This window comes from Felis catus, chromosome B1 (assembly GCF_018350175.1).
Source record: "Felis catus isolate Fca126 chromosome B1, F.catus_Fca126_mat1.0, whole genome shotgun sequence".
In the NCBI taxonomy this organism is placed as follows: domain Eukaryota; kingdom Metazoa; phylum Chordata; class Mammalia; order Carnivora; family Felidae; genus Felis; species Felis catus.
This window is the reverse complement of record NC_058371.1, coordinates 184,671,841-184,734,996: the sequence shown is the minus strand read 5'-3', so window position 1 is coordinate 184,734,996 and position 63,156 is coordinate 184,671,841. Positions and strand designations below refer to the sequence as shown.

Genomic DNA, 63,156 nt, shown 5'->3' with positions numbered 1-63,156 from the left:
ATGAGCTAAGCCCCTGGACTTAACATGCATCAGAAAACTCTTCCCTTGTCCCCTTTTTCCACGGAGGTTGCTATGGTGGTCAGAGGGGTGGATTTAGAGGTGACGGGGTGAGATGTGAACCTTTTGCCGAATCATTAGGAGTGTTCCCTTCTCTGATTTCAGCCATGGGCGTGAACATTGCCTGACTTTCACGGTGGCCCCTGATACCATGCTAAAATCTCTGGAAATCTCCTTGGAAACGCAGGCACCTGAGGGACCACGATTCCTCAAGAATCAGGTCCTGCTGGCCAGGGGTTATTATCATCACCCCATTTCCTTAGTTTTAAGGTACCATCAATTGTAAAATGCACTATTGATGGGATTGTAACTTTTCAGGGGGAGAAACCCCATAGCTTATTAATTGTGCATGTTAAATTTTAGGTATATCCTGTTTCAGAAATATTGAAATGTGAAAAAAAGCACATCTTAGAATTGAGGAAATCGGGTATTACTTACAATCAGGAATTATGTACTTTAAAACTTGAACTTCTTAGGAAGTTAAAAATAAGAAATCCGGTGATTCTGTTCTTCTGTTCAATTAATACTAATTTTAAGGACTAACCGCTTCTTTCTTTTCTCAGGGAATAAACTAATAGGATGTAAAAATGTCTCTGGGAGGTAAAGTGTGATGGGAGATGAGGTCATTTGTTCTAATTAGAAATCTGCATATCTGAACATTAAGATACCTACCCAAATCACCAATAGAGGAAAATCCCTAAATCTGACACAGAGCTTTTTAAAAGGATGTTTTTCTTAAATTATTACAGCTAAATTTAATTCCACTTCTTGCTTCTATTACAAAATTTAATGACAGCCAGAGTCACTTTGTAGGCCCTGAATGATCGGATTTCAGGTTTTTTTCTTACATTTAGTTTGATATTTAGACTCATTTATTTCTCCAATCTGCCCCACTGTTTTCATCTCATTCCCTTTGCTCTGTTGGGACTATATCTCTCCATATGGCCCAGTCCCACTGTCTCCAGGGAAGTGTTCTAGGAGTCCCCCTACCAACCGCTGCCTTCCTCTCTGAACACTTGGGAGTTCTGCAGCCACACCTGAGGCACTTTTCATGTATTGTTCTGCCATTATATGTACAGATTCTATTTCCCCAAAAGATTGCGGTTTCTTGTCACTACCCATTTTATACCATCTTCTGTAGGTGCTCAAAAAATTTGATGAGGGCATGGAATTTTCTAGAAGTTTTCAGATGGTGGGTGTGTTACTTTGCTAAGGCTGCCATAACAAAATATCACAGACTGGGCGGCTTAAATGACAATCATTTATTTTCTCACAGTTCTGGAGGCTGGAGGTCCAAGGTCCAGGTGTTGGCAAGTTTGGATTTCTGTTGTGTCTCTCCTGAACTTACCTTCTTGCCGTGTCCTCTCACAGCCTTTCTTCTAGGCTTGTGAGTCCCTGGTATCTCTTTGTGTCCAAATTTCCTCTTCTTCTAAGGATATGAGTCAGGTTGGATTCGGGCCCACACTAATGGCCTCTCCTTCTTAAGGGCCCGATCTCCAAATATAGTGCCATTCTGAAGTACTGGGGGCTAGATTTAGAAGGTATGATTCAGTCCCTAATGGTGGGCCTGCCTAAGATCTGGAGAGGGCTTGGTCTTCTGTCCTATAAGGACTCAAACAAGGAAGACACACCTGAACAATATTGGGAAGTATTTAGAGTCAGTGCGAAGACTGTCCTGACACTGAGGGTTTAGATGTATGTTTCGAGTTGGGATGTGCTCTGTGAGCAAGATTGGCAGCCTTATCTAGACGGCTTTACACGTAGAATAATTCAGCTTTCAAAAAAATAAGAAAAAAGACAGAAGAAGAAGAATTCAGCTTTGAAGGTGATTTTAAGGAAAACACTTAAGTTGACATCTGGCTCCTTCAAAGTGATCTATAAAATAGTAGGCATCTACGGGAAGTTTAACTAATTTTTAAATATAAAATCATAGCCCACAAAAGATCCTGGTCTGGTGCTACCTCCTTTTCACAACGTCCTTGCTGGTGTCTCCAGTGGAATAGCGTATCTCTTGCCAGTGAAATAAAAATGTGCATGTGTGTGTGTCTTTTCATTTCTCCTTCTTTTAAGGTACTTAAATTATGCCCTGCATTAGATCAACGTTTTTGGACTTAACTTCCTCTGTTCAGATTAGAAGCTTTGTTGGTAGCAATGGCCTGTGGACACCGTGGTGTGTGTTCACTGGCTCCTTTCTGGAGCTGTGCCTTGCACCCAGTGATGTCAGAGACAGCCAACTGCTGCACATGTGACTTCACGAATCCTCCCTACAACCCCGGGAGGCGGGTGGCCGGGCTACATGTTTCCTCACCCACCAAGCGGTAGCTGCTCATAAATGCGGATTGAGTGAATGGAAGTGCCATGTAATATACTTACTCCTTGGTGCCTCAGAACCCTAACTGCGCTACACGAGTCAGAAGCTAATACGCTTAGAGCTGCCTAGGTAAGGAAAGCTTGAACAAAATGCAAAGAAAATCCAATTTCACCTATTTGATGCAATTTTAATTGAACATTAGGACATGGGTTAAATTACTTGAGGGTCAGCTAAGAAGGTCATTGCAATACACTGAAGATAAGATCTCTACAATTTGATTTCAGGCGATTCAGTATAAGTGTTAACTCAGCAAGACTGAGGGGAAAAAGCACCCAAAGTGAGCAAGCAGATCTTGGAGCTCCGAGAGAGGAGTTTTATCCCATTAGCCAGACAGTCACGAGATTCTCACACTATGGAGTGGCTTCGTACCACGGCAGACTAGAAGCGTCACATCTGCTGGGCTCCAAGAAAACTGAGCCTCAGTAGACGGGCCCAGTTTCTTCACCTGTGAGTGCAGGGGTGAGGAGTAGGAGAAACCAGGGAAATCAGACTGAACATTTTATATGCTTCACGAGGACGAAAAGAGACAAAGGGCTTGCCTGTTAGCTTTGCAATTAATTAATTAACTAATACACAAGCCAGGTAAATCAAAGAAATTGAAAAGAAACGTCTCCATTCCTACCTCTCAGAGATAACCACCATTCCAAAGATAGGTTTTTGTATAAATAGCTACACAGACAGAAACACTCTAAAGTTTCCCCCATGAAAATGGGAGTTGGGAATACATACTATTTTGTAATCCTCTTTTTTTATCAACATCTGGACATTGGTTTATACTTAACAACAATAGTCTTATTCTTCAGTATGGATATAGTGTATTTTTTAAAATCAATCTCTCATGGTTGGACACCTAAGTTGTTTATATGTTTTCACTCTTGTAAATAACCCTATGATAAACATACTTAATGACCAAATCTATTGTCTTAGGATAAATTCCTATGCATACCTATATATACTTTTTTCTACAGATGGGAATCACAGGTTGGGTCTCCGAATTTCTTCCGTACAAATAAAACACCACGAATAATTGGTACAGTGTAGACTCACTCTGCCAGGATGGACCATCTCCCAAATGCCTTTCATACTTAGAACTACCCTTTGCGTATTTGTGATTGGTTGTCATATTGAAGAGTGTTGACTGATGGCTTTGGCGGCGTCTTTCCCGCGCTCCCCGTTGTGTGCCTGCCGTGGGGTTTGGAAGAGAGATGACTGACATCCTCTCCAGCTCTTGGGGAAGACTTTTTATTGGGCATATTCCGTACCCGTCACCTGTGACTGGTGTCAGACACGCTTGTGATAGGGGTTGGTCTAATCACAGCGCAGCTCCGGACTTCAGTCTTGAAAAGAGCCCTTTGTTTTCTCTCTGAAGGCAGAAGCATGTAGATCTGGTTGCTGTGGGTGGCTTTCCAGTGACCACAGGGGGAGCCAGCCTTATGATGAGGTACACCCTGAGCTTGGTCCCTGGGGACACCAAGTGGCTGGATCTAGCCTGCCTTGAAGTTGGCCCTATTTCTGGACTTGTCATTTACAGGAGGCGCTACTTTCTAGTTATTACTTGTGCCATTTTGAGTCAGTGTTTTTTGTAGCCTAACAAATGCAGCCATGGAGGACAGAGTCTAACACCTATCTTCCACATTTATCTTTCCAGCAAATTCGGTCAATTTCTTATTTTATATGTTTCACCTATTTTATGACTTCAAAATAGATCTCTCAAAATAACAGTCACTCAGATGGCCTAGTTTAGTCACATTCCACATGGTTCCGTCTTCCGTTCCTGTATCCAGTGACTCCCACATATCTGCTCAGGCCCTGACTTTCCCCTCCCTCAAACCTGCAGTTCCAGCTTCCTGTCGGCTACCACAGATTTTCACACCGGACCAACACCCGAGCACAGTCGTCACTCACTCAATCCTTTGCCCCGGTCTGCTTGCCCCGGCTTCCCCTTCAGACTTCTCTCATTACCTCCTCCCTAATCTGGCAATGACCATTTCTCGATCCCTGAGTCTGCATGCCTCAATATCCCTACCTTAGTCTTGACTAATCCCTCACTTTCATTCCCTCAGTCAATTCACTAATCAGTTCTTATTATCCTACTTCAGAAACGTCTCTGGAATTGTGCCTCCCCCAACCCCTACCTAGTCTTCCTGCCGTCTTTACCTTCTAACTCATCATCACCCCTGGCACAAGAATTAAGGTCTTGAGTAACCAATGAACCGGTGTGATGCTGTTAACAATATGCCCCCCTCCCGATCCGTTGGCAGCTGTCTGGCCCTTCAAACTTCAACCCTGTACCATTACAACACGTGCAAGGATGTCCAGCATGAGCTAGCCCAAGGGGTGCAGTGGTCAAACAGACTAGCTACCAAAATGTTCATTCAAAAACACCTAGTTCTTGCATTTTTTTCCCCCTCGAGCACTAGGAAGAGGATGTACAGAGCATGGAAATTCTTCTTAGACTATTTTCTCTTCCATTTTCTTCACACACACACACTCCCCCCCACCCCACCCCATGCATTTCTATCTCCTTAAAAAGCACCTGGGCATTCTTCCCTTTTCCTGTTGATGCTGTGCCACAGAAGCACAAGTAAACCAATTTGCCAAAGCAGTGTTTCCCTTAGAGAACGGGGAGGGCCAAGAAAAGGAGTGGGTGAGACCCAAATCTCCTTTATGGGACAGAGAGAAAAAGGCTGGAAACACTGTTAGTGGCGACTTTGATTTCCAGCGCCCCCCACTCCCACCAGGACACGCGACGTGCTATGGCCACATAACATCGTTTGCTGTTTCCTGGCCACGTCTGGAACCCCACACCTACACCGTTTCCTGTGCTGTAATACCTTCCGGGAAGTTCTCTGGGAATGCTTCTACTCTCCCCTGTCTGCTAGCACCGAGTGACTCCTCCACTGACAGTCCTTTTCATGTGCTGTAGGAGGGTTCAGAATCAGGATAACTTCAATTTTAAGAAAATGGGCATTCAATTTTAAGAATGTTAAGTGGATAGACACTGCCCCCCCCACCCCCAGTATCCAGATTATCTATCACTGCTACCGCAGAACGTTAACACCTGAAAACGCACTTCGTAGATACCAAAGGTAAGTCCGTTTTCACGTTCAAAATGTTGCCTCCAGAAGAATTTGGGGGTCATGCTAAACTGCAGCAAAGGCAAGGGAAAAAGCCTACCTCTGAGAGGGGGCAGGGTAAGCATCAGATAGGAGTCAAGAACAGTGCCACAAAACAAGTGCTTCAAATCTTTGTTGCTGAAGGAATTAGTCTACCTCTGGTACTTCCCAGGGGATATCCAGAGAGAAGGCAAGACGATAGGGCTTGTGAAAGTTGGAAGGTTCTATCGCTTCTCTCTCCTTCCAGCAAGGGAAAGAAGTGAAAGGTAGATGGGTTTTCTACCAGAGATTTTTAAGTTCCAGAATCACAGGACGATCCGGTCCCATTCTCTTAACCAGAGTCCTAACTTCTGTGAACTTTTTGAACATGCTGACCTTTACATTTGTCCTGCACAAAGAGACATCTTACAAGTTGGCCAAGCTGACCGGTAAGCCTTTTAGGGCACAGCCCATGCCCCGTGCGTTTGCGGATCCCAGATACTTTGTCCTAGTAGATCCTCGGGTAGCTCCGAGGCCACAGCCCCCATTTTTTACGGTGGGGCTACTCCCACCAATAAACTGTTGACGCTTAATGGGATAATCGGGATATATGCCTACTCAGAGGTTTTGGAGCAGGGCCCTCCCACCTTGGCTGCAAACTGGGATCACCTAGAATTTTAATATATATTGGGTCGCATTCCGTATCAATTCTCTTTTAATTGGTCTGGGCTGCTACCGGGGCGGGGTTAAAAAAAAATCTCTCCAGGTGATTCTAACCGGGACTGAAAACAACCCGTTTACAGGCTGTCAATGCAGGCCCCGGCCGATGAGGACCAAAAGTTTGCGCTCCTTTTCTTACCCCCGCAGTCCCTGAGGCCTCGCTCCCAAACCTACGCCTGCGCATCGACGCCGAGGGGCGAATTTCGGGGAAACGGGCCGGGGCCGGCGGGCGCGCGCACACGCTTGTGACCACGCCTCGCCTACGAGCAGGCGTGTGGCCTCGGGGGCGCGCTCGCGCGCCCTCCGCCCGCGCCGCCTGGTCCTCTCGCGAGGAAGTCCGGGCGCCGGAAGTGCCCGGAGCGCGCGGCGGCGGCGGCGGCGCGGTGCGCAGGTTCGGGCGTGCGGTGGGTGGAGGGAGGGAGAGGGCTCCCGGGCCGCGTGGGCCGCTGAGGGGGCGGGTCTCGCAGGTACCGCCGGGGTCGGAGCTCTCCGGCGAGGCCCGAGGGCGGGGCGGCTGCGGGAGGCCCCTGCCGGCCTCCGACTGGGGTGTCATTGCGGGGCCGCCCCCATGTTGCGTTTTCCGACCTGTTTCCCATCCTTCCGGGTGGTGGGAGAGAAGCAGCTGCCGCAGGAGATCATTTTCCTGGTCTGGTCACCCAAGCGGGATCTCATCGCTTTGGCCAACACGGCGGGCGAGGTGAGTGAGCCCGACCTGACAGCGAGCGCGTTGCAGACTGCCCCAGCCTCAGTTTCCCGTTCTGTGGACTTGCCGGGCCGCCTGTGTACCACGCCCTTTCCAAGCAGCTGTGAACCTTAAGTGAAAGTGTAAGGGCCCCTATAAGGGAAGGATCATTGATGGGCCCATTTTCCGTATTCCGTGGCAAAAACAACAGTTTTCGCACAGTGCTGCATTCCCAAGTGTCCTTGAGTCATTTATTTGTTAAATGGGCTTTTTAAAAGCCCATAATGCATCACTCATGAACCAGACATAGTAGTAGAGCCACAGACCTTACCCTAAATTTGCTTAGGGTTTAGTAACAGAAGAAAGAAGAGTTACTGTCATCCTGTAGCTGCAAATGTGCGTGCATGTAGCCGCCACAGAGGACGTGTTTCAAAATCTAGAATCTGTTGTCCAAGCTCTATACTGTGGGTCGGATAGCTACCTCCTGGTAAAAATACCTTTAAATTTAGCAAGAGAGTGAAAGGTCCCTGAGTGTCCTCAGTGGGCATTTCTTGTTTGTAGCTTCATCAAGTCTAAATCCGCTGTGTCTGCCTTTCTCCCGAGAGTTTTTAATTACCTGGCAGCCATTGTGTAAGGAAACCTTCAGCTGTGCATCTTTCCTCCTTTGGCCTTTTGGCACGTTTCCTGATGGTTGCCTGGCCAGGTGGGAGTTGTGTTGTGTGCAGACAAGCTTGGAAACTAGGTGGTAAGGAACACTTAGCAGCCTGCAAAGCTGCACCACTATAATGACTCCTAATGACTTCTCACCGGGTACGCATGTCTCCTCTCTCAAGTCCCTCCATGAAATCTTCTGGTCTCTCTCCTTTGCCACTGTCCCTCAGAAATCCTCATGGTCTAGAGAGGATTGCAGGCAGTACAGCCACACAGCTCCTAGTGTAGGAGGGACGGGCGAGAATGGGGCCTGAGTGCGACTAGGTGTGTGGGTGTAATAGTGGGCACTTGTTTCCATGTTCTCAGTGAAGAAGAAAGAGCGCTGTGTAGGATGGAGAAGAAAATATTGGAAGTTTGGGGAGAAAGGGGTATGAAAGGCTGACAAGGCAAGTGGACTAGGGAAGTGTAGTAAGATTGCTGGTCAGTATTAAGAGCCACGGGGGGGGGGGGGGCGGCGCCTGGGTGGCGCAGTCGGTTAAGCGTCCGACTTCAGCCAGGTCACGTTCTCGCGGTCCGTGAGTTCGAGCCCCGCGTCAGGCTCTGGGCTGATGGCTCAGAGCCTGGAGCCTGTTTCCGATTCTGTGTCTCCCTCTCTCTCTGCCCCTCCCCCGTTCATGCTCTGTCTCTCTCTGTCCCAAAAATAAATAAATAAATGTTGAAAAAAAATTAAAAAAAAAAAAGAGCCACGGGGGGTTGGTGGTCTTGTAGTTTGAGAGGGAACCTAGTGAGCATGGTTGTGTCTCTGCTGTTCTGTTGGACTGTGTGGACGCAGGCATGGTTGGGTTTAACCAGGGTTGTTTTGCAAGTGTGACCTAGCAAGAGAGATGCAAGAGAGTTAAAGTTACACGGAAGAGGAGCAATTGTAATGATGAACTTTGGATTCTAACGTGATTAAGTATGGAAGTAGCATGTGTGAGTGAGCGACAGTGAGTAAGTGGAATCAGTGGGTTGTATGACTTGGTTCCTACCTGGTGGAAGAATTGCAGTTGGTTATTAGTAGGGATGAGCTGGAAGGATAGAGGCACGATGGGAAGTGGGAGGTTTGGAACATTATGGCGGCACTTGTAGCTGAAATGATGACAATGTTAAGGGCATGACCCTGGGAGTGACGGAGGTGAGTTGAAGACGCCATCATTAGAAGAAAGGCAGTTGAGAACGGAAAAGCCAGGACACCGTAGCTCTTGAAGTCTCCAGGAAAGATGATGAATAGCGTTGGGGAGCATGAATGAGGCAGGGAGGAGTCCAGATCTTCCAGGAATGAGGAGAATGGCCTTGGGGTCTATAGATGACTGTAGTTAAGAGGGATAGTAGGTAGCATGATGTGACTGGGTCTGATTCACAGAGGATTTTAGAGAAGAAAAGTTATCCAGAAATGGCATCGGGCATCAAGGAGGAAACTACTTCATCTCCTGGCCGGGTAGTATGGGGAACATGGGGTAGAAAATGGCTGTCATCTGAGAATCCTGCAGGGAAAAGGTGTCCTTGGGTGAGGAGCATGTTTCAGAGAAGAGAATGATGATGAGACCTTAAGGGTACCTGACCGTGAATTCCAGAGGGCACAGAGGAAGCGTTTCAGAAGTGGGGAATGGCAGAGATGGGCTCCAAAAAGCACTGAGCTTAGTGGATGAAGGATTCCTTGGGAGGCTTGGCTTCCCTGTGGGGGCCCCTCTACTGAAGAGTGAAGGGCGTATGAGACAGGGCAGGGAGAGGGGAAGCTGTGGTGTGGGGAACTGAGACGGTGTGGAAGGGTCTTTGGGAGCATGTGCAGTTTTGAGGCCTTTTCTTCCTTCTTTTCAATGGTTGGATAGAGGATAGAGCAGGGGCAGCCTTAGTTTTGACTCAGTAGGCACCATCTTGACCCTCCATGGTGGGAATTTACCCAAGTGGAAGTGGAAATTTAGAAGAAGTGACCTGTCCAAGCTCTATGACCATTAAGTGACACAGCTGAAGTTCAATACCGCGGTGTCTGATTCCAAGTTTAGTGTCATTTGACCATATTACAGCTACCTTTCTAGTGCTGTTTATGTTATTTTTTTGTCATCATCTTCTTGGACAACCTCATTACTTACTAAAAGATAAGTCTCCTGTTGACCTAGAAGATAGGAAAATGTGTAGAGTACAGGATCAAATTAGATCTTGTTTCACCCATCTTTTTGAGTATACCTTAAGTTCATTTAGACCTTTCTAAATTCTAATTTCTTCTGATAGTAAATATTATGCTTGAGATTGTTTTTTTAAGTTGTTTATTTTTGAAAGAGAGAGAGAGTGTGTGTGCATGCACATGTTAGTGGGGGAGAGGCAGAGAGAGGGGGAGACAGAGAGGATCCAAAGTGGGATCTGCGCTGATGGCAGAAAGCTCCAGGAACCACGAGATCATGACCTGAGCCGAAGTCGGATGCTTAACCGACTGAGCCACCCAGGCACCCCTACTTGAGATTATTTTTAAAGATGTTATAGCAGGGATCTAGGTTTATTTCATCTTTGGAAATGGAGTTTTTATTTTTTGCCATTGTATCTGCTTCGTCTTAGGTATTACTTCATCGACTTGCAAGTTTTCATCGAGTTTGGAGTTTTCCACCAAATGAAAATACAGGAAAGGAAGTGACCTGCCTGGCTTGGAGACCAGATGGCAAACGTAATAACTGGATTATTTAAAAATACATTACTATTCACAAGAAGAATTTTGTAAAGGAATCTTATTTCCAGAAAGAATTTATTGTGCTTATTATGTTTTTATTGTATACTTAATATCAGTTTGGAAACTTTGTTTTTTGGAATGCTTTAAAGTGTTTTCATAGAACTGAGATTAATTTTACTATGTTGTTTCTTGGCAGAGATCTCTCTAAAGAGAAATCTGACTTCTTGGCAAAGATAACTCCTAAAGTGAAATCTGATGGAATATGCAAAATACTTAGGTTTTATTCTTTATGCTGTTTTGTCCTGCACTGATGGCCCAAGCTCATCTTCCATTCACTAGTCCATTCAGTGCCACTGTGGCCTTTTCTCCCAAAATTGTATGTTAACATTAAATGTATGGCTCATAAATATTCTGTCTTCATGAATGCTTGCCTCACCCGAAGGACTCTCAGTTCTGACCTCATTCCTTCCATTTCTGTATGACCTTTCTCCTGGTGCCCTTTATTTTGTAGCTTGTTATGACTTTGACAAGTAAACTCTCTCCTTCCCTGTTGTTTTACAATGACAGTAGTTATTTGAGCTGTTGTGCACATACAGTCCATACAGTAAGATGCTGTAAATTGTACAGCTTAAAGTTCATCTGTTACCATTGGTGCTTTAAGAAGAAAAGCTGAATTGGTTTTGTAAAATGATATGTATTCCACATCGCTCATTTTTTTTTCTTGTAAATATAAATGAGTATGCAAAAACACCCTGAAAGCCTCAGCTGTTTCTGGCTGTACTCCATTTATTCAGCTCTTGTTTTATCTTTTATTTTAAAAAAAAAAAAGTATGTGTAGAATTAGAGGGTTTTTATAAATAACATCATGAGATCTTGTACTATTCATCCCAAAACACCAGAGTCTCAAATATAAATCATGAAAGTCAGTGTATGTTGATTACACTGTGTATGTATACACACACACACACACACACACACACACACACACACACACACATATACACATATAGATAGATGATTTCTTAATCATTAAAAAATATGCTTTGTGTTTTTGGACAGTGAAATAAAGTTTTGTTAGGTAGTGATTATTTCAAGATTGCTTTAATTTGTTTTGAAGAGGAGACCTGGATTGCCTCACATCCAGCAAAATTGCATGTGTTGGTATACAATGAAACTCAAAGCCGTCTACTTAGAAATTCCTAAATTTGGTTTGTTATGAAGATATCAATGACTTATGTGGAGAAACTGTACAATATAATTCACTGTACAAGCCACAGTGAAAGGAAGAACTCACCTCAGTATTTGATAGCCTTGTTTCTCATTAAGGGTTAGAAACAAGAGAAATATAAAACCTTCTAAGAACCAAGCAGATGGAATTACTTCCAAGACAAGCAAATCTTGGTGATATGCTGTTGTTTATCTGTTGAGACCTGTTCTGTATCTTCCGCTTGGTAATAGGGTTCCGGTCCAGAGGCTTTGAGGTGTAAGATGTTAAGTGCAGCACATGAGAAAGTAGTAGGTCGCTCATGAACGTTTGAGCATTTGCAAATAAGCTTAGATAACAGCAAAACTATGTGCAAAGATATCTTTCAGTTTTTAAAATATTATTTAGAGGAAGGATTTGTAGGTTAAATAATTTCTATGATTATGATGCATTTGAAATCGTAAAACCGGACAAGAAGTGAAATAGCCCTTTAGTTTTCTGGAACGTTGCTATAATTTATCCTGATTGTTTCTTCTTGTTTCAGTTTTGGCCTTTGCTCTTGCTGACACCAAGAAAATTGTTCTGTGTGATGTAGAAAAACCTGAAAGCTTGCACTCTTTTGCCGTGGAGGCTCCAGTTTCTTGTATGCATTGGATGGAAGTGACTGCAGAAAGCAGGTGGAGTCCTAAACAGAGAACCCCGATAGTTACAGCAGGGCAGTCGTGCAGCTTCCGTTTTTTAACATGGAGACTTAAGACTCTCTGAGTGTTGACCATGGACACGTTGCATTTAACTTTGGGTTTTAAGTTTATCAAGATGACATTTTTTAATGCTTTGTAGGATTTTTTTTTCTTCTAAAAATGTGTGTTTTCTTTACTGGACCAATAGTGCCTGAATGGCTAAGATTTTTCTTTGCTTTTGTATTTTTAGGAGTTTATATCAGTGATTTATACTTTCAAGTAATAGATATTAAAATTACTAATTAGCAAATTGAGGTTCTGTTTTTCTTTTCACCATCTATTTTTGGCAGAGCTTTGTTTTTTTGCATCTTAGTAGATATCCTGAGTACAAAAAGTGCTAAAGTGAGCACTCTGTTCTGATGCTGAATGAGTTCTCTCTGTATCCATGGTCCTTATAGTTTCCTTGCTTCATGAAAATAACTTTTTGCCTTAGTCTACAATCAAATAATACACCAGGCTTGCAGTAAAGATGGTGTAAAGGATAGGTGGGTTTAGCTAATACTGAAAATAAAGGTTTTTTCTTTTTTTGTTTAGGAAATATGGTAATTTTATTTTCAGTAGCTTTTCCTTTCTAATTAAGTTTTAAGTTAGTATCAGATTAACTAAGGGTGGGTCTGTGAAGAATTGGATAACAAGGATGTAACGTGGTGTTTGAAATTCACTATAGATAAAACAGTGAATATAGCAAATTTAGATATGTGCTACCCATCATCATCAGGGTAAGCAAATGGTCACATGAATATATAGATGCTTAGAGGAGCAGAGTATGCCGTGTCATTTCTGTGACATTCCAGGTACCTGCAAAGTGTATCCCTAACATACTTTCTACTAATAATTTAGAAATATCATATGGAGATTCCAGGGTCTCAAAGGGCACCTAGTTTGTATGAAAGTGGAAAAAAGGTTTTCCAAGTCACCACTTTTTCACCTTTTCACTCATTTATTACTAAGCTTAATATGGAGGTAGAATTCAGAAGAGGGGATAAATAAGACTTAACACTAAACCCTTGGTTTGCAAGGTCCAGAAACGTGCTTGTAATCCAAAGCACTCGTATATCAAAGCACATTTCAAGAACCATTGGCTCAGTTATGATCATGTGACATTTGGTGTCAGGTGCAGCTCGTATTGCAAGACTTCTCTTGTTTATCAAGTTAAAACTTATTAGAACTATTTGCTCCTCTTGCTGAACACTTGCAGAGCAAGTTACCCTCAATCCAAGGTTGTACTGTATTTCAGAATACGTAGTATCATCTCATATACCTGCCAGGTTGTCAGTTCCCCAAATGTATATAAGCTGTTGAACCCACAGTTAAATGATATAGTAACTGTGGTGTTCTCTAAAATTATTCTTGGTACTCATATGTTCATAAATATCATAAATTCTTAGTATCTAAAACTGAATTCCTAGAGAAAATTGTTGATTAATATTTGTTCCTCTAAGTATAAAGTGGCTGGGTTTTTTTGTTTTTTGTTTTTTTTGGCAGAAATAAAGCCCCTTGTAAGTGAGGAATTTCCTATTTTTCTGTTTCCTGTTTGCGATTGCCATAATGACTGTTTTACAGTACTAAAATATGTGTGCATCTGTTTACTTCATAACGTATAACGTATAAAACTGAGTATTTCTTTTAAAAATACTATTTTTTAATGGAAAGACAGGTAAAATCTTTGGTATTTTTGTAAGGCCTCTGCTTTTCTTTTCAGTGTTCTGACATCCTTTTATAATGCTGAAGATGAATCAAATCTTCTCTTACCTAAATTACCTACACTGCCAAAAAAGTAAGTATCAGAGTTTAATTTCATCGCAGATTTCTCTTTACTTTTAATACTGTGATACTTTTCTCATGTGTTTTAAAAAATACACTTCTGTTGTTTTTACACCAGTCTCTGTTTTTCTCTAGTTATAGCAACACCTCAAAAATATTTAGGTAAGCTCTGCCTTTTTGTTTTCAATTAAGATAATCTTTTATTAGTTGAAAGATGTAGTTGAAAGGTAACCTAATTTATTTTTATATTTTAGTGAAGAAAATTCTGATGAAATTATTAAGCTTTTGGGAGACGTCAGGTAAATCTCGCAAAGATCTTAACAAGTCTCATGTCTTTAAGTTGCTACTTGAGGCAGAATTTAGGGTTTCAAGGGCAGTTCCTTTACTTGTCACGGTATTTCATTGCTGACAAACCTCAGAACAGTATACAGGCATTAGTATCATTTACTTGTTTTTGTGTGGTCTTGGATTGTGTCAAGTTTAATAATGCTATACTGTACCTTGATTTATTTTAATAAGTAAAGGAGGTAGAAGTTACTGGAGTTTCTAAAATTTAAGTTTAAATATTCCAAATTTTTAAAGCCCCTTTAATATACATGTAGCATCAGAGCCATGATACAGCCGATGGCGCTTTGTGTTAGAAAGGATTGTGTTGTGATTGAGAGTGTATAATGCAGTGGTTGTGAAAATACTGCATCCTTATTTTACTGTAAACTGATGCTTTTTAGGCTAGAGCAAATTTATCTTCCTTTGAAAAAAGGAGTATTCCTACTATGATTGAATATGAACTATCGGAGAATTTGGTGTTTCAGCTTTCCTGTAGGGGAGCCTCAGCTTGCAGATTATTTGAGAGCAAGGACAATTTCTGTCTCAGTTTAAGAACTCGATCTTCTCTGTTGCCCTCAGCTTGTTGCATTACTTTTAATTAGGCTGAATATTCTTGTCCTTGGAGGAAGCTCTGGATTTATTGAGCTTTATGCGTACGGAATGTTCAAAATTGCTCGAGTCACGGGGGTAAGTTTTCCTTTAAAATTTCAATACCATTTCTCAGAATATACCGCCCAGAATACACCAGCCAACTGATTCATGGAAAAAGAATGAGACACTAGCCTTTTTTTTCTCCGTTTCGGTTATTGGAATTCTTCATTGTTAAATGTTAGGAGAATAATTTTCTTACTAAGATAAAATAGTAGTCCTATGGTATCGATGAAGAACAGGGACTGTTAGTGGAATTAGTCAAATTTTTGATAACGAAAAGATGTGTGGGACACACTTGATGATGATTGAATGTTTTTGTAGCCTGTAGTCCGGGTGGGAGCTACAGTTTGTGATCGGGGTGTGAGGAACATCACAGAAGCCATCTTCCCTTCGTATTGGGTCTGCCGTGGTTGTTAAGTCTCGGTCTTCTCTGTTAGCTTTTCTGTCCTCTTCTTGCCATTCCTGAGAGGGATAGGAAATATTGTTGGCTCTCCAACACTTGATTTGGGACCTTGATGGGGGGGTGTGTGCGTGTGTGTCTCCTTGTGGAAGAGGCAGACACATACCTTCGTGTCCCACATGCGTGGGAGGAGCCAGGCATGTGTGTTTCTGCTGTCAGAGCTCTGTGAATTTTTGTTTCCTGTATTGTAAGCAGATGCAGCCTAGCAATAATACTAAACAGAGCAGGGTATTTGACTGTTTTACAGATCGTCGGTACTTGTCTTGCATTATGTTTATCTAGTGATTTGAAATCGCTATCCGTGGTCACAGAGGTTTCTGGAGGTGGTGCCTCAGAGGTTTCATACTTCCAGGTGAGTATTGAAACTTGGTCGCAGCAGAGAGTAAATACAGATTTGTAAGGTTTTGATAGGTTTTTATTATCCTTGTCTTTGGATTCTAATGGTTATTAAAACAAAGCAAAAAAATGACAACAGCTTGGAGCTTCTAAATCTCATATTTAGAATCTTATTCTAGTGAACACTGTTATTACCGTGGCCCAGCATAGTTTTCATGGAAACAGTGTTTTGATGGTTTATTAATGACCATGTTAATTGGCTGCTAAACCAGTTTATCTATGTATCAAGTGTGTTCTTAGGACTCGGGTCCTAATAATAATAATAGCTAATATTTATTAGGTGTTTAATATGTGCCGAGTACTGAGTGATTCATTGTAGTCCTTTTGAATCCTCACAGCCACTTAATAGGTAGGTTCTGTTATTATCCCCACTTTATAGATAAGTAAACGGGCACGCAGAGAAACTGCAGCACTCGCTCGGTGTTGTCCTACATTTAGGAAGTGACCCTGGGCAGTCTGGCTCCAGAGTCGGTGCTCTTAACCGACACATTTCCTCTTGTGGACGATGATCATTTAACGCTGGCAAAAACTTTCTGTGCTGTATGCTGTTTGTATTGTAGATTGTGGAAACTGTGTCGACTTCTCTATGGAGTATTTAGACTGTGCCCTTGCCTTTAAGAAAATCTTCCCTAGATTTTCTTTTTCTTTTTTTCTTTTTCTTTTTCTCTTTCTCTTTCTCTTTCTCTTTCTCTTTCTCTTTCTCTTTCTCTTTCTCTTTCTCTTTCTCTTTCTCTCTTTTTCTTTTTCTCTTTTTCTTTTTCTTTTTCTTTTCTTTAAAGGTTTTATTTTTAAGTAATCTCTACACCCAGCGTGAGCCTCGAGCTCACAATCCCAAGAGTCGCACGTTCCACCAACTCAGCCAGCCAGATGTCCCTTCCCTAGATTTTTATACCAGATAACCCAGCCGCTTAGCCTCAGGATGCATGAATTCCCAAACAAAAGTAGAACAAAATGATGCAGAATGTGCTGTGTAGGAGGCTTTCCGGTATTCATCGTTCTGTCAGAGCTTGGGGGGACCCTGGACTTCCTGATTCCCTGGAATAGTTGTTCACATTTGCTCTTCCTCTTAAAGTTCTGTGGAAATAGGACTTCTAGGATTGCATTTGGTGCTATACTAAAATGATTCATTATTTCTTTGAAGTTTGTAATGGATATTCTTTTAAACAACAGCTTTATTGATCGATAATTCTTGTACCATTGCAGTAGATATTTAATACGTGTTTATCAGGAACATACAGTTTTTAAAAAACTTTTTATATGTATTTGTAATCATTTTTTAAATTCCTCATAATAGTGTTAGGAAATAGTGTGTAATCTTTATTTAGCTATGGAGAGGGGATTGCTAACCTAGAGAGGGTGAGCTGTGCCTGGCTAAACATAGCCGATTAGAAAATCCTAAGGTTCTGTTCTGTTAGGCTCCAATGGAGCAGAATTCGGTCATCGTCTTTCTGATAATTTAGACCTCGACTCCTCTTCTAAACTGAGGATTTTTTTTTTTTTTTTTTTTGAGCTGGGAGGGACTTTTTTTTTTTTAATCTTTAAAAGAAGTGTGTAATTATAACTCACTTTATTTTGATTTTACAGCTTGAAACCAATCTCTTGTACTCTTTCTTACCTGAAGTAACGCGGATGGCTAGAAAGTTTACTCATATTTCAGCTCTTTTACAGGTATTTATTTCTGTCTCATTTTATGTGAATATTTACTCTAAGTTTTTAACAGTCTATAAATAAAACACAGATTTTATTCTGTAAAGCTAACTATCTGTGGTGTAAACATGTCTATTTGATAATCTAATAATAAATATCCCTTAAAGCAAGAAAAAGGGATTTAATTGAAAATCTATTCCCACCCATCTCTTTTTCTCCAGAAGGAAAGAAAAAAGTAGTTTAAGTCTTTTGAAAATATTCCTGTGAGTGAAATAACATTTTTGAATTTTAATTTTTATTGCAAATAAAGCATTATGGAAAAGAGCTCTCATACCAGTTTGCTTTTTATGCATAATAAACCCACCCCATATTAGCCTGTGGTGCTGTAGGTCAGTGTAGCCCAGCAATTTGGGCTGGGCTCAGCAAAAGGTTCTGTTGTTCTGGGCCAGGTATAGCTCATCTCAGCAGGGCCTGGTCATGTGTCAGTGGTCAGCTGGCTGGTCTCAGTGTCCCTTACTCATGATGGCTCCACATTTGTCATCTCCAGACAGCTCGCCCAGGCTTGTTTGTGACGTGGTGGCCTCAGCAGGGATGTCGAGTGCAAGTGGACATGTGTGAAACCATTTGAGGCCTTGGACTCAGTGTCAGTTCTGTTTGTTGGTCATAGCAAGACACGAGGCCAGCCCAGATGTCTAGAAATGGACCCTCTCTAGAGGAGCTACAAACAGTTGGGTCCTTCCTTTTTCAGTCTGACGCAGTCACTGACTTACCTGATGTGAAAGATTTCTGGAGATCAGTGTCTTTTTAAGGATTCTGTTTGAAAATTGAATAGCTGACTAAACCAGCATTTTGACAGTTAGTATACATGAAACATACATAAAAAGCTGGAGGATGTCTGTTTTACCAGATAAAAATTTAATTTCAGAATGTTTGATGGTTAAGTGATTATCAAGCATTAGCTGTGGTCTTCTCTTTCTCAGGCTGAGTTAAAAATGATTGAAAGTAAATTCTGGATTTCTTTAAGATAGTTGAGAATAAAAAGCATATATTAGCACGTTGATTTACGTCCATATTTTTTTTACTGTTTTATTATTTTTTTCTTCTTGATAATAGTATATAAATTTGTCACTAACATGTATGTGTGAAGCGTGGGAAGAAATACTGATGCAGATGGATTCTCGTCTCACCAAGTTCGTTCAGGTACTGTTGGTGACGTTTTCCCTGGAAGGAGTGAAAGAGTGCACGATGTCCTCCTTTGCTTTATGAGATGCCAGGGGAGAACTGGTCCGATTTGGAAAAGGCTAAGGTCAGGATTTCTCGCAGATGGCTCGGTCTGACCTCACGCTATTTCCCAAGAGGACAGGCTTTCCTCCCACTGGTACAGTGTAGGTGGGGACAGGTTGTGGAGTGGAGAGTGGGGCCAGGGGTGTTGGAAGAGCTGACCGGCCATTTTCCGTTAACTGATAATTCACGTAATCAGTTTAAATATGGATTTGAAGGAAGGTTAAGGAAAAGGAAGGGAGTCCTGCTCCTGTAATTTTAATTTTGAATCACACATATGCTTATCATTTTCAAAATACGCGTCATTATTTTATCCGTTTTGTCTAGGAGAAGAGCACAACCACTTCAGTGCAAGATGAATTCATGCACTTGCTGTTGTGGGGGAAAGCAAGGTAGTAAACTCACACTAGTTGCCCTTGCTTTTTCTTCTTTTTTTACAGTAGTTTTTTATTTCAAAAGTAATTCATATTCATTGTAAAAAAAAAAAAGTAGAAAATTCTGGTGCGCGAGAGTAAAAAATAGTATATATCTTTCTAGATTTTTCTATGTATTTTTTTATGTAAATGTAATCATTTTCTGTGTCTGTAATATATATATTTCTAAATGTATAAAAACATTGAATTTCATATGGTCAGATCAGTCTTTTCCTTTGCAGTATCTGCCTTCATGTTATTCTTAAAAAGGCCTTTTCCATCTTAAGGGTATTCAAAGATCTGTATTTTCTTCTAGAGTGTTTTTATGGTTTATGTTATATTCTATTCTCATGTTTCAGATGTGATTTATTTGGTTATATGCTGTGGAAGACTGACTTCTTTTTCTCTTAAGGTTTAGATAATTGCCCAGCGTAATTTATTGAGTATCACACTTTGTCCTTAGGGGTTTGTTGAAATGCTGTTTTAGCATTCAGTACCTGTTAAATGTAGTTCAGTCTGTTTCTGGACTTTATTGTTTCATGTTTTCTGTCCTTTTGTGAGTATAACAAAGTCTTAATTTTTGTTGGACGATTTCTTTTTATTTTGTTTAAAAATGTTTTTGCTTTGAAATTTAAAAGTTTTAAGTGATGCATTCACATTTTGAATGGAGAAGACTAAAAATACTTTTCTTTTCATTGTAGTGCTGAACTTCAGACCCTCTTAATGAACCAGTTAACAGTAAAGGTGCAGATAAAGTATCTTTTTATGTAAATGGCTATGTTCACTTGCTTAATTTTTTTTAGAGCAGCATGCAATATCTTATATGCTAAATATATTTTTTTCTTTTAATTAGGGCTTAAAAAAGCTTGGCCAGTCTATAGAGTCATCATATTCCAGTATACAAAAATTGGTGATAAGTCACTTACAGAGGTATGAAGGTGGTGTCGAATTTTTGGTGTTGCATCTATATGTACGTGGAGTCGGTGTTCCTTCATCATCTGGCATTCTCATTTTGAGCCTTTTCTAGCTAAAATTGTTGCATTGGCACTTGAGGGGAATCTCGGAGTGCCCAAAATTTTTAAAGAATCAGTAATGGTAATGCTGCAAATCATTTTCAGACATCTTTTTACCAGTCTAGGTTCTCTGTCTGGGCTTTTCTCAGCCAGACAACCAGGAGGTATATTTTGAAAAAGGGATGTACCCTTTTTTGAGCAGTGAAGTTAAATATGTTTATCATTTTAGAGTTTGCCAAGCATACTATTTGTACATTTAACACCCTGACAAGGTATTGATAATTATTGTCCTCCTTTTTACACAAAAAGAAACTGAAATCCAGAATGGTCGTATGGCTGGCCTGAAGTTACTAAGTGTCACAGTTAGACTGTGTCTCTGACCTTTAAGTCTTGTTCTGTTTCTATCCCCAGCTCCCTTGGTGAAGCAGTTTGCATATGAATGTTCAGTGTTTCACTTAAATTTTGATAAATTCCTTTATGCTGAGTGCTTAGCCCTTTCTACGTCGCCTGTCCCTTGGATCACTGCAGTGCCCTCTGGCCCGGTTTCCGGTCCACAAGGACATTCGTGCCCCTCAAATCTATTCCCCACAGTAGTTCTGATCATGTCACTCTTACTTAAAAACCTCCAGTGCTTTCTTGTGGCTCTTAGGACCTAAACCTTTGCGTGGCCTTTAACACGCCTGCCTCTCTGCTTCATGCACACTGGTGACCTTCTCAGACTTGACATTTTTTCTTCCTACCCAGGGCTTCTCTGCATCTGTCTTGCCTTCTGGGATGCTGCCACCCAGTTCTTACTCAGACTCTTTAGGTCTCAGCTCAAATACCACTTTTTCTGAGAAGTCTTTCCCAATTCCCCAAATTAGGTTATTTCATTACACCTGCATCGTATGCATTTCGTCCAAGGCATTTATGGTAGTTGGAATGATACCCTGCCTGACTGTGTGGCCGTGACTGTCCTCCCCCTTAGACTGTCAGTGCCATGAGGTTTTGTTCACTATTATGTCCCTAGCACGTAGCACAGTGCCTGACCTGAAGTCGGAGCTTAAACAATATTTGTTGAATGTTACACTGATGGCTTTTGGGTGAATAAGATGGCCACATGACTGTCTTAAAAGTGCCAGGGCTGACTGTGGAACATAATTTGATCTTACAGAATTTAACTTTGTGGTCATATATTCATCTCAGTCACGATGACCGAATGATTCTGCTACCGTCTTAGAGAAAATTTTGAGAAATAATTACTTCTCATAGAAAGAAAATTAAGGTTGCTTTCAGTTTTTATTTCTGGAAATTTAGACATGTTTAGGGAAGGTAGCCGGTGTCTGCCACCTTGATGATGGTAGTGACAGTAATTTATTTCTGCTCCATTTTGATAGTGGCTCCGAGTCTTTATTGTACCATTTGAGTGAACTGAAAGGAATGGCTTCATGGAAGCAAAAATACGAACCTCTTGGACTGGATGCTGCAGGAATCGAAGGTAACTTAATTGTTCCATAGAATACATTAAACACGCTTTCCTCATTTGACAAATGACATGTAATTATTTATTTCTTTTTAGATGCTATTACTGCGGTGGGTTCTTTCATACTCAAGGCAAATGAACTTCTTCAGTAAGTATGAGGGGTTACCTGGCGTCATTGACCTGAGAACACTTTACTCTTTTTTTTTTTATTTTTATTTATTTATTTAAAAAAATTTTTTTTCAACGTTTTTTATTTATTTTTGGGACAGAGAGAGTCAGAGCATGAACGGGGGAGGGGCAGAGAGAGAGGGAGATACAGAATCGGAAACAGGCTCCAGGCTCCGAGCCATCAGCCCAGAGCCTGACGCGGGGCTCGAACTCACGGACCGCGAGATCATGACCTGGCTGATGTCGGACGCTTAACCGACTGCGCCACCCAGGCGCCCCTCTTTTTTTTAGAAGTAAGAACCCAGCAAATCCTCATGATTTTCTTAAAGTGAGTTTTTAAGTTTTTATCAAAACTGTATCTTTACAGTTTAAAGATAATTAAACAAGCTAAGAACAAGAGTCTCACCAATTAGAGTGGCATTTTTCTCTCCCATCAGCCTCCCTCTGAGCCCCTCTGCAGATACAGAACGAGAGCAGATGCAAAGAAAACAGCAAATGTCTCTTGAGGGGTTTGGCTGTAAAGGAATGGCCAGTAGTTGGGAGCCGCTGTCGGGTCTGTCTTCTTACGATGGGATAAGTTAGAGCGTATTTATACATGATGCCATGTTCTCCTCAAAGGGGAACAAGTGATGCTGGCAGATTGAGGAGAGGATCGCTGGGGCAGGAGTGTGGGAGGGGATGGCCATGTGGTGCATCAGGGAGTGGGCCGGAACCAAGAGCTTATCCACAATTACAGGAGAGAAGGCTGTGGGAAGGGCCCAGATGCTAGTACATGAGCACGTGGGGCTTGGGGAGATTCGCTTCCCGTTGTCTTAATGAAATAGGAATGTTCTGTCGGCAGCTGAAGGTAAGGGTGGGGAGGTGGTTTAGGAATAAAGGAAAAGCTGTGACCCGGTTGTCTAGCGGGAGGGTGAACAGGCGGCTAAACAGGCGGCTGCTGGTGGTGCCGAGGGCCCTGGGTTAGTGCTTATGAATGAGTGTGGAAGTGAGAGCCGTCCCCACGGCTGCAGGGTTTCTCTGGCTGGGGTCAGCTGACAGTGCTGGGGCACGGAGCAGGTGAGCGGTCAGATTTGGTAGGCCTGGTGACTGAGGGGAAGTGACAGGGGAGTGAGGGAATTAAAACCAGAGCATGATTAAAATGAACCTTGAATATAAGCTGGTTTAGGAGGAAGCGGGGAGCTGGTGTGGGTGGGAGGCAGGATGAGAGGTGGTGGAACCAGTAGGCAGTGGTCTTCGTGAGACGGAGGTTGGGGTCCTGGAGAGAGGTCACTGGGAAGATAGGTGGCTGTTGGTGAGTGGCATGCTTCACATTGAGATTTAGAGGGTTCCAGTTGCCGGTGACAGTGTAGGCTGTGAACTGTGGAATAAATAGTCGAGGTGTGGTGGAGGACATGACTGTTACCTGAACCATTGCATTGAATGCTTCATCATGGCAGTCCTAGTTTTTCCATCCAAAAGTGTTTTCTTAGTTCTTTAATCATTTTCAAAGCCGTGCTCTTGTTTTGTAGATGACATCTTTTCACATCCCTGTGGACCTTAATTAGATATTTTTAGAAGTGTGCTGTTCCCCTGAAGGATTTCCACTTCCTGGGTTTGTCTTGGTCTCTGGTTGCGAGCTTTCTTCAAATACCTGATGCTCAATTTCCTCTTCTTGATCCATGAGGCAGTTTAAAGCGCGTGGAAGGTCTGTACGCAGGGGCAACAGAAAGCCGGCCTGAATGCGGAGCGCGAAGCTGGCTGTGGCCGCCAGCGCTCGCACAGAGCCACCTCCACTCTTCCCGGCTTATTCGGGTTCTTGGAAGAACCCCATTCGTTTGTTGTGGACCTGACATGTCCAGGGTCTGAGAGTCCCTGGGACTCTGCAGGGTGGATTGCTCCTTTCCGGGGTCCTCTCCATGGATCCTCTAAAATGCAGCCGCCTCTGCTGAGCCTCATCAGTCATGTGCCCTTTCTGACACTTCTGAAATTGATTTCTTTTCTGCCGTCCTCTTTGTTTTCATGAGTTTATAACGCACCCCTCCCCACCGATCCATTACCATGTTAACGGGGTTTTAGAAGGTAGAGGTTGTAGACACTTGTGCTAAGAATACAAAACGAGAGGAGAAATGACTTTGCTTTTCCTGTGTGTTGATTATTTTTTGGCTAACCATATTTACGGAGAGTAAATATGAAATATCAAGCTTTCTGTGATCACTTTTCAATATGAATGAAACGTAGTTCATTTTGCTTCTTGATCCCTTGTATGAAGTAGCATTATTATTTTAGGGATAGGTGGGGAAATTGAGGCAGTGAGAACTTTGATGTTACCCTGTAACAGCAGGGATTGCCCGCAGTAGGGGTCAGAGTATTGATTGGGAAAGGCAGAAAGGAACTTTTCTTTCTTTTTTCATTTTTGCCACAGGAGCGTTTTGATTACATTGCTTGGTCCCATAAACGTGGCAGTCTGTTTTACTGTATAGAGATAGGTTAATGATGCTGACCCACGTCTCAGTAGTATTATGGAACTTCTTGCTTGGAAGGGACTTTGAGACTTGGGAGTGAATAATGCATATTACTTAGAGTAGTTATCTTGTAGATGTGAACTTACAGAGATTTTTTAGAAGTGATACCCATGTCCTTATTTAGAAGCCTTTTGATCAAGACAAAGATGGCTTCCACCTATAACATTGGAATTTGAGGGGTGCATTTGTGTAAAGCTCAAGGAAATTCAGTTTTTGGAGATCAGTTACTGTAAGCATCAAAAATGCTTCCAACTTCCAAAAATAATGTCCACTGATACCAGAGGTAGTGACATAGTACAAATAGGTAATAATGTTTTTTTCTGTTGGCATTGATGTTTTTTCTTCATACTGACCAGTGAGTATTTTTTTTAACTGAGAATAATGCTGAAAGTGGTTTTTTTCTGACTTCTTTTGTTTGCAAAGTTGGAAAAGGATTTCATACTTGACTGAGTGCTGGGAAAGACTATTACACAGTTTGTGGCAAGGCTGTTATAACCAGTCAGAATCTGAGCTATTTGCCTTATTTTTGAAAAGAACCAGGATTTGCTCTCCTGAAGCTTTATTTTTAGGTATGTGCTTGATTTATAATATCTTTTCTAAAGGTTTGGATGTCCTCCAGATAGGATAAAATAGAATGGTAAGGGTTATTGTATCCCACAACAATTGAACAGTGGTACATGAACCCTGTGTAATAATTTTATTTCTGATTTCTTTTATTTTTTTCTTTTCAGAGTTATAGATAGTAGTATGAAAAACTTCAAAGCTTTTTTCCGCTGGCTTTATGTGGGTAAGTTAATTGAATGAAACATTACTTTAATGCTTCTTTAAAAATTGTGGGAGTATCAATTTAGAATATTTAAGTTACTCTAGTAAAATTTCCAGTAACTGTAAGAGAGAATGGTATAAATGAACCGTCTTCTACCCTTCACTGGTTCACCAGCTTTCAGCACATGGCCAGTCTTATTTCCTCTGCACACCCACCCGGCCCCAGCTCCCCGCAGATGTAACTTATAGCTTTGATGGTTTCTCACTCACTGATGATTAACCTTTTTTTTTTTTTTTTTTTTCTAATCTTGTAATGTCTGCTTAGGTTAAAATAACATATGTGGATCTCTACTATGTACTAGGCACTGTTTGGAGTTAGATTTTTTTTTAAAGAAGGGGGGCAAAAAACAAAGACTAGCCTCTGTCCTTGAGTAGCTTGTTTCCTGTTTTATTCCTGATCTTGTTTCTAGATCTGTGCTGTCCATTATCATAGCCAATAGCCCCCTGTGGCTCTTTAAATTACTTGGAATTATATAAATTATATGTTCAAGTTCTGTAGTCATGCTATCCACATTTGAAGTACTCAGTAGTCATACGTTGTTAGTGCTTATCATGTTGAACAGCACCGAACTAGAAAATTTCCACTATCCTTCCTATCGGACGCTAATGCCCTAGCTAAATAGAATGCAGACCATTGGTAGCCTTTCTTTGTATCTCCACAGTATCTCTTTTCATTTGCAGGTAGTTAACCGGTATTTATTGACTTGACATTAAGTGTTTTAATGCTTACTCTACAGTGTATTTTATGTAGGTCCATTTGTACTATTTTTGTGACCCCTCTTAATATCTTTGAAATAATCCAGCATACATTCCCTTCCAACATAGGCAAAATTTAGTTATAAATGGGATTTATCTGAGTTTGTTAAAACTCTAAAGGGTAAATAAAATAGAAAGTAAATTATCTGTAATGTGCTCACATCTTTTAAACAAATGCCTGACTCTTCAATTCAGATATCTTATAAACAGACTCGTATTTGTCGGCCTAATATAATTGCATTTACGAAAAAAAGAATGTGATCTACAGATGTTGGCATGTAAAATTCTTTATTTTTTTCCTCAAAGCTGTACCAACGCTAGCCAGAATGGGGAGCCAGAGTGTTTATCAGGCCAGCCTGTTTAATATCCGAGATGTTAATTAGAATGAGTTACAATGTTAAAACTGAATGGGATCTTAGAAATGACTTTCTTTTACAGATGAGGTTGGGTTTTACTTATAATTGTTGGGGTACTTTAGGCAGTTTATGTTCCTACTGCATGTCCTAATTCTCATAAGAAGCCTGATTAGAGGAGAAATGAATTACTGCTTAGTCCTCCTCATTAGAGCAGGGCATTGTAGAAGGCACACTGGACTGGAGAACTGTTTTTTTTTTTTTTTTTTTTAAATTTTTTAATTTTTTTAATGTTTCTTTTTTGAGAGAGAGACAGCACAAGTGGGGTAGCGGCAGAGAGAGAGGGAGACACAGAATCTGAAGCAGGTTCTGGGCTCTGAGCTGTCAGCACAGAGTCCGATGTGGGTCTCAAACTCACAAACCGTGAGATTGTGACCTAAGCCAAAGTCGGATGCCCAACCGACTGAGCCACCCAGGAGCCCCAGAGACCTGCTTATATTATAATCTCGGCTCTGCCACTGGTTAGGATGCTGTGCATCCTTGGTTTGCTCTTTTGTAAAATGTAACCTCCATGAAGGCAGGAACCTCTTTTATGCTGATATCTTCCTAGCACCCATAGTAATTTTTGGGTGAGTAAATGAATGAGTGAATGGAACTAGATTATGTCTTGTTTTTTAGATAATTTAGAAGTTTGAAGTAATTAAGAACAATTTCTAAAATAATATGTGTTTGCAGAATCACATCCAGCATGCTTATTCCTGACCAAAAGCAATTAAGAGGGATATTCAAACACTCTGTAAAAGCACATGCGGCATACTCCTTGACTTAGGTGGACAAAATAAAAAAACACAGCCCTCTGAAAGGACAATATGAATCAACCACAGATTAATTAAAGAAAGTATATAAATATACGTAAATGTACGTATATGCATGTAAATCTTAGTGCAAATGTTTTTGTGTAACAGAAAACCCAAGGGAAAGAAACATGTTTGTTGGGTATTCTAAGGCGTTTGGAGGCAAGAAGTGCTTGCAGATTTTATGAGAAGAAATATCATATGTTAGAAGAGGATTCCCTGCACAGTCTTCACACAAGGCAGCAGTCAGATTGGCCTGTCTGGAGTGGCAGTGGGTTGAGTTGAAGGAGAAGATAAAAAATAATAGTTCAGGATCATGAGACCAGCCATTTTGAACCTGAAAATACAAATCAAGTTTAAATTCTTCACGCATTAGTTTTTAGAAGAAAAGTAAGTTTTCCTTGGTGATTTTCCTTGTTGAATATTGAGGATTTAGTCCAGTGAAACACATTTTGTCTTTGAAATGTGTCTATAGTTATGTCTATAGTTTTCCTTTAAAGACAGTTTTTTAACTTCTGTTTTCAGCGATGTTGAGAATGACAGAAGACCACGTGCTTCCGGAGCTGAATAAGGTAGTTCGTGGTAGTACGTTTTCCAGTGTGTTAATGTGGCTCTGGTTGAGCTCAGCTTTGCTGGTCACCTTGGTATTCTTACACGGTTACTAGTTTATAAGATGTGAGGCTATAGATGCTAAATATATCTTAGTAAGCCTTTTTTTTTTTTTTTAAGAAGTTTGTTTTTTCATCTCTCAAAATGCCTTTAACTGTGGCTGTCTAATTTTATAGTTCTCATATTTATATAAAAGTTTATAATTTGTATTATGTAGGGTGCTTGTATTCTTTCACTTCCTTAGGTTTTGAATGCCTTTTTATTTTCCTGGGAAATACTGGGAAAATACTTTCCTGGGAAGTACTTTAGATATTACTACCTATGTTGATGTCTGGTAAACAGTAGTTTCTCTTTATAAGGATTGAGACAGGTGGCAATGGAATTTAAGTAAAATCTTTCAGACCAGGGCCAAATTCCCACCTGATTTCTGCAGTTCACTCATTCTCACCTCTGTCCAAGCTCTCATGCAGGTAGATTTAGGTCATTTGGGGCCTGAAAAAAATGGAGAACTTTTTTTTTTTTTTTTTTACTCAATCTTTTTTTTTTTTTTTTTTTAATTAAAAAATGGAGAACTTTAAAATGAGCCTCAGTGGACTGGATGAATGCAGGATCGCCGTTCTTAGACTCTGACAAGAAGTAGATCTTTTACACTGTGGGTGACTGGCCTTGCAAACCAGGGAGGTCCACGTTAGCTGTTTCTCTGATATTACTCTTACCTTCATTTGAGGAGATAAAGTGTGTTGACTGTTGGGGGGACATCAGCGTGTTAATTTTTGAGGGCTGAAATGGAGGCAGGGTCACTGTAAGAAGTAGAGGCCGACCTCGAGGCATCAGCTCTTAGCTCAGGTTGAGGTTGCTTATCTGGGTCACAGTCTCCTCTCCCAAAGCAGGCACCCCGCACACCAGTCTTAGCACAATAATAAATCACTCAACAGTAAATACTAAGTAAATTACTAAATAAATTAGTATTTTATTTCTAAAATAATAAAGAACTTTAGGCCATAAGAATTCTGTAGCTGTTGGGTTAGCTGATTGGAAAATGGATTTAAATGTTTAATGACTTGTTTGTCAGAGCTTCAAGATTTCATACTCTCACAGTTGCATAATCTTTTGGATTTATATTGATATTTCTGTGAAGGAACTTTGCCTCTTCATACCATAGCTTTTAGTAGATATTATATTACATGATACAAGATACTGGGAAGCTTTATCTTAATTTGTTTTTCTTTTTGTTCCTTTTTGGTTTTGATAGATGACTCAAAAAGATATTACATTTGTTGCTGAATTTCTTACTGAACATTTCAATGAGGTAGGAAATTGGTATTTGTATAATTTTTTTTTTAAAAAATAATTGCAATAAACCTGGGTGATAGAAGTAATTAACATTTAATCCAATTTAATTGACATTCTTAGCAGTTGTGCTGTTTATAAACTATTGCACTAATTAATGGCAATACTCATCTTAGAGCCTGTAAATTCAACTTTTGTTTGTGTGTTGTACAATCCGTAAAAGAAAAGAATAGCTGCCTCTAATAGCTCTCTTAAAAAATAAGGGTTTTGGTTAAGTTTAAGAATATTTTTGGGGTGCTTGAGTGGCTCAGTTGGTTACGTGTCCAACTTTGGCTCAGGTCATGGTCTTGTAGTTGGTGATTTTGAGCCCCATATCAGGCTCTGTGCTGACAGCTCAGAGCCCGGAGCCTGCTTCGGATTCTGTGTCTCCCTCTCTCTCTGCCCCTTCCTTGTTTGCGCTCTGTCTCTATTTATTTAAAAATAAATAAACATTAATAATTTTTTTTAAAAAGAATTTTTTCTTTTTCTTTTGTGAGTTGATGTAAGAGTTAAATTATGCTTATTCTTTCTAGGCTCCAGACCTTTATAATCGAAAAGGAAAATACTTTAACGTTGAAAAAGTTGGTCAGGTACGGGCTTTTGATTGAACTTAGTTATTACTTTTTAAAAAAATTATTAAAAACTCATGTTAAAACTGTAGCAGTGTTAGTCTTTGTTATCCAGAGTTTCTAGAAAATAATACAATGCCAACTTGGATGGCAGCCCTGTTCTGATGGTAAAGTAACCGAAGAGTAGCAGTTTTGATAAACTTTTTGATCTTATAACTCTTTTACATTCTTAATAGAAGACCCCAAAGAGATTTTGCTAATATGGGTTATGTTTATCAATGGTAGATATTATTAGGTATTAGGAATTAAACAGAATACAAAATTACTTAAAAGTAACAGTAATTCCACTTACCATTACGTATTAACATAAATACTTTTACTGAAAAATATATTTTACAAAACAGTTTAGTGAAGAGTGGCATTGTTTTGTAGATTTGCAAGTCTCTTTGGTGTCTGGTGTAATAGAATGCAGGTTCTCATAGCTGTTTCTTTTGTGTGTTGTGATGAGTTTTTTTGGTTAATGTACGTAAAGAAAATCTGGCCTCACATAGGTGTTAGAAAGGGAGGAGTATTGTAATAGCTTTTCTAGGTAATTATGGATGTTTTTTGATATTCAACCAAGTCTTGCTAAGAGATAGTATCTTAAAGGTTAGCTTTAATGTGGAATCTAAAATTGCATCAGTGAACTTTTCCTACTCTGATACATTAAAATCCATTCATCTGTCTTGTGCTTTGAGTGGATCGTTCACTAGTGCATGATTTTATAATATCATGTGTTGGTCATTTGGAAAACACTGGTTCGCTGAATTGTGCAGATCTTCCAAATGCTGACGCCTTTCTCCACGCAGTATCTAAAAGTCAGGTTTTATGAATATCAGCACCAGTTTCATCAGATGATCTTCAAGTGCTACGGCTGTCAAGCACACGGTGGCAGATACAGATTTTCCAAAATTCTAGTTTTTGCATGAATATTTAAATGTTATCATTGGCAATAAATACTGCCAGTTATTCTGCTTACAGTGACAGGCTTACCTTACTTTCAAGAAAGTATCCACCAAATACCCATGTATGAATCATCATAGCCTATCTGCCAGTCATTCTTTCAAGGAAGAAAGGAATCCCATTAACAGCAACAAAGTGCCTGGCTTCACTCACAGCCAAGGCAATTTCTTAAATGCTTTCCCTTGTGGTAACCATTGTACTTTGGTATCAGTGAAAGTGCTTTATGTATACTTCCCAATTCTGTAACACAGAATATTAAAAAGATCTGTACTCAAGGGTTGAGATCTAACTAAATCAATAATTTTAATAGCTTCATTAAATACTAATGGGAACCGTCAGTATGTGGCAAAAAGGAATACAGTGACCACTTGTGTGGTTCAAGGCCACCACCATGACTCCTGGCACCAGCAGTTTTCCCCACCTGTGCTTTTGACCATCTGTGCAAATGTCAACACAGTTGAAAGGGCAAATAACATTTTGCTACTATAAAAATAGTATCAGCCTCACTGACCCTTAAGGCATCTTTGGGACTTCCAGGGGTCTGTCCACCATCCTTCCCTGTGAAGTACTGCCCTAGAGTAGATTGACAGGTGATACTTCCAAAATTAACTTGTAATGTACACGTGCACACACACGTATAGATGATTTAAATGTACTCCATGAAAATGGAACACAAAATTTAAATTCAGTTTACGGTCCCTGCATCTATAGTGTTCTAATCTTTCAGTAGTTTGTAGTTTGTTTAGTGTCTTGGCATTTAGCAGATTTTGGTCACTTCACTTGGAATAATACCGATGTGATGGAACCACTTACTAAATAGAATGATGTTAAGGCGTGCCTGGGTGGCTCAGTCTGTTAAGCATCTGACTTCTGCTCAGGTCATGATCTCACAGCTCATGGGTTCGAGCCCCGTGTCAGCCTCTGTGCTGACAGCTCGGAGCCTGGAGCCTCCTTCAGATTCTGTGTCTCCCTCTCTCTCTCTCTGCCCCTCCCCAGCTCACACTCTGTCTCTCTTTCAAAAATAAACAAACATTAAAAAAAAATAATGTTAACTGTATAAAGTTTTTGAAGCCTGCTTCTTTGGTTTACGACATTTAAAATTTTAATTCTGTGTTTCTAGTACTTGAAAGATGAAGATGATGATCTTGTGTCACCTCCTAACACAGAAGGAAACCAGTGGTATGATTTTCTTCAAAATAGCAACCACCTTAAAGGTATTTAGTGAACCTAGTAGAATTTGGCCATGTTTATACTTAATTTGAGACCAGTGTATTAGCTATGAGTGTTGCTGAACAGTTGTTGAATATGTATCTCAGTTCTTTAGATCTTTTGTGTCTATTGTAGTTGATTAGAGAAACAGAATAGCAAACAGTATGACGTTCCCATGATAGAAAACACCCTGATATTAACTGTGATGTAGTAAGATTATTTATTCTCAGGTATTCTTTATATTATCTGTTTTGTACCATACAGAAACTAGGATATTGGGAAGAAAATTATAGAGCCTGCTAGTGAGAGCAGTCTTTTTCTGATTCCAATTTGTTAATTTCTGAAAGCATAATGATGCTTAACTGTTCTTCTGAGGTTGTAGGTTCTTAGTGTACGTGTGCCTTTCATTCTCTAGGATCTTAAGATGTTGATATAGTAAAACTATCCAGCATTATGGGGGATGAAAACAAAATAGCAACCATTAAATGTCAGAACTTCACTATTTTACATGACAGTATTTGAAGCAGTATTTTTTTTGCTTTCTCTAAGAGTAATCTGATCACAGTCTATCAGTTTCTTAGATCTCTAGGCTGATAGCCACATATGTGTATTTCCTCCTTTAATCCTCACAGAACCTAGGGGGTAGGTACCTGTTATCCCCATTTACTGTCGAGGAGACTGAAGGTCAGAGAAGGCCCAAGATCACACGAGCTACCGTGCAGTGGAGCCAGGGTTCTGCTGACTTCAAAACCTAAGTTTTTAACTCGACTCAGGAGTAATCTCTGCCACTTGTGTCTGGTTGCTGTTTATCCGAATCAATGAATGAATGAATGAGGATGGATGGGGGAAGGAGAGAATTCTTTGAGGCCCAGCACTCTGCTTATTGCTCTTTTGTTTGAACTCTAGAAGTCCAGATTCTTTTTCAGAGCAGGACATATTTTGTATTGCTTGAGATACATTGATGTCAGTTAGTTATCGAATGGAGGGAGAATAAAGGTACGGCCAACTCATCTCTTTGCTGTGTTTAATCAGGTGGCCCCCCCCAACCTGAGGAGCGCTGATGGCAATGTGCCGGCCGGGGTGGCATCTGGGCCCTGTCACTAGAGTGGGCTAATGCTGGTTCTGGGAACTCTGATGGGCTAAAAATGGGCCCTACCCTTTTTGTCTTGACATCTGTGACTGAACAGGAAGGCCTAATCTTAGCTACAGGCCTCATGTTTAACCAAGATGCACTTCAGTATTACTGACTCCATCTCCTAAATGCTCGAGGTTTTGCTGGTATGTGATTTGGGACAAGCTCGTTAATTCTCCAGTTTCTTAGTCTAGAAACTGGCGTGAAGAAATACCCGCTATTATTATGGAACTATTAAAACTTTAATGAAACTTCTTTCTAGCACTTTGCAAAAATCATGGGCTAAGTACTCGATACGGGTGCTTTCTCAGGGTCCATGAGAGTCAGTGTTGTGTTGGAATCTGCTCTACGACTTCTTAGGAATGTGGCTGAGGGCCAGTTGTCCAACCTCTTTGTACCCCAGTTTTCCCATCAGTAAAATGAGGATGATAGTAGTGCCTCCCTCAAAATCTGTCGTGAAGATTAACCAAATGTAGATAAAGCAGTTTGTGCCGGCACATGGCTCATAAGCGGCCAGTGTGCTCGCATCTGAGCTGTTTTTACTCAAAACACTTCTGACACTGGGGCGCCTGGATGGCTCAGTCGGTTAAGCATCTGGTTCTTGATTTTGGCTCAGGGCCTGATCTCACCTGTTCGTGAGATCGAGCCCCGTGTCGGGCTCTGCGCTGACAGTGGGGAACCTGCTTGGGGTTCTCTGTCTCCCTCTCTCTCCGCCCTTCCCTGTCTCTCTTGCTGTCTCTCACAAAAATAAATAAACTTAAAAAAAAAAAAAAAAAAACCTGACAAAATGGGAGCTTTTTCTCTCCTGAGACCAGTTCTCAGGTCAACTGGGTGCCCGATGTCATCAGTTCTCCAGGTTGCCCACATTTCTGTTGCTCCCCCTCTACCACCACCTTCAGGTTGATAATTTGCTAAAATGGCTCATGAAACTCAAGCACTTTACTTAGATTTACTGGTTTACTGTAAAGATACAACTCGGAACAGCCAAGTGGAAGAGATGCGGAGGGCAGGGTGTGGGGGAGGGGCTCGGAACTTCCCTGCCTGCTCTGGGCATGCCACCCTCCCAGCACCGGGAAGCCCTCTGAAGCCCACTGGTTGGGTTTTGTATGGGGATTTCATTACGCAGGCATGCTTGATTAAATCATTGGTTGTTGGTGATTGAATTCCACTCCAGCTTCTCTCCCTGCCCTGGAAGTCGGGGGATGGAGCTGAAAAGTCCAGACTTCTCATCAGAGCTTGGTCTTTCTGGTGACCAGTCCTCATCCTGAAGCTATCCTAGGGATCTACCCACAGTCGTCTCATTACAACAAAAGATGTTCCTATCACCCTTATCACTCAGGAAATTCTGAGGGTTTTAGAGCTCTGTGCCAGGAACCAGGGGCAAAGACCAAATGTCTTTCTCTGCTCCCACAGCATCTGTTACCTGTGGGGAGCTTATAATGTTGACCTGATTAAAGCTCACTTTGTCTAGCATAGCTGGGACAGGAGATGCTGCAGGTGAGGGAGAAGCCCACAGAACTCAGTAGAAGAGTGCAGGCCTGGGAGGCAGAGGGTTTGATTTACAGGTCTAGATTGTTAGTCATTTCCACACTGGGCAATTGCCCAGATCTCCTGTGCCTCATGTTTTAGTCTGTAAGTTGGAGAGTGAGATGCTTACTTTGCACAGCTGCTGTGAGCAGTAGGAAGAACAGATACAAAGGACTGGAGCGTAGTTGGTATCCATAAACGCTGAATCATACAAGACTGTCTCCTGGTAAAGTGGCCTTTTGAAAAGTAAAGAGCTTATTTACACAGCACTAGTTTCTCGTCTCCTGTTTCTGTTTTTAAGTATTAGAGTCTTCCAGAACCGTGCTGGACTGTTGTCACCCCATTGTGGCAAAGAGTAGAGAAGAACAAACTTTATTATGTGTCTTTTGGTTCCCAAATGATCCCCTCCTTATACCCAGTGGAAGCATACTATTTGATTTTGGTAGGGAAAACAGAATAAAGAATACCAAGCTGCTAGGACTCGGATTGTAGTTAAGTGCGGTGGTTTTTAGGGGGGTTCTTAGGGGTGGCAGCAGGCGATGATGAAAGCCAGAAGGCCATACTCGTTTCCGGTGAGGTGGGCGTGAAGGATAATGAAAGGGCCAGGGAGATTTCCACTGCCCCATAAGCTGCGCGGGCTGGCTCTGACGAGATTATTTTCTCCTAATCATTTGGTTTGCTATAGCTTTGTGTTTTTGTTTTTGTGTTTCTTTCTCTTTTTGTTTGAAACCAGAAAGTCCTTTGCTGTTTCCATATTATCCTCGAAAATCATTGCATTTTGTGAAAAGGCGGATGGAGAACATTATTGACCTATGCTTGCAAAAACCAGCAGTAAGTTTGAAAGAAATGCATGTCTTTGAGTAGGAGTGAGAATATCTACAGTATGTGGCTCACTTATGCAAACGATCATGGTTATTAAGGTGAGCCACGTGAAAATGCTGATAGTCAACTTCTGGCTAACAAAAATGGCAGTTTCATATGGTTTACCCTAACGTTTCCTTTTATTGTTAGTTCCTTACATAAATTAAAAGTAACAAATACAGGGTTACTGAAAGGGTTGGCATCATTATTATTTGTTCCCAGAACAAACTTACTTACTTACTTTCTTCCTTCCTTCCTTCCTTCCTTCCTTCCTTCCTTCCTTCCTTCCTTCCTTTCTTTCTTTTTAACGGTTATTTATTTTTTGAGAGACAGAGCATGAGCAGGGGAGGGGCAGAGAGAGAGAGAGAGAGGGAGTCACAGAATCCGAAGCAGGCTGCAGGCTCCAAGCTGTCAGCACAGAGCCTGACGCGGGGCTTGAACTCACGAGCACTGAGATCATGACCTGAGAGGAAGTTGGAGCTTAACCGACCGAGCCTCCCAGGCGCCCCCAGAACAAACTTCTTATAAACAGTCTTAGTTATGGGGCTTTTGTGTCTCCAGCTGACTCCTGCAGGAGGGAGGATGGGTGTTCTGAGACGCGGGGCTGGGGTGGGGGTTCTTAGCCTGCCTGCCGTGCACTTCTCTCCAACATCCTTTTCAGCTCAGAATTTCTTCTCTCTCTTTTCCTTACTGTTAACGACTGTCATTGAAGTTTCCTGTGAGAAAGCTTTGTGATCTAGATGGTTTTTTACTAGATTTGAACAGCGATGGTCAGGTACTTTGTGTAGAGTATCTGTGTGTGTGTATGTACATGCTTTAATTGTGTTTTTAAATCTGTTTTTATTTAGGATGTAATTGGAAAATCGATGAATCAAGCAATCTGTATTCCATTATATAGGGATGCTAGAAGGTAATTCTGTTTCCTTTTTGGATGGTAAAATTCAGCGGCCAATTTAATTTTTTCTTACCTTTTCTTCTTTTGTTTTAGTGAGGACTGTACACGCAGATTGTTCAAATTTCCTTTTCTGTAAGTGTGTTTTTCCCCATCTCATGTGAACAATGCAGTTTTGTTCTCTGCAATGATAGCTAAATATCATGTTTTGATACTAATTTTTTTTCCTTAGGTGGAATAATAAAACCTCAAATCTACATTATCTTCTTTTTACAATTTTAGAAGATTCACTTTATAAAATGTGCATCTTAAGGAGACATACTGATATTTCCCAGTAAGTATTAATCTAAAGTTTGAATTAGATAAGATTGTATTTTTTAAAAAATTTTTTAATGTTTATTCATTTTTGAGAGAGAGAGAGAGAGAGAGAGAGAGAGAGAGACTGAATGGGGGAGGGGCAGAGAGAGAGTGAGATACAGAATCTGAAGCAGGCTCCAGTCTCTGAGCTGTCAGCACAGAGTCCCATGTGGGACTCGAACTCATGGACTGTGAGATGATGACCTGAGCCTAGGTCAAACGCTTAACTGAGCCACCCAGGTGCCCCTATTATTTTTAATAGTAAAACGTACAGCGTCCCTTCCCTACATTTTGGGGTTTAGTTAAGCCACCTTCTGACTTTAGGCTTGTCACCGAACTGTCCTTAGTCTTAGTTTTCACATCATTAAGATGATAATGCCAAGTCAGGAAGCTATGTGATCCCTTCTGATTCTGGGTTATTAATTTCATACAGGTATAGCTATGACATGTAGGATTTCTTTAGGGTTAAGAAAAATACAACAGCAGAGCACTCAGGATTGTATCTCATGAATGTGTAGCAGTTCAAAACTGTGTTTTTGGTTCCTTATAGAAAGGATTTTTACCTCAGGCTAAGTTTGCCTTTCATTAAACAAGAGGCCTTGCCTGTAGAGACTTCTCTTGAGAATCTGAAATGAAAATTCTAAAAAAAATAAATCATATACAGAATACCATTAGTATCTCAAATAGCTTTTTTTAAAGTTTATTTTGAGAGAGAGAGAGAGACAGCACGAGTGGGGGAGGGGCAAAGAGTGGGAGACAGACTCCCAAGCAGGCTCCATACTATGAGCACAGAGCCCCCGAACTCACAAAACCATGAGATCATGACCTGAGCCGAAACCAAGAGTCAGACACTTAATCAATTGAGCCACCCATGCGCCCCTGAAATGGGTTTTAATCTGAATTTGAAGGAAGTTTTTTGAGGCCAAGATGAGGCCAAAGAGAAATAATTTGGTTGTTCCAAGTGCCCTTAATTTTTTAAGGTATCTAGCTACTTTAGTGACTAAGATTTTAAACCAACTTGTCGTTTTGACGTAGGTTTGTCTATTTAGGCATTTAAATTAGTTGTCAGTGTTGAAGAGTGAACATAATGGTGTTTTGGTCTGGGGCTTGCTGTTCAGGTAAATATACTAACGCTGACAATCCTGTTCTTTCAAGCATTTAGATTATTGGCTATCCGGGTTTTTCCATAGTTTTTTTTTTTTCCCCTCCTTCTTTCTTCAAGATCTGTAACTAATGGACTGATTGCTGTTAAATTTGGGAGCTTCACCTACGCCACAACTGAAAAAGTGAGAAGAAGGTAAATCTTGAATCTTGTTTGGATGAGATTGTATATATATATGTACGATATGTGTGTGTGCTTAATAAATGCAATTTTAGAAATACGGTTAGACTCAGTTACAGTGTTGATACCGTCCTTAGGAGGTCTTTGTAACTTGCAGCGTAGGGGACAGGATTGCTTATGTGTGTTATGCTTTGATTTGACTTAACAATTGAATGGAACCTTCCTGCCCTACACGAATTTATACAGCTGTGGTTTCCTGTAATTAATACTTCTGTGCTCCCCTGGCTGTTACGAAAGGGTGGTCATGCCAAGGGGTATATGGCTGGAGTTCTTGTTACAACCAACAGTAATGTGAGGTGGTGTCGTTCTCACTATTCTGGGAGGTCCTTAGGATATAAAAGGGTAACGTTACCAAAATCACCCCTGAGTGTGTGGAATGAACACTAATCATAGGCCAGTCTTTTTCTCATTCTCTTTTCCTTACATAAAAGGAGTTTTTAATGATGACGTCTTTGAAGTTGTGACTTTTCCTGTGTGAGTCTTATTTTTACTTTTCAGTCTAGTTAGCCCAGTTTCTTTTACTCAGTATACCGGCAAGGTGCCATTCATGGAGTTTCCACAGGCTGAAGGCCTAACTCTTGATATCAAGAGTTTTTTGGAACTGTGAACCGACCTCACCCTCACAGACTTTCCTTTTTTCATGATGACCTTTTTTAGGGCCTAGTTGTATTTGTGAATACTCGGTACAATAGATAACTGACTTTAGTGCAAACTAATGATATATTTTAAATGTAATTAAATAGAATGTCACTTGATTTTTGTTTCATTAATGTTTTTGTGTTGTACCAGTAGCATGTTATGTATACAGTATTTTCTCAGTAGTCTGGATCATCTCTGACATAAAAGAATGTACTTTACTTGTAGTACCTACAGTTGTTTAGATGCACAGTTTTATGATGACGAAACCGTAACGGTAGTTCTTAAAGACACAGTGGGGCGTGAAGGAAGAGACAGACTCTTGGTCCAGTTGCCGTTGTCTTCAGTGTATAACAGTGAGGATTCTGCAGAATATCAGTTCACTGGGGATTACTCGACAAGGTAACCACCTCCTTAGTAAGAGTATCTCTCTGTCATGACAGTTCGATGTTTTTTAATGTGTATCGCACATTTTAGTACCTTAGGTATGGTAGACAGTGGTTACTAGGAACAGTGGTAAAGTCAGCTGAGCAGAAGTACTATATTTTATTTAAGAAAACATGGACTTCGGCAGCTCTCCTACCCTTTTGCTTTACTAATAAATCAAGAAGCATTTGCTAACATAAGGTGGGGAATTACCTGGAGTGGAGAATAGGATTTCTGTTAGTTCTGTTTTCAAGCATAGCATTAATCTCAGGTGATAGTAGAATTAATTATTTTGGATTTGCTCTTAGTGCTTTCCTACCAGAATTAGGACCTCGGTAGCCACATGGAGGGTACACAACCAATTCCAGAGACGGTTTTAGTTTTCTTAGATTTAAGTGAGTAGATCCCTCCTCTAATTTAAAAATGTGTCCATTTGCTTTCCTTGAAAAGGATCAAAAACCGTAGTAAGATGACATTCTGGCTACTTGGAATGGCAGAATTTTCCTAGAAGATAGTATCATAGCTTTTTAGATAGTGGCTGATAGAATTCTATTGGAAATGGGAGTATTGGTAGAAATGAAACCCATGGTGGATCCTGTTACTACCCCTTGTAAACCAGGGAGAAGATCCCCTTTTCATTCCTGGGTTGGTTTCTTTCCCCTTCCCAGGCTAGATGAACAGCGTAGTGCTATTCCCACACGTACCATGCATTTTGAGAAGCATTGGAGATTACTGGAAAGTATGAAAGCACAGTACGTTGCTGGGAATGGTTTTCGCAAAGTATCCTGTGTGGTAAGTATTTACAGATTGTTTACGGACTCAGTAACAGGAAGAAATGACTTTGGATCTATGAGGTCCTTTCAGAAAGTGTAAACATTTTGTGATGTATTGCTTTTATTGATTATGAGCATGTTGTGGTCTTAGCTGTGTACCTTTCTTGTTCTGAGAAGTCTTACTGAGTAATAACAATTGTAGATGTTATTTATTTATTTATTTTTTAAGTAATCGCTACACCCAAAGTAGGGCTTACACTTATGTCCCCGAGACCAAGAATCACATGCTCTTCTACCCGAGCTAGCCAGGAACCCCTGGCTTTTAATTATCATGACATTGTCACTGTTATAGGTAGAGATCCTTTTGCAGCAAATGAGGCTGAGTTTAGTGATTTTGTTGTAAATCAATGAAAAATAACTTTCGTATAAGACCATTCTTCAGATTTCTGATTTCTTATATATCACGTATTAGTTAAGCCATTAAGTTAAAAACTCTCGAACCTTTTCTTCTCCAGTTGAGCTCAAATCTCCGTCATGTAAGAGTATTTGAAATGGACATAGATGATGAATGGGAGCTTGATGAGTCTTCAGATGAAGAGGAGGAGGCCAGTAATAAGCCTGTGAAGATAAAGGAGGAAGTGCTTTCAGAGTCGGAGGCAGAGAACCAGCCAGCCAGTGCTGCTTTAGCTCCAGAGATCGTCATCAAGGTGGAAAAACTTGACCCTGAGCTGGACCCCTAATCTAGCTTGCCATTATTTTGTACATTCTCATTATGTCAGGAAGGACATGGGAGATGGACTAAGATGTTTTGGACCACTCTTAATTTTCTTTGTGTAACAAAGAAATAAACCATAGATTATATTTTTCCTTATTCTGCTTCATCTTCTCTTAGTGGTGTAGTCACTATGATAGACTTTCTTCTTGCTGAGATTTCTTTTTAATACTGTGTGCAGAATTCATGTTTAAAGTAAAGATAAATTGAATGGGAAGAGAATTTCAGTCTTTTCTGTTAAAAGATAGGTACTAGAAATCATTCCTATATCAAGAAGAAATTAAATTTAAATAATCAAAATGTAGATTACATTTATTCCTGTTTTTTCCATCTTCTTCTTTCTAGTTTATTCCAGGTCTCCAGAATACTTTCAAAATTATGTTTTCAAAGTAAATTACACTGCTTCACTGTTATGCTAAACAAGCCAAAAGATGGATATTCCCTTTACGATCTAAATAGCAAAAACACTGTTTGGCACCGACGTGATTATCTTCTCATTTTGTTGCCATATTTAAGCTCTGAATTCTTTGAATTGGCAGCATTTAGATGTGTCTTTTTCCTCTGTTTAGAATTGGTCAAGGACACACAGTGGCTTTCTGTGTAACGCCTTGGGAATGCTAGAAATGTGGCTCAGCTAAACCTAACTTCACATTGGTGCAGATGAGCTGTTAATTTCCTGATGCTCATTCCTAAAGTTGAGTGGTATTGTCATGTGGCTTTCAAAGAATTTCTAGTTTATATATGAATTGTAGTATCAGTTTACCAATAAATGAAAAGAATCACTTTTTAAAGCTTTAAGTATCTTTGGGTAGGAAAATATACTATAATCAGAGGAGTGGGTAACTGCAGGATTTTGTGTCATTTGTCTGTTTCTTTAAATAGTACCTGTTACACTTGGATTGTAGGTACATCATGCTTTAGATACTCCAGGTACCTCAGTTGGTCTGGTCTGTGTTGGTTTAAAGGGAAAACTGAAGAGAAGCCACTATTGTGTGCGTGAGCTTGGAATTCAGAGCTGTGATCTTCAGGAGACCAACTGCTAGCATACAGCCTTGCATGTAACAGGCCTTGAACATGATTAATATATAATTTACGTAAATGCTGATTGGTGGTTGGTCAGTTTCATGGCATAATGTAGAGTGTCTTGAATTAACTTTTGTAAGCAAGAAAGGTAATCTGTCAGATGACATTACAGCTTGTTAGTATGAGTTACAGTTTCACAATGAGCAACCAGTTCTTTATTAGACAGTAATCTGCCCCCGTGTGACTTCAGTGTGAAATTTATAAAGATTTTTGGATATGTGCACATTTGCTTCCTGCAGTTCCAGCCTAGGGATAAATCGAAACCAAGACTCCCAGACTTTGCCTTCATCCTGAATCAAGAATCAGTACTGTTCATGTATAAGCTATCCCATAACGTCAAGTTAAATTGATGTGAATCATCCTTAATCTTCGGAGAATTGTTTTTTCATTAATTCTTCCATTAATTCATTCTTTTAATGTATATGATAAATATTTAGGAACTGGATTTGTATATCAAAGTGTAGAAAGTTTTGAACTGATACCTGAATTCCTTTTTAAGTTTTAATAAGTAGAATGCAGATAATCTGTTTAAGTTTAGATATAAGCTATGATTTCCACACCATTGGACACTTTGCTTTTAATGTTTAGGAAGAATTTGACTATTGTAGACTATCCTTTTATTTCCAGTTTATTTAACAGCAGATGCTAAATTTGAGTTTTGAATTTAGTGAGTAACCAGCAAAGTGGGCTGTGGAGGACCTTGGGCAGTGGACTTTTCCAGATGCAGGCTGTGTGTGGAGCTCTGGGCCCTGACCTTCATACAGTGGGCATAAGCGAGTACCTGTCTAAAGGTTTGAGGGTTAGATGGGTGTTTGTAGAGCGTTGTGGTTGGTACATGAGACACCTGATGAAGATTAGCACTTACTGTAATTCCTGCTTCTCTTTTCCAGGATAAAATGTGTTGATTTTTTAGAAATTTAAATAGCCTTTGTTTTTTTTTTTTTTCTTGTTTTTCTTCTTCTTCTTCTTTTTTTTTTTTTTTTTCTTGGTGCCTGACTTAATGGGACTGTGACAATAGTTTTCCTCTAATTCTCTGGCTTTGTAGTGTGTGTTTTTGTTTTTTTTTTTTCTAATTCTCTGGCTTTGTAGTTTTTTTTTTTTTCATTCTTGATTTTTTTTTTTTCCAAAACAAAAATTTTACACTTATCAAAATGCTAAAATATTTTATCTTTATTCAAAGCATTTGAATTTAAATATGAAGAAAACTCTTATGTTCTAGTATAACCTTGGGTTATATGACACCATAAACCTTGGGTTTATGACACCATAAACTAGGGAATCTCTCTTAGATACAGATACCTGAGTTAATCTAACTACTTCCCATTCTTATGGAAATCCAGCAAGGAAACATGTGCTAAATACTTCTGGAGAATGCTGTTATTGAAATCATGGGTTGCATGAATTCTCTGGACAGATCAGTTTCTTTGGCACCTGTTGAAGTTGTGGCAATTATTATAGACTGATTGCACTTATTAGAATATACATTTGTCCAACATATCATTTTTAGTTCTTGCTGAGCAGAGAGATGGTACTTAGAATTATACTAAGTCAAGATCACAAAAACCTTACAGCATGAGAGTAAGGATTATGTTAAAGCAGGAAATAGTGTTTGAACTCTTAGGAATTGTCAGTTCAGAAATTCTCAATTGTTCAAGGGTTAGTTCTATGAAAATGAATTGTTAATATGTGGGTAATCAATGTTTTTCACTTTCTGAGCTCACTAGAACAGGATTTTCCATGAAGCAGATATCACCACATCAAAATTGCCTGGGCTGTTGATTAAATATGCAAATTTATGCCACCTAATTTTATGCCCACTAAAGCTGAGAACCTTTATATTGTGTGCAGGCTATTTTTTAGTGATCAGTGCTTATCATTTCTCAATTAAAAGCTGTTCCCTGGGGCGCCTGGGTGGCTCAGTCCGTAAAGCGTCCCACTTCCGCTCAGGTCACGATCTCACGGTTTGTGAGTTCGAGCCCTGCGTCGAGCTCTGTGCTGACAGCTCAGAGCCTAGAGCCTGCTTCAGATTCTGTGTCTCCCCTCTCTCTGCCCCTCCCATGCTCACACTCTGTCTGTCTCTGTCTCTCAATAATAAATAAACATTAAAAAAAAAAAACAAAACTCCATTAGGTGCATTGAAAACTGTATTTTTTCCCTTACAAATGACCCTGATGCGAATTTTACATGTAACATGTGCTCAGTTGCGTAGGTGTGTTTAAATGATGGTGGGCCTAATTGTATCCTGAGTCTGTGCACTGGAGCATGTAGAACTGGATCCTGTAAGGCCACATTTTAACCTTAAGCTCATGGTCAGCTGAGTGGTAGATGCTGAGGTGGGTCTCTATGGCCCAGCCAGGTTGGTTAACAGGCCATTAGGACTAATAAATGTCACCTTTGCTCTGGTGTGTGCAGTCACACTGAGCACACAGCACCCTGAGACACTGGGTATAGTGATGATAAATGCATCCTGCATCATAACTAAATGATATGGTGTTTATTGACTTGGTGGATGTTCTAAGTGTGAAAGCAAGGAGACAGGTTTGTAATTCACGCATCCTGCCCTTCCAACTTCCAGTGTTGTCGTATCCTCCCAACCAGATTGGAAACTTCAGGAAGCCTTTGTGTTTTTTTGTTTTAATTTATTTTGAGAGTGCTCGCTTCGGCAGCACATATACTAATTTATTTTGAGAGAGAGAGAGCATCTCAAACAGGCTCCGCACTGTCAGCACGGAGCCTGACGTGGGGCTCGAACCCACGAATTGTGAGCTCATGACCTGAGAGGAAATCAGGGGTCGGACACTTAACCGACTGAGCCACCCAGACACCCCAGGAAGTGTTTTGATTCACTCCTGTATTCCTCATTCCTGTTGTACAGTGACCATTATTGTTTTAATTTGTATGTTTTCCACTTTCAGGTATTAGAGCTGGGTCTTTAGGAGCCCAGCTATGTACTATAAATTGGTATCCGCGACTGTAAATGTGTTAAATGATGCTGCAAAATCTACTAACGTTGATAACGTGTTCCTTACCTTTTTCCCTTCCACCACTGTGTCCTGCCCACTGCTGCAGGAAGAGGTGTGAAGGATAAGTGTATGTAAATACGATGTGGTTTGTTCTTAGGCTATAACGCCAAGATCTCCGAGTAGCAGAGTGGACATGGAAGGGGCGAAGACCGTTGTCGTGGGGTCGTAGGGGGTATAGAGCCCATTTCCCCCCTGCTGCAGGAGGAGCCGTCAGAGGAGACTTGGAAAGAGTAGCCCCGGAGGCAGGAGGAGACCCAGGTGACGGGTTTAATGGAAACCCAGTCAGGGGAGCCGACAGTCACGTCAAATGCTGCCAAGAAGTGGAGGAAGTGAGTGATGAGGATTAGCTCTTACGTCTGAAAAATTGAGTCAGTGGTGGTTGCCGTTGGGACAACTTTCAGCCTTGTTAGCATGTTCTCCAAGATTCTGCCCCTGCAGTCTTCACCAGCAGTCCTCTCAAGGCTTCCCCCTGGCAGACTGGCTTTCTTTCCTTTTCTTGGAAGAACCGAATTCTTTCTACCCCAGGGCTTTGGGATGCGCTGTTTGCCAGGAATGCCTTTCCCTGACGTTTCACGGGCTTAATTCTCTTTCTCACTTCCTAAAGCCCACTGTTATTTTAGGAGTCTCTACCCCTCCCCCTCATGCCACTTGCCACAGTTAGCACTTCTGTCCTAATTGGGTGCTTACTTTATTGCCTAAGTTAGATTACAAACCCTGTAACAGAGACCGTGCCCATTTTGTTTACCTCCCTACACCCAGTGCCTGCTGTAGTGCCTAGCATGCAGTAGGTGCTCAAGAAATACTTGATCGGATTACCGAACGTGCTAACATACAGCGGAGTAGACACTGGTTTGAGGGTATGAAAGAGAAATTATCCTGAAGTTTTAACATTACAGTGCGTTGAATTCGTTCACAAATTTGTTGTGCCCCCAAATTTGCAAACTGACCGACAGATTACATTCCTCACGATAGAAACTTACCGTTGTTGGTCCAGCCCGTGCCTGCTGAAAGTGACAATGAGCAGTCTTCCTCGAGCCACCCCCTCTGTCCAGAGACTGGTGACCTTACACCTAGGTTTCCCAGTCGGGATTCTGAGTTTTCAGCCTCCATATCATTTTAAGGCCTTTGTTTTTGTGACTTTCAGAAACGATGGGTTTAAAAGATGACTTGAGGTTAAAAAAAGACTTCAGTCGTGATGCCAACAGAAATGGGTTCCCAGGGTGGAGGGTGGTGGCGGGAGCCCGGTGGGAGTGGGTGTGTGGAGCGGGTGTGAGTTGAGGAAGTGGGGGGCCGCCGATGGGGGCAACGTGTGAAGAATTTCGCTGCAAGAGTAGGAGGGGGCATGGATGGCATCAGGAGCTTTTTAAAAAAAGATGATGATAGGAAGGCATATTTATACATCCACAGCAGTGATGCACGGAACGGGGAGAAACTGACCATTTCTCGAGAAAAGAGAAGTATGAGTGAGTGCAAGTGAAATCCTTGAGGAGGCAAAAAGTGTGAGACCCAGTGACCGAAGGAAGGCCCGGCGTTGGGCTGGAGCACAGTGTCCCTTGCATCCTAACAGGTGCCTGTGGGGACACGGGCGGCTGGTGCAGTTTCCCCTGTGAACTAGGTGTCACGGTCTCCGGAGAGTGACAAGCAGTGACTGCCCCCCACTCGCTGGGAAAGCGGGGGTGTCGAGGGTGCCCTGGAGACATGTGGTGTCACTTTAAAGTGAGTCCACTTACTGGGATCATTTTCTCTCGCTGGAGCATTGGTTTTTTGGGGGTTTTGCCAACCCATTACAAGCAGGCAGGGAAGGGGAGGGGGTGGGGAAGTAGTAACACAGTGACAGGGTCAGCAGATTAGAAGGTGGAGGATTGTGGGATTTTGGAACCAGAAGATAGGCAGTGGCTGGCGAGGGCTGTTTGCAGTCACTATGCCAGAGGTGGTGAAGCTGACACCTGTCCTGTATGCCTGCCTGTGGTGCTGGTGGCCGCTACCGGAAAAGGAGGGAACCCCTGGAGCTAGGGGGTCAAGAACGGAGTGTCCAGCCAGGGTTCTGGATGGCTCGCGCGCGTGTCTGTTAAAGTCACCAAATGATGGCAGCAGTGATAGTGGAGAAGGTGAGAGGGTGTGGGTGCTGAGGTCACCCACGAATGAGGACACGTGGCCAAGCAACGAATGATAGTAGCAAGGGCAACCAAGGAGAACAGGAAGCTGTGTGTATGTGCTTTGAAAGGAAAGGGTGCCTTGGGTGCCTCAGTTGGTTGAGCGTCCAACTTGATTTTGGCTCAGGTCACGTTCTCACAGTTCGTGAGATTGAGCCCTACGTTGGGCTCCGTGCTGACAGCACTGAGCCTGCCTGGGATTCTCACTCTCTCCCTTTCTGTGTGTTCCTTCCTCCACTCATGTGCATTCTCTCTCTCTCTTTCTCTCAAAAATAAATAAGTAAAAACATTAAAAAAAAAAAAAAAGCCTGGAGGGAGTCAGCGACTGACTCACCGTCACCTGGTAGGTAGTGAGGCCGAGGTTCAAACCTGGGCAGGCTGAGGCCAAGCCACGCTCCTAAAGCCCCGGGCAACTGCGAGGAGCTTGAAACAGATACCCATGCTTCCAGGGATACGGTGCAGAATAAAATACTAAACCAGCACGGAGGCATGGATCGTGTTTGTAATTCCTGTATCAGCCGTAAGTTAGTACTTCTCTCATCTGGGCCACCCAGTAAAGGCTGTAATGAATATGGGGGTCTGCTTTGATTTGGTTTTGAAGCTGGACGCAGCAGCCCTCCCTGTTGGCTTTGGGAGGCCATGTCTAGGGCTGCTGTCTGGCCTAATCATGCCTTTTTTTTTTTTTTTTTTTAATCCAAGTTAGTTTTTTTTTTTTAATTTTTTTTTCAACGTTTATTTATTTTTGGGACAGAGAGAGACAGAGCATGAACGGGGGAGGGGCAGAGAGAGAGGGAGACACAGAATCGGAAACAGGCTCCAGGCTCTGAGCCATCAGCCCAGAGCCCGACGCGGGGCTCGAACTCACGGACCGCGAGATCGTGACCTGGCTGAAGTCGGACGCTTAACCGACTGCGCCACCCAGGCGCCCCTCCAAGTTAGTTAATGTATAGTGTAATAATGATTTCAGGAATAGAATTTAGTGATTCATCACTTACGTATACCACCCAGTGCTCATCCCTACAAGTGCCCTCCTTAATGCCAGTCACACATTTAGCCTGTCCTCCACCCACCTCCCCTCCAGCAACCCTCAGTTTGTTCTCTGTGTTCAAGAGTCTCTTATGGTTTGCCTCCCTCAGTTTTTATCTTATTTTTCTTTCCCTTCCCCTCTGTTCATCTGTTTTGTTTCTTAAATTCCACATGTGAGTGAAATCATATGATATTTGTCTTTTTCTGACTTATTTCACTTAGCATAATACACTCTGGTTCCATCCATGTTGTTGCAAATGGCAAGATTTCATTCTTTTTGATCACCGGGTAATATTCCACCATGTGCATTTTGTGTGTGTGTGTGTGTGTGTGTGTGTGTGTGTACACACACCACGTCTTTATCCATTCATCACTTGATGGACATTTGGGCTCTTTCCATACTTACTTTGGCTATTGTTGATAGTGCTGCTGTAAGCATTGGGGTGCATGTGCTCTTTTGGATCAGCGTTTTTGTATCCTTTGGATAAATACCTAGGAGTGCAGTTGCTGAGTCATAGGGTAGTTCAGTTTTTTTTTAATGTTTATTTTTGAGAGAGAGACAAAGCACAAGCAGGGGAGGGGCAGAGAGAGAGGGAGACAAAATCTGAAGCAGGCTCCAGGCTCCAAGCTATCACCACAGAGCCTGACACAGGGCTCAAACCCGTGAACCATGAGATCATGACCTGAGCTAAAGTGGGATGCTTAACCTACAGCCATCCAGGTGCCCCTATTTTTAATTTTTTGAGAAACCTCATACTGTTTTCCAGAGTGCCTGCACCAGTTTGCATTCCCACCAGCAACGCAAAGGGGTTCCCTTTCTCTGCCTCCTCACCAACATCTGTTAAAATGAACAACTCTGGCCTAATCCTGTCTTTAGTGCACTGCTGCTCAAGGAAACGACTGTGTGGGAGAGCAGAGAGGCGGCCCGAGGTGACTGCTTAGGACAGTGGGCTTTAGTGAGCCCTTGCTCAAGGGCCAGACAGGACCCTGGAGGAGCTCAGACTGAGCCATCCGCCTTTCCCGCTGTGTGAAGGGACACTTCAGGGCCTGGGAACCTCTAGATCTGCCAAGTTGTGCATGAAAATCCTGAGGGCTTGGGGCTGCAGATGTTCTAGGGCCAGATCTGACGCTGGTGGTGATCAAAGGGTCTCTTCGTGCACCTGCTGCTGCCCATCTCCCTTCTTGTCCACGTTTGGCTTGTCAAGCTTCTTCTAGGCAGCAGTCTGTCGTAGAGGAGGAATAGCATGGGAGAGACCGCGAGGTCTCATACAATTCTCGGAATAGTTCTGCGACCAGGGAATTGCTACCCTTGTCTTACAGAAAAGAAGTTCAGAGAGTTTCGCTGTCTGTCAGTCACGCTCGTAGGTGGTAGAACCAGGATGCAGAACAGATGATCTGACCCCAGATAATAATTGCTAACAGTGCCTGAGTGCGTACTGGGAGCCGGGCACCATTCCGAGCACATCTCATGAATAACTCCTTCATGCCTCACCACAGTCCTACAAGGCAAGTGCTATTATTGGCATCCTCCCTAGTTCACAGATGAAGAAACTGAGGCATCGGGAAGCGTTCTAGCTTGTCCATGGTAATTACATGAGCAGCAGGGTGGGATACGCATGTGAGGCCAGGCAGTATGGTACAGGACCCTTGGGTTTAACCACTCTACGTGCCTACCTTCTGGGGTCTGTGTTGTTCCACGACACTGCCCTGCGCCCCCTTGCCAGCTGCCTTGCCCACGGCCGTCTCCTGAGCACCGCCTTCTGCAGTGGCATGGCCACCATAATGTCTGTGTGGCATGGATCACAAGGTTTCAGTCTTAAGATGCTCCTTCATCTGTGATTACTGTCAGCTCTGTGAGGAAACAGGCCGTGAGGGGGAGTGATGCTTTCCCCTGCAGACGTGGGGGTGGCAGGCCGTAGAGCTGGGACAAGAACCCCAAATCCTGACCCCTACGATGAGTGTGGTTTCCTCCCAGACAGTACTGCCCACCAGCCAGTCGCACATGTCCTCTTCCTGTGCCTCCTGAGGAGGTGTGTGTGTGTGTGCACAAGCACATGTGTGCACGTGTGTGTTCAGGTGTCATAGAGCCATGGTGTGTGTGTGTGTGTGTGTGTGTGTGTGTGTGTGTGTGTGTGTGTGCAGGGTTCATAGAGCTCTGCTCTGTGTGTGTGTGTGTGTGCGTGCAGGGTTCATAGAGCTCTGCTCTGTGTGTGTGTGTGTGTGTGTGTGCAGGGTTCATAGAGCTCTGCTCTGTGTGTGTGTGTGTGTGCAGGGTTCATAGAGCTCTGCTCTGTGTGTGTGTGTGTGTGCAGGGTTCATAGAGCTCTGCTGTGTGTGTGTGTGTGTGTGTGTGTGTGTGTGTGTGTGTGTTCAGGTGTCAGAGAGCTGTGCTTTCTTCCGCAGAAGGGTTAGAGGGGCAGCCGCCCGCCTGTATTGTTCTGTGAGTGTTCTCTGCCCCATTTTCCAATCCATCAAGATTGTTTCGCATTTTGTTAGTCTACAGGCTTGCAGCGGGTAAAGGCGCCCACAGAGAAAGGAAAGCAGGTGGGCTTGGGGAGAGGCAGAGAACTCATCTTCAGAATGAAGCCTTGGGCCAGACGGGGCAGATGTGCGGTTTGCAGCGGGAAGGCCATTCAGAACAGAACAGTCAGTGGTGGACACCGAGGAGGACCGTGAGACTCAGTGACACACAGAAAAACACACTTGGACCACGAATCGTAGGCTAGAAACCATGATAATGCAGCGCCGAGGAAACAACAGTTATGTCTTGTGTTTTTTACACAAAGTGGCTCAGAACATCACACGTCAGGGCACCTGGGTGGCTCAGCCGGTTAAGGGTCTGACTCGATTTCGGTTCAGGTCATGATCTCACGGATCGAGCCCCGCGTCAGGCTCCCGGCTGTCAGTGCCGAACATGCTTGGGATTCTCTCACCCTCTCTCTCTCTGGCCCTCCCCCTCTCATTCTCTCTCTGTCTCTCTCTCTCTCTCTCTCACTCAAATAAATAAACATTAAAATACAAAAGAACATCACACGCCAATTATCCCATTTACTCACTTGACATGTAAGGGGGGCTTGATGGGGTGAGGCAGTCTGGGTGGGGAGTGGGGGAGCAGAACGTGAGCTAATGTAGCTTCCATTTGGGAAGTGGGAGTTGAAGGAACAGATTTGCAGATTGGCTCAGCCATGCCACTCACTGAAGAGCTGTGCCCTGTGGGAAGCCCAGTCCCTGAAATTCATGGTGTCTGGGCACCGAGTCCTATTTGGGAAGCCACAGCGCCCCCTGGTGCCTGAGAAGTCTAACTCTAGCCCCAAGCAGGCCAGCACCCAAGGCTCCCAGCCCACAGGGCCAGGTCTGCAGAGCTGAGCCGTCTAAGGTAGGAGGGAGCTGCTCTCTACGGCCACGGCCACGGCCACAGCCATGTGGGTTTCTGAGGGGGCTCTGTGGGAATGCCTCCACCCAGGAAACCCCACCACAGCATAGGCTTTCTGGCTAATGCAGGGTCACCAGACAGTGTGCTCGGCTAGGCCCAGCAGCCCGGGAGGGACACCCCAGAGAGGGTGACTGTGTGGGAGGGTCCCCATCAGGAGAGGGGGTTCCTGAGGTCTTCTGGGCTCGCCAGGTGGAGGATGGTTGGAAATCCCTGCAGAGGGCAGCAGTTCACTTGTTTGTGCAGTTCATGTGTAAATCGCCTCCAAGACGTGAGTGTGAAACTGGGCCTCATGCTCTGAAGAGCCAGGCTTAGTTCAAGGCTTTCTGGGGATAAATGGAGACCCACCAAATGAGCATAAGCAAAGGTGGTTTATTCTGAGTTTGCAGGGGTGTCAGCCGCCGGCAATTGTGGGTCGGCAGAGACTCAAAGCAGGCGGAGGAGTGGGAAAGCTTTATAGGGGAGAAGAGGGTAGCCCCAGGCTTGCCCCGGTTGGAGGCTGCTGGCCCCGGGAAGCTGGAGGCGGGTTAACTAGAAACTGGGGTGCAGGGTGGGCTTCTTCTGGGAAGTCCTAAGTTGGAAACAGGAACAAAAATTAGGGAAGCTGTCAGTTATTGATCAAGTCCTGGCCACTTGGGGCTAGTTGTTACCAGCTTCCCGGATGGTTACTAGAAATAGCAATGTGACTTCCTGCAAGAATGACCTCTAGCAGGCTGGCTTCTTGGGCTGGGCATGGTAGATAAGGGGTTGGTTTCCTGGGCAGGCCGCCACGGCCTGTGGGGCAGACTCCTATTTTTGTATGCGGTCTGGCCGTTGACCATCTGTATGTTTCGTCTCTCACTCTGCTGTTGCTACCTTGAATTCTGGACAGGGGGTTCCATATTTTCATCTCACACTGGGCCCCTCAAAAGATGTAGCCATTTCTGTGTTCATCTTTGGACTCATGACCAAGCCAGCTTTTGTGTGGTTTTGAGTGGAGGCTGATTCAGCTGCAGTTTTCAGCTTTTACTCAGAATGGGAGACGGTAATGTCACCAGGTACCTGGTGGGGCCCAGGCCCAGGCCCCCAGGAGGAGGCCCTCAGGGCCTGGCCAGTGTGCCGTTTCCTTTTCCAGCTGGAAGCTTCTCTGGTGTGTGTCTTGCATCCTGGCATGGCCAGGGTCTTCTGGGCAGCGGGAGTCATGAGTGCGGGCCGAAACGATCCGTCTACCTTGGGTCAAATCTCACTAATTCAGACCCTGTTGGTTTTAAGCAGACAGGTTTTGGTCTCTTTTTGGAAAAAAAGAAAAAAAAAAAGATTTGCTAAGCAAACGCACTGTACAAAAATTTGCAGGGAGAAGGGCAATATTAACGTGCTGAGAGCAAAATTTTCAAGGACCTCATGAGCACTGTGTTTTACAAAACCAGTGAATTACCTTCTGAGTGTAAAATGTAATTTCAGTGCATTCGTTGCTATTCCTGTGTTGGAAGAGGTTATTAAGAGGATGTGATTGCCGGTTGACCCATGAGCTGGACTTCGGGAGATCTGAGGCTCCCCTGTTCTTGAAATGTATATTCTGCCCACAGTTTTCACAGTGGGAGCTGTTGAAAGGATGTAGCCTTGAGAGAGTAACATGGCGTTGAGACTGTCTGGATGGTATGCGTAACTAAGCCACATTAAGGCCTCCACATGAAGTTTTAAGATTCTGGTCGCTGCAGGTGGTGGGGGCAGAGCTACTGGTCTCGCAGCCCCCAAGACAAGCCCCTTGTTTTATGACACCTGCCACCTACAGGTCTGGAGTGACCTGCCTCTTTCTTCCAGAGCCAGCTCCCAGGCCACACTCTGTCCCTTCGCGGCCACAAGGCCTTACCCAGTCGACTTTACCTCTGTGGGCCTCATCTTCCTCATCCGTGAAATGGGACAGTGATCCTGCACTGTGGGGGCCGAGTGAGGCTAAAGGAGATCATGTTCACATAGAGGGGTTAGTGTGGGCTGGCCCAGATCCACACTCAATACACCCAGCCATCGCTGCCCTGGCTCGCTTGTGGGGCTAGCCCTAAGATCATCACCATCACCTTGCTGCTTTGGTTAAGGTTTTCTTTCTGGTCAAAGAAAATGTTCCCATTGAATGTCCCCTCAGACATCAGCTCTGGCTTGGAATGCCCTCCAAACTCTCAAAATATGACAGTCTTTCTCCACTGAAGGTATTTGAGAGAATACACCGCAGGGGCTCTGGGCAGCCGACAAAGAGGTCCTCCCTAAACTTTTGGAAAACCAGTGGTATGGGCTGGAATAGAAGTATGGCCTCCGGCGTGGCCATGTTCATGAAGGAAGAGCTCGTTTGCATGCAAAGGTCTGAGGGTCGTTTTGGAAGAAGCCCCCTGCTCTGTAGTTACACCTCCAAAGCAGAGCATTGGGGATGGGCTGGGGACACAGTAAATGGTGCGGATGAGTAACCAGCAACCATGGCAGTGCTGCCTTCCTCCACACCCGGGTGTCCTCCCTGCTCCCCTGTGACACTATCAGCTTCAAGACTGTAGCATCTGACTGGTCCTGGTGCGGGCGACTCCTGGGACAAGGCGGCCGTGATACTTTGCAAACACCTGGTGCTTACCTTGGTTCTGAGTGGCCAGAGGAACACAGTCAGTACTCCCTAGATCTGGCCATGTGCCCACTGCCCCAGTTTCTTGGTGACCTTGATCCCACCTGCCCTGCCTGAGAACTTTGTAGTCTTCACAATGTCTCCAGGAGGCCTAGGGAACACCCGAGTTACAGAAAACAAGATTCAGATTCACTTCTTTTTGATTGAACCAAATCCAAGGGTTTTTGACCCAAGGGTTTTTCAAAAACAAGTACCAGGCTTCTTCTAATTGACTGTCAAAAAATGTATCGCACAAACCAAGACGAGCCTTGTATCTTGCTCAGGTTCTCCCAGAGCTGTCACAGGCAGAGTCCACACCAACTCCCTCATCACCCCTGCTTCCTGGATCTCTTACCTCCCTAAGTCAGCGCCCTGTTTGCGGGGAGCACATTTTCCAGAAGCGTCCTGAGAAAGGGCACACGGGAGTAGACTTTCTGAGGTATCTTACCTCTGAAAATGCCTCCCACATCCATGGACACCTTGGCTGGGTGCACGTTTCCAGGTTCCATTTCCCCTCGGGGTTTGGAAGGCACTTCCCCTTACCCTGCAGCTCTCTGTGGTGCCAGTGACCTGTCCTTCATATGTGATGACCTGGTTTTCGGTTTTGTGTCTGTTTCCTCCTCTGGATATGTTTGGGTCATCCCTTCCCCCCCAGTATCCTGAGATTTCACAGTGATGTGTCCCTATGTGGGATTCTTTCCATTCATTCACTGGGATCTTCAGGGGCTTCCATCCAGAAAGCCAGGCCCACAATTTACAAAGAATAATAAATCACGCAGTAGCCTTTGCTGTAGATTCTCAGAGAGTACTTTCCTTGTTGTGGCTGAATTCTTAAACTGTAACTGACTGTTCGCTGCAAATCAGACGTGATTTGGCAAAATCAGACTACCAGTCAATACCCGTTTCCTACCCAGTTCTGCAAAGAGGGTGTTTGTGTCATTGATGAACATGTGTACCTTCGGTATGATTGTTGGTTGATGTTTCCATTTATGTTAAGGAGTAAGACAGACAACAAAGATGTTGTACCTCGCAGACACAATAGGCATAAATAACCTCAAAAGCACGGATAACAATAGTATGTCATAAAATGGTGCGTAGTTATGAGAAGTAAGGAATTTTGAGTGTTCATTGCATTTGTTTTTAATACAATTTATTTAATTGTAAATCTATGGAATGTAATTTATAGAATCCACTTTTTAAATTCTCAGGAACTTTTCAAACTGGTTGCCTCCGAACCAGAACAAGACAGCTCCAGATCAGCTCTGGAATCCGTGTCCTTCAGCTCTGGGGCTTTTTATTTTTTTATTTTTTATTTTTTTTTTTCAACGTTTATTTTTGGGACAGAGAGAGACAGAGCATGAACGGGGGAGGGGCAGAGAGAGAGGGAGACACAGAATCGGAAACAGGCTCCAGGCTCTGAGCCATCAGCCCAGAGCCTGACGTGGGGCTCAAACTCCCGGACCGTGAGATCGTGACCTGGCTGAAGTCGGACGCTTAACCGACTGCGCCACCCAGGCGCCCCAACTCTGGGGCTTTTTAAAAGAGATTATTATTATCTTGATTTTTTTTTCTTCAACTTTATTTTTCTCTGTTCTGTTTGTCTGGAATTCATGTGAACTCATTCTCTTACTTTTACAATCTTTTTTCTCTTTCTTTTTAAAAGGTCTCATTGTTTTTTTTGCTTTATTTTCTGAAAGGTATCCTCAACTTTGGCTTCCAATCTTTTAATTAATTTTAATTTTTTTCTGGCATATTTTAATTTCCAAGAGTCCTTTCTTATTCCTTGATTATTATTATTTCCCTCTTCCATCTCCTCCTCCTTCTTAGAGATCCTGTTCTTGTCTCATGGGTATCTCTATGTATGATGTCCCTGAAAATGCATATGATTTCTGTGTATGTATTTAGTTTTTATTTCCAAGCATTATCTGTAGCTTGACTTTGGGCACATGGAATTAGAGGTGCCTTTGACGTATCCAGGTGTGATTGTTGGCTACCTGGTGTGTTCAGAAGAGTGTTTTAAAATTGCAGTATAGAGGGGTGCCTGAGTGGCTCAGTTGGTTGAGTGTCTGACTTCAGTTCGGGTCATGATCTCGCAGTTTGTGAGTTTGAGCCCCGCATTAGGCTCTATGTTGACAGCTCAGAGCCTGGAGCATGCTTTGGATTCTATGTCTCCCTCTCTGCCCTTCCCCTACTCGCTCTCTGTCTCTCTGTCTCTGTCTCTCTCTCTCTCTCAATAAACATTAAAAAACATTAAAGAATAAAATTGCAATATAGGGACACCTGGGTGGTTTAGTCAGTTAAGCATCCAACTCTTGGTTTCCACTCAGGTTATTGATCTTACAGTTCATGTGTCCGAGCCCCACATCACATCAGGCTCCATGCTGACAGTGTGGAACCTTCTTGGGGATTCTCTCTCTCTCTCTCTCTCTCTCTCTCTCTCTCTCTCTCTTTCCCCATCTCTGCCCCTCCCCCACTCATGCTGTCTCTGTCTCTCTCAAAATAAATAAATTAAAAAAAAACACAACAACTTTAAAATTGCAATATAGGGACACCTGGCTGGCTTAGTCGGTAGGGCATATGACTCTTGGTCTTGGGGTCATGAGTTTCAAGCCCCATGTTGGGCCTAGCTTACTTAAAACACACACACACCACCACCACCACCACCACCACCACCACCACCACAACAACAACAACAACAAATTAAAACTGAATAGTCAAAAATAAAATTGGAATATAACTTCAGAAATTGGCCTGGGTGTGATGAGGTCATCTAAGGAGGGAACAAAGAGTAAGACAAGTACAGGGTCTTGGTAGAACCCGGCCATGGGCCTCCCAGATGTGAGGACCCTGCAAAAGGGACCGACTGGCAAAGGAAACCGAGAAGGAGCAGCTGGGGAGGCAGGAGGGAGCCCAGGTGCCAGAGAAGCCAAGCTTTCGAGAAGGAGGGGTGGTCAAGCGTGGAAGATCCGGAGAGGCCCATAAGTTGGGAGTGAACGCTCTTCAGGTGAGAAAGCCCATGGAGTGGTTTGTGGCTCATCCTTTAGACCCAAGTGTCTGCCTCTAGTCTTCATTTCCATTTTATTCCGTGACTTTCGAGCTCATACTCCCGAGATGCAGTGTTTCCACATCAACACGTGCTTTCATTCTCGCACCTCCTACTCTTCCTCTTCACACTCATTTAATTAGCACCTACTGCGTGCGGCACTGTGACCTGCATTATTTCATCAGTGTGTTGCCCTTGATAACGTGTGCGAACAGCCTCCTGGGTGACAGACGTGGTGCTTCACAGACACCGTCGTTACGCCTGGCAACAGCGCTGTGGTCATTTCACAGCGGAGTCACAGGCTCAGAGTGGTGAATGGACGTGCCCAGAGTCATACCCTGGGGAGGGGCCCGCAGGACCCCCAGCCTCATCTGAACAACTTCGAAGTGTTCACGGCTCTTTCCTTTTATCTGCACGTTGTCATTAACGGTGAAAACAGAGGTCCAGTACATCTGTGTCGAAACACCACGCTTAGGATCTTCTGCCCCTGCTTTCCGAGGAAATGTCAAACACGTGGCAAGACCCACTTTAACTCCCCTGGGGGTCTATAACAGGGGTAAGAAGCCACAGGTCTTTAGTCTTGAGGTAATTCCAGATTGAAATAGAGACCTCAGACCCTTCTTTCCCTTCGATTCCTTTCCCCAACTACAGACACAAGAGTCTCATTGACCCTCCTCCCATAAAAAGTTGGGTAAACACATTGAGCCCCAGGCTTGCTTTTGATATCCCGCCACCTGGACAAGTGTTACCCCAAAGCCTGCAGACACTGGGTGGGCCTGTGGTGTGAGGGCGGGCTGGCTGGCTGTGAGTCCCGGGAGATGAACCCTCCTGGGAGGCCTTGGCTAACTCAGGAAACCTCTGCCCCTTCCACTGGATTTGGGGACAGATGGGACCACAGAGGGTGTCAGAGAAGTGGGGGGAGCCAATGGAAGCATGAAGCTCCCCATGCTCTTGGAGAAAGCACTCAGAAATGTGAGCGGCTTCTGCTCCTACCTGTGGGCAAGAGAAAGGGTGAGAATTCCAGTCTGGACCCTTGGGTTCTACCCTCCTCTCCCACGCGATGTCTGGTGGCCTTGAGCAAGTCACTGAATGTCTCTGTGCCTCAGTTTCCTCATCTGTAGGTTGAGAATTACCATGCTACCCGCTGCGGAAAGCTGTTGTCAATACGAAATGAGTTAAAACACGCAAAGTGCTTGTAACAGTGCTGGCCTTGGCCGGATACCCCATGTCGGCTGGTGGTTCTGTAACAGTGATGCTGATTATTTTGTAGACAGGTGTCTTCTGCAGGCGGCCCTCTGCTGGGCGTTCTTTGGAATCCGTAGATCTCACATTCCCTCTCCCAGAAACCGAGGAACTACTGTAAGATAGAGGCTAAGCTATGCTAGGGATTAAATAAATAACACATGCTTAAGTCTTTTTATCATTTATGTGAGAGCCTAAGTACCTTTAGCTAGGAACTGTATGCTTTTTGTTTTGTTTTGTTTGTTTTAGAGAGAGAGAGTGCAAGGGAGAGGGGCAGAGGGAGAGAGAGAATCTTAAGCAGGCTGCATGCCCAGCATAGAGCCCAATATGGGGCTTGATCCCACAAACTGTGAGATCATGACCTGAGTCAAAATCAAGAGCTGGATGTTTAACTGACTGAGCCACCCAGGCACCCCTGTATGATTTTTATATTCCTTCTGGCCAGGAAGGGATCTCTCTTTTTTTTTTTTTAATATTTTTTGTTTTGAAAGAGACACAGAGAGCACATGTACTCGTGCATGAGTAGGGGGAGAGGCAGAGAGAGGATCCCAAGCATGGTCTGTGCTGTCAGTACAGAGCCCGACATGGGTCTTGAGCCCGTGAACTGTGAGCTGAAACCAAGAGTCAGATGCTTAACTGACAGCCACACAGGTACCCTGATTTTTTAAAAAATAATTTATATATTTTTGCCTAAATTTCCAAAGTAATATGTATGTATATTTGTGATAGAAAATGTGGAAAATACAGAAAAGCTCAGAAAAGCAAATAATAAAATCACCCACAACCCTATCATCCAGAAAGAACACACCTGAGGACGTATCCATCCAGTTTTTTCATGCACATACACTTATTTTAGCAAGACTGAGATTATCCAATAATCTTGCATATAATTTTGCAACTTGTTCTTTTATTCAACATTATATTGTGACATAATTTTCAAGGGACTCTGTCTTACATACCTTTGTGTCTCTTTTTTTTTAATTTTTTTTTAACGTTTATTTATTTTTGAGACAGAGAGAGACAGCATGAACAGGGGAGGGTCAGAGAGAGAGGGAGACACAGAATCTGAAACAGGCTCCAGGCTCTGAGCCATCAGCCCAGAGCCTGACACGGGGCTTGAACTCATGGACCCCGAGATCATGACCTGAGCCGAAGTCAGACGCTTAACCGACTGAGCCACCCAGGTGCCCCATACCTTTGTGTCTCTTGTTGATTTTTTAGGACAAGGTTTTGACCCTCTTGCTCAGGATTTCCGAAACGGAAGTTATTTATGGTCTCCTTTATAGGAAAAATTTCATGGGCACCCCCAAGAATCATCCATCAGTGAACCTTTGAGGTATCCTTGGGACCCAGTCTGAGAACCAGTACATGAGATGGATTGATAAATGAATAGAAGATGAATTAATGGATGGATGTGGCCAACAACACCTGCCGTGGCCGATACCTAACAGGGTTTATTGAAAAGGCTTCCTTTATGTGGGGTGAGGGTGCTTGTGGAAGCGATCTGTATCGCTTTAAGTGCAGGTCTGGTCTAAACCAACAGCCGGCCACACTCGCCGTCCCTGCTACTTGCCATCCGTTCTATCTTTTGAGTCTTGTTCAGACTCCTTTTTTCATATTTGCAGCACACAGCTACTCCGTCTGTAGCTGTTTCCAACTATCTATGACTCTAATTATCAACCTGCTCGGCCAGCTTGAAAATATGTGAGATTGTCTCCACAATTCTAACCCACCACCATTTAAACATATATGTGTCCTGTATTCCTATTAAATTAATAGAGTCTTAAAGTCCTGTATTGAAGTATTACACACATTAAGGACAGTAAGCAAATTATCACTGTATAGTTTGATGAATTATCATGAAGTGAAAACTTCCAGGTAACCCGTCCTCAGATTAAGAAACTGGATATTGTCAGAGTCCCAGAAACCTACTTTATGCCGCCTCCTGTCCTTACCATCCATTATTTTTGCCTGCCTTTGAACTTCATAGAAGTACATCTATATCCACTACACATGTATTTTTTGTGATGTGTTTAATTTCTTTCTCTCAACATTATCTTTGTGAGATTCACTTGTGTTATGTGTAGGGACAATCAAATATCTTCATTGCCTTATATTCCATTGTCTGTATATACCACAATTTATTTATGTATTCTATTGTTGATATACATTGAGTTGTTTTCAGTATAAGGCTATTAGGAATGAAGCTTCTATGACCTTCTTGCACATATATTTCATTAATATACGTAAACATTTCTTTTTTTTTTTTTACATTTATTTATTTTTGAGAGACAGAGAGAGACAGAGCATGACCAGGGGAGGGGCAGAGACAGAGGGAGACACGGATCTGAAGCAGGCTCCAGGCTCTGAGCTGTCAGCACAGAGCCCGACGCGGGGCTCGAACCCATGAATCGTGACATCATGACCTGAGCCGAAGTTGGATGCTTAACCGACTGAGCCACCCAGGCACCCCTCCCCCCTTTTTTTTAAACAGAGAGGAAGATGAACCATAAGAAACTCTTAATGTTTACTTATTTTTCAGAGAGAGAGCGAGAGTGACCATGAGAGGATGAGGTGCAGGGAGAGAGGGAGACACAGAATCAAAGCAGGCTCTAGGCTCTGAGCTGTCAGCACAGAACCTGACGTGGGGCTCAAACCCACGAACCACCAGATCATGACCTGAGCTGAAGTTGGACACTTAACCAGCTGAGCCACCCGGGCGCCCCCATATGTAAGCATTTCTGTTGGGATATACCTAGGAGTGAGTCATGAGGTGTATGCCAACAGTTTTTCAAAGTAGTTGTACCAAGTTACCCCCGCCCCCCCACTCGCAGTGTAGGGACATTCCAGTTGTATCATCTCTTTGCCAAGACTTGGAATTTCCTGTCTCTTTCACCATAGCCATGCTGTTGGATGTGTAGTAGTATAACATTGTGGTTTCACTTGTATTTCCATAAGGACTTATGAAATTGAACATCTTTTCGTATGTTTATTGGCCATTTATAAACCATCTTTTATGGAGAGCCTATTCAAAGATCTTGCCTGGGGAAGGCGGAAGGGATTGAATCCAGAAATGGACTAGGGTCAGGCACTGAGAACTCTGGGCCACCATTTTATTGAAAATTTTGGTATCTGTAAGGACTCACTCCAGGGTCACTGGGAAACAGTACCTCGTTATTCTGAGATGTCCGCAGCTGCAAAATGATGAGATGTCCATCATGTGACATGATGCCTGCCAGGAGACTGTGTCTTACATGAGCTGGAATACGTAAGGCAGGTGATAGCTCATGAGGAGTGTGTCTTCACCTGACTCATGAAACAGCTGCTGTTTGCCTGGGCCTTTGGAATGTCAGGCTCCCGCCACCAGTTGGAGCAGAGCTTGACCCTACCTTCAGCCGTAGACTGCTGCGCTACTGAATCTAAATGAATCAGCCCCACAGGGCCCAAGTCCTATATGGCAAATCCTTGGATTGCGAGTAACTTGTTCTGTGAGTGTTCTGCAAGACGAGCAGGCATTTCGAATAAGTTTTTTTTTTTTAAAAATTTTTTTTTTTCAACGTTTATTTATTTTTGGGACAGAGAGAGACAGAGCATGAACGGGCAGAGAGAGAGAGGGAGACACAGAATCAGAAACAGGCTCCAGGCTCTGAGCCATCAGCCCAGAGCCCGACGCGGGGCTCGAACTCACGGACCGCAAGATCGTGACCTGGCTGAAGTCGGGCGCTCAACCGACTGCGCCACCCAGGCGCCCTCGAATAAGTTTTAACTTGATAAATGAGCGATGTCATATAATACAAGTAGTACATGTACAAGTAGTACAATGTCACAAGATCACAACTGAGCCAATGGTTCTCTCTTTCTCTCTTGCTGGGGGATTGTACGTGATTGTCTCCCATGCTCAGATGCTAGGTATCAGGCTGCGGTGTTTGGCAGAAGTCAGTGATTTTTCATAACATTGGAAGATGCCCACAATAGGCACTAGTGTATTTTTGGTCACTTCAAAGCCCCTATGGACAGTCCTTTGCTTTTCTATACGAGAGTAAGCATAGGAATGCTTTGTTTCATTCTAGGTCAGGCAGCCTGCAGGTCTGTAGGTCTGTAGGTCTGCTGCCTTTTTGCAAGTTACATTAAATACAGTATATGATGAGAGTTTATTGATACTATACTGTAGTCAACATCCGTGCAAGTGTGTACAATGGTCCCCACGCAGAAAAAAACTTTCATGGAGCCGATAGATAGCAGTGATTGTGTCAGTGATAGTGAAAGTCGTCCTACACAGTAACCCTCTTCTCTTTTGTCTCCGTCACACCAGCCATGAAGGTTTTCAAAGGTAAGTGCAGGTTAATTTGTTTATTTCTCTTTATATTTTGCATTTTATTTATTCTTTTGTATTACACTACAGTATTGTAATCATTTTTATATGAATATTTTTGGGTTGTGGGACAAGTCATCTGAGTTTCCATTATTTCTAATGGGGAAGTTCGCTTTGATATGCAAGTGCTTTGGATTACAAGCGTATTTTTGGAGGAAATTATGCTGGCAACCCAAGGTTTTACTGTATCTGCTTAGATGTAACATGATCCTTTCTGCCGTGTCGAGTTTCACTTTAGTACCTTTCCCACCCTGTGATCCTTGTTAAAATGAGGAAACTCCACACCTCTCTTATTCTTCATTTCTTTTTTTTTTTTTTAATTTTGTTACATAAGTTAACCCATTTATTATAGGCTAGCAACGTTTCAAATGGTGGAGTTTCTACTGGTCTTTCACGTCCTTCAGTCTGATGGCCGACTTTACGGTAACGGAACACGCAGTGTTGTAGGGCCAGGAGCCACGGGCCAACGTTCTCATGCAGGAACCACAGCCAGATCCCCACAGCTCGTCTCCCATCTTGGTGATGCCACAGAAGGAGCAAGCGTACTCAGTGTGCTGGCTTAGTTCAATCTCTCTCGCCATTTTCCTGTGGGAGGCACCATGACGGGTCCCCTATTTACCGAGGCTTCCGACCTTCTAG

At 42.7% G+C, this 63,156-nt stretch overlaps 3 protein-coding genes across 7 annotated transcripts in view; 1 reads left to right on the top strand and 2 right to left on the bottom strand.

Annotated features, from left to right (window-relative positions):
* Positions 1–2,534: 2,534 nt before the first annotated feature.
* LOC109499240 (Y-box-binding protein 2-like) lies at positions 2,535–6,796 on the bottom strand. Of its 4 annotated transcripts, none has more exons than XM_045056519.1 (3): positions 6,383–6,796; positions 5,263–5,348; positions 2,535–2,873 (listed from the first exon to the last, which is right to left on the bottom strand). In XM_045056519.1, the coding sequence occupies exons 1-2, from the start codon at positions 6,794–6,796 to the stop codon at positions 5,307–5,309; spliced, it is 456 nt and encodes a 151-aa protein (XP_044912454.1). In that variant the 3' UTR covers positions 2,535–2,873; positions 5,263–5,306. The 4 variants fall into 4 exon arrangements, 2 of the variants coding, with proteins under 2 accessions (XP_044912454.1, XP_044912453.1); XR_002156470.3 differs by having other exon boundaries at positions 5,263–5,375; XM_045056518.1 differs by lacking the exon at positions 5,263–5,348.
* Positions 6,673–40,624, top strand: ANAPC4 (anaphase promoting complex subunit 4). Of its 2 annotated transcripts, none has more exons than XM_023253240.2 (28): positions 6,673–6,940; positions 10,166–10,271; positions 12,023–12,155; positions 13,921–13,995; positions 14,118–14,144; positions 14,237–14,281; positions 14,912–14,996; positions 15,668–15,772; positions 17,401–17,484; positions 18,577–18,663; positions 19,072–19,136; positions 19,859–19,901; positions 20,011–20,087; positions 21,547–21,647; positions 21,729–21,780; positions 25,033–25,088; positions 27,615–27,661; positions 28,951–29,007; positions 29,561–29,617; positions 31,719–31,812; positions 35,200–35,297; positions 36,176–36,237; positions 36,316–36,354; positions 36,452–36,553; positions 37,799–37,873; positions 38,783–38,956; positions 39,649–39,772; positions 40,269–40,624. In XM_023253240.2, the coding sequence occupies exons 1-28, from the start codon at positions 6,812–6,814 to the stop codon at positions 40,491–40,493; spliced, it is 2,424 nt and encodes an 807-aa protein (XP_023109008.1). In that variant the 5' UTR covers positions 6,673–6,811; the 3' UTR covers positions 40,494–40,624. The 2 variants fall into 2 exon arrangements, with proteins under 2 accessions (XP_023109008.1, XP_023109007.1); XM_023253239.2 differs by having other exon boundaries at positions 27,615–27,664.
* A 21,939-nt stretch (positions 40,625–62,563) lies between these two features.
* The window catches only part of LOC101101466 (60S ribosomal protein L37a-like), a 1,570-nt gene continuing 977 nt past the window's right edge, over positions 62,564–63,156 (bottom strand). The window contains 1 exon segment of the mRNA XM_011281981.4: positions 62,564–63,156. This exon segment is cut by the window's right edge and continues 977 nt beyond it. Within this exon segment, the coding sequence (XP_011280283.1) occupies positions 62,898–63,156 (259 nt within the window). The 3' untranslated portion in view covers positions 62,564–62,897.

Excerpts from the sequence above, each read along its gene's own strand:
- LOC109499240 (XM_045056518.1), bottom strand. The coding sequence starts at position 6,796 with ATGACACCCCAGTCGGAGGCCGGCAGGGGCCTCCCGCAGCCGCCCCGC. Across the intron at positions 2,874-6,382 it reads AGGCCTCAGGGACTGCGGGG|GTGAAGAAACTGGGCCCGTC; the intron begins GTAAGAAAAGGA and ends CTGCACTCACAG.
- ANAPC4 (XM_023253239.2), top strand. The coding sequence starts at position 6,812 with ATGTTGCGTTTTCCGACCTGTTTCCCATCCTTCCGGGTGGTGGGAGAG. Across the intron at positions 12,156-13,920 it reads GAAGTGACTGCAGAAAGCAG|TGTTCTGACATCCTTTTATA; the intron begins GTGGAGTCCTAA and ends TTTTCTTTTCAG. Across the intron at positions 14,145-14,236 it reads AACACCTCAAAAATATTTAG|TGAAGAAAATTCTGATGAAA; the intron begins GTAAGCTCTGCC and ends TTTATATTTTAG.